The 72,089-nt window shown below is 43.4% G+C and overlaps 1 protein-coding gene across 2 annotated transcripts; it reads left to right on the top strand.

Annotated features, from left to right (window-relative positions):
- Positions 1–24,185: 24,185 nt before the first annotated feature.
- On the top strand, positions 24,186–37,075 carry LOC115106116 (trimeric intracellular cation channel type B-like). Of its 2 annotated transcripts, XM_029628688.2 has the most exons (7): positions 24,492–24,564; positions 28,126–28,151; positions 30,439–30,595; positions 33,802–33,986; positions 34,889–34,976; positions 35,289–35,406; positions 36,005–37,075. In XM_029628688.2, the coding sequence occupies exons 3-7, from the start codon at positions 30,489–30,491 to the stop codon at positions 36,311–36,313; spliced, it is 807 nt and encodes a 268-aa protein (XP_029484548.1). In that variant the 5' UTR covers positions 24,492–24,564; positions 28,126–28,151; positions 30,439–30,488; the 3' UTR covers positions 36,314–37,075. The 2 variants fall into 2 exon arrangements, with proteins under 2 accessions (XP_029484540.1, XP_029484548.1); XM_029628680.2 differs by lacking the exon at positions 28,126–28,151 and having other exon boundaries at positions 24,186–24,564.
- Positions 37,076–72,089: the final 35,014 nt, after the last annotated feature.

Raw genomic sequence — 72,089 nt, forward strand, 5'->3', positions numbered from 1 at the left:
ATGTTGAACATAGTAAAAATAAAGAAAAACCCTTGAATGAGTTGATGTGTCCAAACTTTTGACTGGTACTGCATATTTAAAGCTGTTGTTGTTTTGTTTTTATTATAATTATACAGTGTCTTTTTAGCCTAGTGAATTTAATCTTGCTTATTGACTATGTTTGACACGTCCATGTCTGAAATTTACATAAGACGCTGTAAATACACACCTTGAAACAACCACACTTTGGAGCATGTTCTGATTGGCCAGTGAGGGGCCAAGCCTCGACACACCCAAAACGTGTTTATTCATCAAAACCCAGCCCTTTCGCACTACCACCAGCTACTGCACCCATAATTCCAGTTGTGAAAATAACAAAAATATTTGTGACACACCCCTGAACTGATAACGGTACCACCAGCACTAATATTTAACATTGTGTTAGGTTTGTTAAAATAGAGCCATGAGTATCCCTTTTCACTTGAACCCCTTCACCCCAATCAAATACAGTTAATGGTTTTGGTTTTTGTTCACAACAGGCTGTAATAGTGTTCCTTGGTGTTTTGTCAAATCTCTGGCCCCTTCACCACAACAGATACTACCAAGAACCACTACTGACTCTAGTCTAAATGGACATGGGCAATATATTAAGAGAGTGTAGCCTAAGCACAAGCCAGTGTAATTGTTTACCTTTATTTAACTTGGCAAGTCAGTTTAAGAACAAATTCTTATTTACAATGACGGCCTACCCAAGCAATGCTGGGCCAATTGTGCGCCGCCCTATGGGACTCCCAGTCATGGCCGGATGTGATACAGCCTGGAATAAAACCAGGGACTGTAGTGACACCTCTTTCACTGAGATGCAGTGCCTTAGACCGCTGCGCCACTCGGGAGCTCTGTGAAAGCACAGAGTGTAAAGCATTTATCTCAATCTTGCAGTGACTTTACAGTGCAGGCTGAGTAGTAAAATACTGGCTAGTAGTAAAATACACTAAGGGGCCAATTTGTTCTGCCATTGACATCCCTGTCGGGTGCAGCCCCAGCCAGCCACCTGCAAGGCATAAATCAGACCCAGGCCCTAGGGAGGGCCTCCAACTCCTGCCCTGCCTGGCCTGAACCCTGTCAGCTGCTGGGGTTGCTCCCCTACCCGTCCCCCAGGTCCTGTCCCAGCCTAGAACCAGCCACGGTTCCAGTTTCATACTGCCATAATGTTATGTGGTGTTTAATTTCACTGATTGGAATGAATGGACGTTTGAATCTGTTGGACAAGAGGAATTTGAGATTTGTAGACACACACACACAACCCCCATTCCTTATCTGCCCCAACACATAGGGCTGTGGTGATGTGACTGCAGCTCCAGGGATGCTTATTTGGGCTACTTGTCTCCCTCTGAACAGTCCCAGGGCTGTTGTTTCCCATGCTGATGTGATGGTCCTCAAGTCTGTTGGAAGAGACAGACCACATGGCCAGGAGGAGCTCTCTCTCTCTTCATACTACACATTCACACATTCCCCTTCAGACAGGTCCGGACACCAGGGCTTACTTACAGAGGTGTTTGTATATGTATGCGTTCATAAGCCCAATAAGTGTCTCTTTGTGTGGTCTCAGTGTTCCCTGTCAGTGAAATCACTCCCAATGAAAGTTTGTAATCCGGCAATTATCCTCAAACACAAAGATGAACATTCCACCACAGCAGGACACAACACTGCTTAACTCAATATATTGAACTGAACAATGGTCAACACATCACATGATGGAGAGGACATGTGCTGTTTAAAAAAATAAATAAAAAAACTTTATTTTAACTAGGAACAGTGGCTTAAACTGCCTTGTTCAGGGGCAGAATGACCCATTTTTACCTTGTCAGCTCAGGGATTTGATCTTGCAACCTTTCGGTTACTAGTCCAACGCTCCAACCACTAGGCTACCTGCCGCCCCGCTTGTTCTCTATTGTATTTGTTCTCCTGTCGTAATCAAAAAACAACAATAGTAACAGGGAAATTATGTGAGGAATGATTAGGAATGTATAATAAAACAATATGATGTCTATGCTATCTAATGAATGAATGTTATCTATGCTATCTATCTAATCAGTCTATTTGCAATGCAATACACATTCGCATTCCAAAGTCAACCCCTTTAAGCATTTCTCAGACTGACAAACCAATTTAGTTTCTCCTTCCACTGTGCGCCATAGGATGGCGGATGTATGCATCAGTTATCCCTCATGGTTTTAACAGTGAGGGCCCAAACTCTTTTCAGAAGGCACAAAAACCTCCTAGTTTTTCCCACCACCTTCTTTCCCTGTGGTGGTGAAGATCTCCCGGCTTAGATCTGGCCAAGATAATGTGTAAAGTCCGCTGCCTATTTGCAAGTCTGGGGAAGACAAACGGGAGCTAAAGGAAGCAAACATGGGACTCGGGTCCAGAACAGTCCCTGAAGGAAGAGTGAAAGTGAGAAAGAGAGTGAATGAAGGGAAAAAGATAGAGAGAAAGAGATAGTTGATACACAACCCATAGGGTATTGTCCCAAATTGCTCCCTATTCCCTATATAATGTGCTGCTTTTGACCAGAGCCCTATGGGCCCTCATCAAACGTAGTGCGGTAAATAGGGAATAGGGTGCCATTTGGGAAGCGAGCTAGGAGTGAAATGAATGTGGTTGGTATTGCCTCTCCACTGTGTAGCCCGAAGGCCCAGGGACTTTCAAAGGAACACATTCACATGGACAGGTTTTTATCTTATTCTCAAAGCAATTTCTTCCAACCTGATCCTTTCAGCCCTGCACAAGCACTGCAAATCCTGGAATTCATAAATGAAAGTCCACCACTGGGCCTCTCATTTAATCAAATGGTTTGTGAGGGAAAGACAGCAGTGCTAGGATTTGCGAGGCTCCTAACTCTGAGACCAAATAATTGTAGAAAAATGTGTTAACATATATTAAAACTGATCCATATCAGATATAACACATATTTACAACTTCCCTTAGAGGCCCCCAGTATCTATTTAAAAAGCATAAACATAAAACAGTAAATAACAAATATATAACAGCAAACATCAAACAAGACACACGTCAGCTTGCAATTATTTCATAATAGGCTACTAATGACACGTCAAAACAATTTGCAAACACCCAGCAACAAAACATAATATAAACACCAACAGAGTGACATATAATGTATTCAAAGCCAATGATGGTATTACCATTCAGTGACTGATTGGCCCAAAGCAAATGACTGCCAATCCCAAGCCTATAAAGTCTTCCACAAGAAAATGAAAACCAGTGCGTTAAAAACCTGGGGGTAGATAGAAAGATAGATTACTGACAGACAACTTTCAATTGGCTCATTCATATCGTCTCCCAGGGTATTCGGATAGAAAAGAGAATGTTCTCAGTTATTTTCCCTGGTAAAGTAAGCTTTAATAATCTAGACTCACATGGGATATTTGTGCTCAGTCAGTGAGAGGGATGGATGGTCAACACCCCCTGTCTTTTCACAGGGGGGAGGGATATTATGGTCCACCTTCTCTTTCTAAATGACCTACAAGTTAAAGGTCAAAGAAGCATTCACCCTTTGCCCGCTTCAGTGTGCTTAAACTCTGTCCATCCTCCCCTCCCCCTCTCCTCCCCCTCCTCCTTTCAACCCAACAACCCTTCACGTCCAAAGTGGGGTTTATCTTTAAGGTAATTATGTAAAAGGAGGAGAAAGGAAGAGGATAAAAAGGAAGAGAGAAACAAAAACAGGAGGTGCTTTAGGGCTTCTGACCCAAGAAGATAACAGCTAACCACCATATGCATGTTGCGATAGTCTTCCTGACACTAACCTTTTGTTTCATGTAATAATAAAATATACTGAGTGTACAAAACATTAAGGACACCTGCTCTTTCCATGATATAGACCGACCAGGTGAATCCAGGCGAAAGCTAGGATCACTTATTGATGTCACTTGTTAAATCCACTTCAATCAGTGTAGATGAACTGGAGGAGACACATACATACACAATCCATGTCTCAAAATAGGGTGAATGGGCAAACAAAAGATTTAAGTGTTCTTGAACGGGTTATGGTAGGAGGTGCCAGGTGCACCGGTTTCTGTCAAAAACTGCAATGCTGCTGGGTTTTTCACACTCAACAGTTTCCCGTGTGTATCAAGAATGGTCCACCACCTAAAGGACATCCAGCAAACTTGACACATCGGTGGGAGCATTGGAGTCGACATGGGTCAGCATCCCTGTGGAACGCTTCCGACACCTTGTAGAGTCTTGTAGATGAGGGGGGTTGCAACTCAATATTAGAAAGGTGTTCTTAATATTTTGTACACTCAGTGGCAGGGCCGGACTACAGCATTTGGGGCTCCGGAGCACCGACCTCTAGGAGGCCCTCCAGTTTTCTAATGCTATTCTACACATTTTGTCATGAGGCTAATGAGAAAATGTTGTAGTTTTTATCTAATTTCTTTTTAAAAAATTAAGAAAATAAAGAAGAAACCCGCACCCTGTTCTTGATAGTATCACTGTTCTTTAATAAGCTTTACGTATCGGCCTCATGGCCTTCGTCAGAGTTTAGAATTAGCACCATTATGTAGACATAGCCCCACCCACAGCCAAGAGTGTGCAAGCTGTCATTAAGGCGAAGGGTGGCTACTTTGAGGAATATAAAATATAAAATGTATTGTGATTTGTTTAACAATTTTATGGTTACTACATGATTCCATATGTTATTTCATAGTTTTGATGTCTTCACTACTATTCTACAATGTAGAAAATAGTCAAAATAAAGAAAATCCCTTGAATGAGTAGGTGTGTCCAAACTTTTGACTGATTCTGTATATGATCTCTAACCAAATACCTTCGTAAACATTTGTGACGTAGAAACTGAAAAATGAGAGGGTATCAGCCCCCCAAAATGTCATACCTAATGGGCTACTATCACACATAGTGGAGACATGGCACATCGGTATGCTGTAATAACGTTCCTGTCACCAAACGTTGTTGAGATGCAGTATGCATGAGATACGGTATGCATCAATGGTAATATAGGACAGCCCTTCTTTATTCACACACCATTGTCATACCTGGAGGCGACAGTGTTGCCTCCCTACCTCCAGTTATTATTCAGCAGTAACCTCCAGGACTCAGGGTGGTGTTGTCATTACGCTGGCCTAACTGGGAGGCTGTGAGCCTCGGAGTGATTAGGAGTCTGTCCTCAAACAGTCCTCCATCGCTCCCCTTTGGTCTGGTCTGTCTGCACCAGAAAAGACTCCGCCTTGAGCTGACGTTTCCAGGCCTCCCCAACTTACTCCATGGTGTTTAACAAAATAATAGAAGATGGTTAGAGAGGGTGAGTATATGTCTGACAAAAAGAGTGAGAAATGGGAGAGGGCAGTCAGAGAGAGAGAGAATAAGTGAGTGAGAGAAATAAAGGTTGGAGCCAACAATTTACCCAGCAGCCTTGGGGTGACACACAGGAACACTCAGCACCATTCCTAGCTTTCCCTCGTATGCTCGGAAAACAGCCTCTGCATCCGGAAGGAAGGAAACGTCTCTGCATCCGGAAGGAAACGTCTCCTTCCAACATCACAGCAACAATCACTCCAGCTAGATGTCTCCCACTTCCCAGTAACCGTTACTTGTAATGGCTTTTACCATTGCAATTACAAGAATATACGGATAGTTGTTGGTAGGTGATTTTGGGAGCTAGCGATCTATCACGTTTTCCCCATAACTTTTACATTAAAATAAAAATCTATTGCAATTACAAGGAGATTTCAAGAATAGCTGTTGGTGCTGTACAGTGGAGCTCAGCTTTCAAGATGTGTGTAATCCATTTTGAATTGTGGACTTCCTGGTTAAATAAAGGTTAAATAAATGTGGAGGGAATCTTTTTTTTTTACGCCTCCTCTCTCAATACCAAGGCAGGGCCTGATCTGACACCCGTTGAAGTGCTCCATGCTACTGTAGCTGTGTGGTTTGGCTCAGTCGTGAGGCCGGGGAAGAGAGAGTCACCACAGAGAAGCTAGAAGCGTGGTTGGGTGGCGGGTAGCATGCATGGAAGGACTGCAGGGCTATGTCACAAGGATTGACCGCTTTTTCATTAGAGCACAGAGGCGGAGCCCCGAGCCCCGAGCCCCCCGACATCCACAGTCTGACATTCCTGTGGAGGAACAATGCTGAGTCATAGAGTGACCTACACGTCCCCTCTAACCTACCCAGGCTCTCAGTTATGACATCAGCAGCAGGATGTACTAACACTCTCTCTTCAGTGCATGCTGCAGTGTAGACTCAGTACATTATGTAGACCCTAGCCATGCAAAGATTTGGGGTTTAGTTCCTGTAGAAATCACGGACACATAATACAAATGTGCGCGCGCGCTGCATCTGCTAAATGGTTCTACATTAGGAATGTACTGTAGGAAGCTGCTACCCCAAATGAACATGTTGGCTGCGGGCCTGATTGAGACCAATTGTCCTAATTCCCATTCGATTAGAGTTCATCAGATGAGAGGAACATGGCTGGGAATAACGAGGATTCATTATTAATCAGCTCTTTGGGGGGAGGAAGTGTGTGTGTGTGTGTGTGTGTGTGTGTGTGTGTGTGTGTGTGTGTGTGTGTGTGTGTGTGTGTGTGTGTGTGTGTGCTGGTTGGTTGGTTGGTTGGTTGAGGCATACCGGGTTAGCCAAACCTGAACTCCCCCAACCTCCTTATCATTAGGGACAAGGGTAGTGTTTTTATATAAACAGAGATTTAACAATGAAACTAAGGGGACTTTGTAAAAAAAGAAGGGAGCCTTTGTATGAGTCCTCTGCATAGGCCATGGTTTAAAGCAGCGTGACGATAGGCTATTCATATCCTCTATGAGTAATATGCCACCACTATAACCTAACCTCCAGTAAGGCTTGTCATGTTTGGTCTCTTGGCCACAAAATGGTCTCAGATATGTTAAGGTCACGCTCCTTTGACCTCGGCTCTTTGTCTGGATTAGGGTGGATAGTGAGTCTGTATGACAATATATGTGTGAGTCACCATGCAGGATGATGGGGGAAAGTAAACAGCACGCTGCTGTGTGTTCGTGGAACAGCGGAACACTACAGTAAATGGAGAGGAGGACATTCATTGGCCAGGATTCAATCCAATGCAGATTAGCAACCTGTATGGAGCTGCGCATAGACTTTTTTTTAGAAGGGAATTTTCCCGCGTGTTCTCTGTGTACACCAGTCAATAGCAGTGCACAGGTCATTTATCTGCATCTCTTTTTAATCTAGTAGGAAATTATGGATAGGAAATGCACGACACTTGTGAACATTTCTATGGATTTTAAGAGTTTTGTGACCATTGGCTCACAATGAACACACCTCTTCAAAGTCGCTTCCAGCAAACGGCTTTAGATGTCTAGTTATAAAACATCGGCTTTAGGTTGCGACGTGCAGTAATTACTTTATGGAGTCTGCTATTGTCAAACATCTGAGCAGCTCCTCTGACCAGCTTTAGAAGTTTAAATTGGTTTCAAAATTAGAAAGCTGCAAAAAATTGTATTTCAAAATTATAGTGGTTGGGAGCTATACTGTAATTATAGACATCTCAATGTCGGCTTCTCACAACATCTCAGATGATATCCACACAGTGATGACATCAACCAAAGCCTTTAGACAAGTCCATCCCAGCCATAGGCTAAAGTGAAAACTAAGCATAGGCATTCTTTACAGACAGTCTATCGATGGCAGACAGTTGTGAGACCATTTTTGGGCAAAGAAAGCAGAATGTACTGAGACTTCAAGCAAAACAGACATATTTCTGAAGTATTGAGAGCTGCAGGGGAGAGTGGCGTAAGTTGAGCCAAAGGGGTAAGTTGAGCCACCCTTGATTCTAGGAAACCATACACAAAATATTTAGGAAGAGGTCATAATTTCATAGAATCTGTGAAGGAAGAGAACACATGGAAAAAGTTGTTAATTTATTGTGTTAGAGGTTTCATGATATTTGTACCTAAACCAAATTTTAAGATTGTTCTATACATCAGTTCGGGTCTCTATATGCTTCAGTATGAGGTCTTAAACCTAGCATGAAAGTGCATCTATATGGGCTAAAGTCCAAATGTTTCCCTTGGGGTAAGTTGAGCCAATGGTTGAGCTAATGACAAGTTGAGCAAGTGTACATTTTTCTTCCCAGGCATCATGCAAGGAATTATCACTTGTATAGTTGAAGTCGGAAGTTTACATACAATTTGGAGTCATTAAAACTTTTTTTTCAACCACTCCACAAATGTATTGTGAACAGACTATAGTTTTGGCAAGTCGGTTAGGACATCTACTTTGCTTCTGATAGGCTAATTGACATCATTTGAGTCAATTGGAGATGTACCTGTGGATGTATTTCAAGGCCTACCTTCAAACCCAGTGCCCCTTTGCTTGACATCATGGGAAAATCAAAAGAAATCAGCCAAGACCCTCAGAAAAATAAATTGCAGACTGGTTCATCCTTGGGAGCAATTTCCAAACGCCTGAAGGTACCACATTCATCTGTACAAACAAAAGTACACAAGTATAAACACCATGGGATCACGCAGCCATCATACCGCTCAGGAAGGAGACGTGTTCTGTCTCATAGAGATGAACGCACTTTGGTGCAAAAAGTGCAAATCATTCCCAGAACGACAGCAAAGGACCTTGTGAAGATGCTGGAGGAAACAGGTACAAAAGTATCTATATCCACAGTAAATTGAGTCCTATATCGACAACCTGAAAGGCCGCTCAGCAAGGAAGAAGCCATTGCTCCAAAACCGCCATAAAGAAACCAGACTATGGTTTGCAACTGCACATGGTGACAAAGATTGTACTTTTTGGAGAAATGTCCTCTGGTCTGATGAAACATTAGAACTGTTTGGCCATATGACCATTGTTATGTTTGGAGGAAAAAGGGGGAGGCTTGCAAGCCGAAGAACACCATCCCAACCGTGAAGCACGGGAGTGGCAGCATCATGTTGTGGGGGTGCTTTGCTGCAGGAGGGACTGGTGCACTTCACAAATAGATGGCATCATGAGGAGGAAAATTATGTGGATATATTGAAGCAACATCTCAAGACATCAATCAGGAAGTTAAAGCTTGGTCGCAAATGGGTCTTCCAAATGGACAATGACCCCAAGCATACTTCCAAAGTTGTAATGGCAAAATGGCCAAGGTCAACAAAGTCAAGGTATTGGAGTGGCCATCACAAAGCCCTGACCTCAATCCTATAGAAAATTTGTGGGCAGAACTGAAAAAGTGTGCGCGAGCAAAGAGGCCTACAAACCTGACTCAGTTACACCAGCTCTGTCAGGAGGAATGGGCCAAAGTGGTGATCCTAACTGACCTAAGACAGGACATTTTTACTAGGATTAAATGTCAGGAATGATGAAAAACAGAGTTTTATTGTGTTTGGCTAAGGTGTATGTAAACTTCCCACTTCAACTGTACATGAGGTAACAAAAGGGCATGGACTATTATAAAAGTGTAATGTGTTTGTTAGGTGTTAATCCTGTTTTAAAAAATGCTTAAAATTATTAAAAGACAAAAAAATGGATTGTGATTGTGTTGAATTGTGTTGGGAAATAAAGATAGACATGGTTTTAAAAAGGTAGTGGGAATATTTAATTCAGAGCAAAAATTTGTAGGTGACTTAACTTACCCTGTCCCGCAGCTCAACTTACACCTTGTGCCAAGAGACCACTTTTTTTGGACAAGTAATTTTTTTTTAACTGTAATGTTTACATGAATTTCCTGATTATTCCCAGGGACAGTCCAGACAACATTCTGAAATATACACTGAATATACTAAACATTAGGAACACCTTCCTGATATTGATTTGCGCCCCCCATTTTGGCCTCAGAACAGCCTCAGTTTGTCGGGTCATGGACTCTCCAAGGTGTCAAAAGCGTTCCACAGGGATGCTGGCCCATGTTGACTTTAATGCTTCCCACAGTTATGTCAAGTTGGCTGGATGTCCTTTGGGTGGTGGACCATTCTTGACACGGAAAATGTTGAGTGTGAAAAAACCAGCAGCGATGTAGTTCTTGACACAAACCGGTACCTTGACACAAGCCAGTTACTACAATACCCCATTCAAAGACACTTAAATATTTGGTCTTGCCTACTCACCCTCTGAAGTGAAATCAATAAGGGATCATAGCTTTCACCTGGATTCACCTGGTCAGTCTATGTCATGGAAAGAGCAAGCGTTCCTCATGTTTTGTACACTCAGTGTATGTAGATATATTTGTTAGAATAATACTATATTTCTCTTGACAGAACAAGGCTGAATGTAGAAAATGGCTCAACCCAACTCTCCCCTACAACACATGCAACCATGCACACACATGTACACATGCACACACGCAAGCACGCAAGCACGCACAGACACAGACACACACACACACACAGAGATGCAACCATCCCATAACAACACTTCCCATCCCATGTTGAAGAGGAAAACTCAAACACCTCTATAAAAATGCAACAGAGAGACAAACGGAGGACAGGCCCTCTGACTGTGCAAATGGAGAAGCTATGGCATTGATTTCATATTGCGGTCTCCCATTCCAGCACAGTTTTACATTACCATATAAATAATTTACTCTGCTAGAATGAATGAAGGCCACCACACAGAAAGAGGGAGAGAGAGACAGAGAGAGGGAGAGAGAAAGGAGAGAGAGAGTGGGAGAGAGTCAGCGGGAGAGAGAAGTGGTTAGGGAGAGAGAGACAAAGAAAGAGAGGAAGAGGAAAGAGACATTGATAGAGAGAGAAATAGAGAGAGAAAGGGTGAGAGGTAGAGAGAGAGTCATGGAGAGAGAGCGATAGAGAGATATAGGGAGAGAGAGCGATAAGGGGAGATGGACAGAGAAATATAAGTGGAGAGAGAGAGTGAGAGAGCAGGGCCAAACACTGCTCTAGGGGACATAGCAGGCATCGACCAATGTCTGGCCTGGATCCAACTCTGCTGCTGTGTGTGTGTGTGTGTGTGTGTGTGTGTGTGTGTGTGTGTGTGTGTGTGTGTGTGTGCGTGTGTGTGTGTGTGTCACTCAGTGGGTGATGGGGTGATGATAACTGCTCTATTGTAACTCTTAGAGGAGTGGAGGGGGTTGCCGGTGTGGCAGGATCAGCCACTGAATCACCAGACCTGACTCACACAGTTTTCTCACAGGGGAAGAGAATGGGCAGATTGAACAGAACCAGCTGCAGCCCATGGAGGTCAATCCAGCTAAACACCACAAACATCCAGAGGAAAACAGTCACTCAGGAGTTTGTGGAGTGAGTGGCTTTTATGTATGTTCAGGAATGTACGTTTTGTCCTTAGTTCCCGTGACGGTTAACGACTGACTGACACTCTTTACTCTCTCTTCTACTCAGGGAGTTTGAGAGCGACAGAGAAGACAGAGAGCGAGAAATCTCTAGTTTCCCCCTCTAATTTCAGATCCTGGAGTGTTCGGAAGACCCAACAGCATTCTGCTATTTCTTTACCCTTCAACACTGCAGTGGATAGCAGCCGTCTTACTGACACCTGAACAATACTGCAATTTTTGTATGCTCTTTATACTGATCGTAACTTTAGCACATAGTCATTTCCTATAACCGAAAACAGCTTTTGAACATCATAACAGGGATCACTAACCTTGATTTACTCGGTAGTGAGTGTTGCAACCGAGTACAGGCGATTTTACTCGCTACAAGCTTCATCACTCGGCGGTCCCGTTCTGTGAGCTAGTGTGGCCTACCACTTCGCGGCTAAGCCGTTGTTGCTCCTAGACATTTCCACTTCATAATCACAGCACTTACAGTTGACCGGGCCAGCTCTAGCAGGGCAGAGATTTGACAAACTGTCTTGTTGAAAAGGTGACATCCTATGATATGAAAGTCACTGAGCTCTTCAGTGCGGGCCATTCTATTGCCAATGTGTGTCTATGGAGGTTATATGGCTGTGTGCTCAATTTTATACTCCTGTCAGCAATGGGTGTGGCTGAAATAGCCAAATTCACTCATTTGAAAGTGTGTCCACATACTTTTGTATACAGTGCATTCGGAAAGTATTCACACCCCACCAATTTTTTCCACATTTTGTGACGTTACAGTGTTATTCTAAAATTGATTTAATTTTTAGTTTTTCATCAATCTACACACAATACCCCATAATGACAAAATGAAAGACAGGTTCTTAATAAAGAGGTATTAAAAAGAAAAACTGAAACACCTTATTTACATAAGTATTCAGACCCTTTGGTATGAGACTCGAAATTGAGTTCAGGTGCATCCTGTTTCCACTGATCATCCTTGACATGTTTCTACAACTTGATTGGAGTCCACCTGTGGTAAATTCAATTGATTGAACATGATTTGGAAAGGCACACACCTGTCTATATAAGGTCCCACAGTTGACAGTGCATGTCAGAGCAAAAACCAAGCCATTTATTTTACTTAACCAGGCAAGTCAGTTAAGAACAAATTCTTATATTCAATGACAGCCTAGGAACAGTGGGTTAACTGCCTGTTCAGGGGCAGAATGACAGATTTGTACCTTGTCACCTCAGGAGTTTGGAACTTGCAACCTTCCAGTTACTAGTCCAATGCTCTAACCACTAGGCTACCCCGCCGCCCCAGCCATGAGATCGAAGGAATTGTCCGTAGAGCTCCGAGAGAGGATTGTGTCGAGGCACATCTGGAGAAGGGTACAAAAAACTTTAGGCAGTATTGATTGAAGGTCCCCAAGAACACAGTGGCCTCCATCATTCTGAAATGGAAGACTTTTGGAACCACCAAGACTCATCCTAGAGCTGGCTGCCCAGCCAAACTGGGCAATAGGGGGAGAAGGGCCTTGGTCAGGGAGGTGACCAAGAACCCGATGGTCACACTGACAGAACTCCAGGGTTCCTTTGTGGAGATGGGAGAGCCTTCCAGAAGGACAACTATCTCTGCAACACTCCACCAATCAGGCCAGATGGAAGACACTCCTCAGTAAAAGGCACATGACAGCCCACTTGGAGTTTGCCAAAAGGCACCTAAAGACTCTCAAACCATGAGAAACAAGATGCTCTGGTCTGATGAAACCAAGATTGAACTCTTTGGCCAAAATGCCAAGCGTCACGTCTGAAGGCAACCTGGCACCATCCCTACGGTGAAGCATGGTGGTGGCAGCATCATGCAGTGAGGATGTTTTTCAGTGGCAGTGACTGGGAGACTATTCAGGATCGAGGTAAAGATAAATGGAGCAAAGAGCAAAAAGTGCAAAGAGATTCTGCTCCAGAGTGCTCAGCACCTGCACTGTCAGAACTAGAAGCACAAGCATTTCGCTACACCCGCATTAACATCTGCTAAACACTTGTGTGTGACCAGTAAAATTTGATTTGACCTCAGACTGGAAGCGAAGGTTCACCTTCCAACAGGACAATGCCCCTAAGCACACGAACAAAACAACGCAGGAGTGGCTTTGGGACAAGCCTCTGAATGTCCTTGAGTGGCCCAGCCAGAGCCCGGGCTTGAACCTGATCGTACATCTTTTTGCAAACTGGAAACCACATATCCTGAGGCAGCATTTATTGTAGCTGGGGATTTTAACAAAGCAAATTTGAGGAGAACGCTACTGAAGTTCTATCAACACATTGACTGTAGTACTAGTGCAGCTAAAACACTCGACCACTGCTACTCCAGCTTCCGGGATGCCTAGAAGGCTGTCCCCCGCCCTCCCTTTGGCAAATCAGATCATGACTCCATTTTGCTCATCCCTTCCTATAGGCAGAACCTCAAACAAACGTTGGTTTGACCAATCGGAATCGATGATTTTTTTGATCATGTGGACTGGGATATGTTCCGGGTAGCCCCTGCGAATAACATACACTGACATGGTGACTGAGTTTATCAGGAAGTGTATGGCGAATGTTGTTCCCACTGTAACTATTAAAACTACCCAAATCAGAAACCATGGATAGAGGGCAGCATTTGAACAAAACTGATGGCAAGGTGACTGGGAATGTGGTTGAATACAAACAGTGTAGTTATTCCCTCCGTAAGGCAATCAAACAGGCAAAACGTCAGTACCGAGATCAATTGGAAGTGTACCTGTGGATGTATTTCAAGGCCAACCTTCACACTCAGTGCCTTTTTGCTTGACATCATGGGAAAATCAAAAGAAATCAGCCTCAGAAAAAAATTGTGACACAAGGAGAAATGTCCAAATGCCTGGAGGTACCACGTTCATCTGTACAAACAATAGTACGCACGTATAAACACCATGGGAACACTTAGCCATCATACCGCTCAGGAAGGAGACGCGTTCTGTCTCTTAGAGATGAACGTACTTTGGTGCGAAAAGTGCAAATCAATCCAAGAACAACAGCAAAGGACCTTGTGAAGGTGCTGGAGGAAACAGGTACAAAAGTATCTATATTCACAGTAAAACGAGTCCTATATCGACATAACCTGAAAGGCTGCTCAGCAAGCTCCAAAACCTCCATAAAAAAAGCCAGACTACGGTTTGCAACTGCACATGGGGACAAATATCGTACTTTTTGGAGAAATGTCCTCTGGTCTGATGAAACAAAAATAGAACTGTTTGGCCATAATGACCATCGTTATGTTTGGAGGATAAAGGGGAGGCTTGCAAGCCAAAAAACACTGTCCCAACCGTGAAGCATGGGGGTGGCAGCATCATGTTGTGGGGTGCTTTGCTGCAGAAGGGACTGGTGCACTTCACAAAATAGATGGCATCATGAGGTAGGAGAATTATGTGGATATACTGAATCAACATCTCAAGACATCAATCAGGAAGTTAAAGCTTGGTCGCAAATGGGTCTTTCAAATGGACAATGACCCCAAGCATACTTCCAAAAGTTGTGGCAAAATGGCTTAAGGACAACATAGTCAAGGTATTGGAGTTGCCATCACAAAGCCCTGACCTCAATTCTATAGAACATTTGTGGGCAGAACTGAAAAAGTGTGTGGAAGCAAGGAGGCCTTACTAACCTGCCTTAGTTACACCAGCTCTGTCAGGAGGAATGGGCCAAATTTCACCCAACTTATTGTGGGAAACTTGTGAAAGGCTACCTGAAAAGTTTGACCCAAGTTAAACAATTTAAAGGCAATGCTACCAAATACTAATTGAGTGTATGTAAACTTCTGACCCACTGGGAATGTGATGAAAGAAATAAAAGGTGAAATAAATCATTCTCTCTACTATTATTCTGACATTTCACATTCTTAAAATAAAGTGGTGATCCTAACTGACCTTCGACGGGGAATTTGTACTCGGATTGAATGTCAGGAATTGTGAAAAACTGAGTTTAAATGTATTTGGCGAAGGGGTATGTAAAACTTCCGACTTCAACTGTACATAGACATGAAATCACTGGTCACTTTAATAATGGAACACTAGTCACTTTAATAAAGTTCACCTACTGCTTTACTCATTTCATAGGTATATACTGTATTGTATTCTACTATATTTTAGTCAATGCCACTCTGACATTGCTCGTCCTAATATGTATGTTTTATTTTATTTAACTCCATTCTTTACTTTATATTTGTGTGTATTGTTATGAATTGTTAGATATCACTGCACTGTTTGAGCTAGGAACACAAGCATTTCAGTACACACGCAATTACGTCTGCTAAATATGTGTATGTAAAATTTGATTTGAAATTTGATTTGATTGCAGTGCAGCAATGCTCCCCATCCAACCTGACAGCGCATGAGAGGATCTGCAGAGAATAATTGGAGAAACTCTGCAAATAAAGGTGTGCCAAGCTTATAGCATCATACCCAAGAACACTTGAGGCTGTAATTGCTGCTAAAGGTGCTTCAACAAAGTACCGAGTGAAGGGTCTGAATACTTTTGTAAATGTGATATTTCATTTTTTTTCTCTAAAAAACAATTTTTGCTTTGTCATTATGGGATATTGTGCGTAGATTGATGAGGGGGGAAAAACGATTTAATCCGTTTTAGAATATGGATGTAATGTAACAAAATGTTGAAAAAGTCAAGGGGTCTGAATACTTTACAAATGCACTGTTACCTATCCCCTTACTTACTACTACTACTTCTTACACTGACACCCCAACACACATTACATATGCCCACACACAAATACAACTTTCCCAACCACCACATACACTGCTGCTATTCAGTCTATTATTTATCCTTATTTTTTTTTAACTAGGCAAGTCAGTTAAGAACAAATTCTTATTTTCTATGACAGCCTAGGAACAGTGGGTTAACTGCCTGTTCAGGGGCAGAACGACAGATTTGTACCTTGTCAGCTCGGGGATTTGAACTTGCAACCTTCCGGTTAGTCCAACCACTAGGCTACTCTGCCTAGTCACTTCACCCGTACCTACTGTATATGTACATAGCTACCTCAATTTTCTTGTACCCATGCACATTGACTCAGTACTGGTACTTCCTGTATTTAGCCATGTTATTATTATTGTTTTTCATTATTCACTGTGTATTTATTCCTTGTGTCACTATTTCTATTTGATATTTTTTATCTTTAACTCTGCATTGTTAGAAAAGGACCCGTAAGCATTTCACTGTTTGTCTACACCTGTTGTTTATGAAGCATGTGACAAATACAATTTGATTTGATTTGAGAGGATGACAGACACTGGAGAGAGCACCACCAACACTGAGTTTTTGACATCCAACACTTAAAGAGCAGAACACCGTACTGCAGAGCACTGTAGAACTACTCATTTTGTGGAGTCCATCAGTAAGGGATATGGGCACACACATTCCTCAGATCTTGGCCAAACTTAGAGGTGATCATTGGATGCGACCAAGCTGTCACTACCATTCATAAACTTGATACGTCCCCATATTCACAACAGGAAGCAGGTGTGAATGGGTTTACATTGCAGCGACAGGTTCACAGTCACAGACATAATGGAACACATATTCCAGGCAGTTCTGTACCCTTTGTGAGACTGGGCGCGGGCCCCATAAATCCCAGCAATTAAAGGGCATGACTACATCCTAAATGGCACCCTATTCACCACATAGCTAACTACTTTTAACCAGGGTAGTGCTACAAATCAAATGTTATTGGTCACATACACATGATTAGCAGATGTTAATGCGAGTGTAGCGAAATGCTTGTGCTTCTAGTTCCGACAGTGCAAAATGATCTAACTAGTAATCTTACATTTCCTCAACAACGACCTAATACACACAAATCTAAAGGGATGGAATAAGAATATGTACATATAAATATGGATGAGCAATGAGCCTATGGGCCCTGGTCAAAAGTAGTGCACTATGTGGGGAATAGGGTGCCATTTGGGACGCATCCCGTCACTCTGCTGCTGCCTGTGCTACTGTTGCAGGGGAGACCGGTGCCTTTGATCCTGGACCAGGAGGAGAATACTGATGAGGCTGGGGAGGACCAGGGGAGTCCGGGCAGTTTGGAGGGGTGGGGACTGAGGGACAGCAGTGACAGGCGTGACAGTGAAGAGGGATAGGGTGGGAACAGGGGAGCTACGGTATTGGGGGACTGGGCTGGAGGGGTTGTAGCCTCTTATGAACCATCCTGATCTCGCAAGCTTAAAGGCCTAGTGCCTTCAAAAACATGATTTCCTGTATTTTATATATTACAGTATTTCCACACTAGTATTGCAATAATACTCAGAAATGGTGAAAATTATGATAATGCCCTTTTAGTGTAAGAGCTGTTGAAAAGACTGCCTAAAATGTCAGCCTGTTTGGGGGGATGGTGTTTTAGCCTGCCTAGTGACATCCAAATCTCTCTGCCTGGTGACATCTAAATCTTTCTGCCAATGACATCCAAATCTCTCTGCTAGTTTTCAGTGTTTCCCTCCCCACTCAAACCACTCTATGACAGTCCTAGCAAAACTCTTGCTTGAGAAATTGCTCTTTGCTTAGAAGCTATTTTTATTTATTTTTGACAATACAGTAAGGTAATTAATTGTTACCACAAAATGATTTGGTATCGAGATAAAAACGGCAGCATTGGACAAGGCTAGCGAGTGGGGGCATGAGGGACTGATGAAACTGGAGAGTCACAGCCGGGTCCAGGGGGGCTGGGTGGTTGGTTGGTTGGGGGTTGGAGAGTCACAGAGGGGCTTAGGGACAGGGGTGACAGCGAGGATAGCTGGTGGGGGGCTATGGTGTGGGGGCACATGACGAGGGGACGGGGGGGGGTTACTATTACAGAGTGACGATGGGGTTTGAATCTTTTCTCTCACAACCAGCATCAACACGGTTGTTGTCACAGTAACTTGATTTGTGTTTGCTCTACTGTAGGACTCACTTCATCACCTATCTATGTGCCATAATGGTACTGTACTCTTCTCTTACTGTGTACAGGGTCAGCACTACCTACCTATGCCTTTAAGGCTTTATTAGACATTTCTTCACATTTTCGGTGCTGTGGCATCACCCATAAGGGGACATTCCACCAAGAACTTCTAATAGGCCTATAAATAATCCTTTGTGAAATCAAATGTATTTCACTCTCAGTTGAGGTAACAATGACTGTACATGTACAGTGGGGCAAAAAAGTATTTAGTCAGCCACAAATTGTGCAAGTTCTCCCACTTAAAAAGATGAGAGGGGCCTGTAATTTTCATCATAGGTACACTTCAACTATGACAGACAAAATGAGAAAAAAAATCCAGAAAATCACATTGTAGGATTTTTAATGAATTTATTTGCAAATTATGGGTGAAAATAAGTATTTGGTCAATAACAAAAGTTTATCTCAATACTTTGTTATATACCCTTTGTTGGCAATGACAGAGGTCAAACGTTTTCTGTAAGTCTTCACAAGGTTTTCACACACTTTTGCTGGTATTTTGGCCCATTCCTCCATGTAGGTCTCCTCTAGAGCGGTGATGTTTTGGGGCTGTTGCTGGGCAACACGGACTTTCAACTCCCTCCAAAGATTTTCTATGGGGTTGAGATCTGGAGACTGGCTAGGCCATTCCAGGACCTTGAAATGCTTCTTACGAAGCCACTCCTTCGTTGCCCGGGCGGTGTGTTTGGGATCTTTGTCATGCTGAAAGACCCATCCACGTTTCATCTTCAATGCCCTTGCTGATGGAAGGAGGTTTTCACTCAAAATCTCACAATACACGGCCCCATTCATTCTTTCCTTTACACGGATCAGTCGTCCTGGTCCCTTTTCAGAAAAACAGCCCCAAAGCATGATGTTTCCACCCCCATGCTTCACAGTAGGTATGGTGTTCTTTGGATGCAACTCAGCATTCTTTGTACTCCAAACACGACGAGTTGAGTTTTTACCAAAAGGTTCTATTTTGGTTTCATCTGACCATATGACATTCTCCCAATCTTCTTCTGGATCATCCAAATGCTCTCTAGCAAACTTCAGACGGGCCTGGACATGTACTGGCTTAAGCAGGGGGACACGTCTTGCGGCAGCGTAGCCTAGTGGTTAGAGCGTTGGACTAGTAACCGGAAGGTTGCAAGTTCAAACCCCCGAGCTGACAAGGTACAAATCTGTCGTTCTGCCCCTGAACAGGCAGTTAACCCACTGTTCCCAGGCCGTCATTGAAAATAAGAATGTGTTCTTAACTGACTTGCCTGGTTAAATAAAGGTAAAATTTAAAAATTAAAAAAAACTGCAGGATTTGAGTCCCTGGCTGCGTAGTGTGTTACTGATGGTAAGCTTTGTTACTTTGGTCCCAGCTCTCTGCAGGTAATTCACTAGGTCCCCAGTTGATTTCTTCAAACCAAGCTGATTACCTATTGCAGATTCAGTCTTCCCAGCCTGGTGCAGGTCTAAAATGTTGTTTCTGGTGTCCTTTGACAGCTCTTTGGTCTTGGCCATAGTGGAGTTTGGAGTGTGACTGTTTGAGGTTGTGGACAGGTGTCTTTTATACTGATAACAAGTTCAAACAGGTGCCATTAATACAGGTAACGAGTGGAGGACAGAGGAGCCTCTTAAAGAAGAAGTTACAGGTCTGTGAGAGCCAGAAATCTTGCTTGTTTGTAGGTGACCAAATACTTATTTTCCACCATAATTTGCAAATAAATTCATTAAAAATCCTACAATGTGATTTTCTGGATTTTATTTCCTCATTTTGTCTGTCATAGTTGAAGTGTACCTATGATGAAAATTACAGGCCTCTCATCTTTTTAAGTGGGAGAACTTGCACAATTGGTGGCTGACTAAATACTTTTTTGCCCCACTGTATGTTTATCGAAGGAAACATTGAAAATGACATTAGCCTGCGTCAGCACCAAAGCCACCACTACCTCATGGACTTGTGAAATCTCCAGTACATTATCTGTCACAATCTACTGGCCTTTATTGTGCATTACAGTCCGTGGGTACTGGGCAGGAGCGTTCCCACATTAATTCCCAGTTGCTGACGAACATAGAAATCATAACTATACAATGCTGACCTCTGCTGGCAATGATTTAGGTTTGTTGAGCCCAAAGAGGTAGATGACTCTAGTGTCCAAAAGCTTGTTTTAGCATGGGCAGCTCCAGGGCCCGAAAATCAGTTGGACAGGCATTTGATTTCCATAGGGGGGCACGTTTTATTCATGGAACATCCTATGTGTGCATGCACTTGAGCATGCACAAATGATTTGAATGGGTGTTATAGTAAAACTGTAGGGTGGCAAGTAGCCTAGTGGTTAAGAGCATCGGGCCAGTAACTGAAAGGTTGCTGGTTCAAACCCCTGAGCCGACTAGGTGAAGATTTTTGATGTGCCCTTGAGCAAGGCATTCAACCCAAGTTGCTTTGGATGAGAGTGCCTGTTAAATGACCTAGATGTCGGTAGAACGTTCAAGTTTGGGGAAGCTTACAATTTATCCTACCGATCTGCACGGCAGTTATGATTTTTGTGGAACTGTTTCATTTCAATAATGACAGCCTATCAATCAATCAATCAATCAAATGTATTTATAAAGCCCTTGTTACATCAGCAGATGTCACAAAGTGCTATCCTGAAGCCAAGCCTAAAACCCCAAACAGCAAGCAATGCAGATGTAGAAGCACGGTGGCTCTGAAAAACTCCTTTGAAAGGCAGGGTTTCTAGGAAGAAACCTAAAGAGGAACCAGGCTCTGAGGGGTGGCCAGTCCTCTTCTGGCTGTGCTGGGTGGAGAAAACTTCCATCATCAACTACGTAAAAAAACATAGGCCTATAAAGCTGACAAATATAAACCTGATGAAAATTCAGGACAGGTTCTTTCAATGCATTCATCTGTCTACTCCATCTGCCTGCCTCCTTTTCTACAGTATCTGTCTTGAGCTACCTCTAGTGAAGTGCGACGTTAACCACGTTTCCATCCACAGTTGTTATGCGAGTAAAGTCATATTGTGTAAAAAAAGAAAGATTGGTTTGTTAGACATGGTGGGATCTTTATGTGTTGGTGAAATTAGTTATGCAGGAAATGGCAGTGGTAATGCCTTTATGCACAAATATTGATACAATAACCATCATTTTGAAGTACATTTGGAGTCAATGATATGGTGTGTGGTCCTCTCACTACGACTCGGGAAACCATGTAGTTTATTAGGCCACAGACAAAATAAGTTATGATAAACCTCACAGTGATGAGTTTGATGCTGCTTTCCAATAAATATCGAGTGTCTTTTTCTGGTGACGTGATGATCTATGCTTGACCGCCATTTGACATCAAAAAAATATTCTCACTCTTATCCGTAATAATCTCAAGACCAGGGTAAGGCACATTTGCTATTAAACCAACAGTTTTTGTGACAAAACTATGGTAGAGTTGAAAATGCGATGGAAACGCGAAATGTGATTTTTATTTGCTACATGAAAACCTAAGCGAAAATGTAAATTGTACAGTATTTGCAACATGTCATCACGCACTGATTTTTATCCAAACCAGGGGCACAACCTTCACTGGGGACGAGGGGACACGCCCCCCCCCTGTTTTATCATTGGAATGTGATACAAAACAAGGCAAAGGTGTGCGTTAGGAACCTTGCGGACGCCTCCGAGCGGTCGGATAGGCTGTTTTGAAGTGTTTATCCGACTGGATAAAAAATAAAAAATCTGTGTTAATTATGCCCCTCCCACTTCTAAAACCAAAGTTGCGTCTGTGGTGGAAACATACCACTTGGTGGGAAAAGGGACATATTTTCTTTATGCAGATTCTAGAATATTCGCATGAAAATCTGTTGCCAATTGGATGGAAACCTAGCTAGTGTATCAAATCAATCAACTGGGTCCAACCCAAAGCTGTCACACAACATTGTATCATCTAGCCCAGTGGTTCCCAAACTTTTTATAGTCCCGTACCCCTTCAAACATTCAACCTCCAGCTCAAATGTTGTTTTTTTGCCATCACTGTAAGCCTGCCACACACACACACTATACGATACATTTATTAAACATAAGAATGAGCGTGAGTTTCTGTCACAACCCGGCTCGTGGGAAGTGAAAAGGGCACAAATAATAATATAATAATAATCAATAATTTTGCTATTTATTCAACCATCTTACATATAAAATCTTATTTGTTAATCGAAAATTGTGAATAACTCACCACAGGTTAATGAGAAGGGTGTGCTTGAAAGGATGCACATAACTCTGCAATGTTGGGTTGTATTGGAGAGAGTCTCAGTCTTACATCATTTCCCACACACAGTCTGTGCCTGTATTTAGTCTGCATGCTAGTGAGGGCCGAGAATCCACTCTCACATAGAAACGTGGTTGCAAAGGGCGTCAGAGTCTTAAAATCGCAATTTGCCAAGCCAGGATACAGTGGCTTCTGATTAAATAACATTTTCACAGAACCACTTGTTGCAATTTTTAATGAGGCTCTCTTGTTCAGATATCAGTAAGTGGACTGGAGGCAGGGCATGAAAGGGATAACGAATCCAGTTGTTTGTGTCATCCGGTTTGGGAAAGTACCTGCGTAATTGCACACCTAACTCACTCGGGTGCTTCGCTATATCACATTTGACATTGTCCGTAAGCTTGAGTTCATGACTTGATATGACATGCCACACTATTTTTGTCCAGACAGCATCAGATTCATGGTCTACACATACTGAGACAGAGGGGCGCTGTTTCGCTCGCTCAGATGCTTTATCTGAGATTGAGATATGCCTTTCTGTGGGAGCTTGTCTCGGTCAAATAAACAATGAATATTTCCATATTTTATTTGGACGAGCATGGAGGTAGAGTAGGGGGGGCCAGGCCCCATAACGCTGGCCCTGGGCAGCGCCATTGAGGACTTTCCCCATTTTGAAGTAGTCAACTGGGTGGGACCTCCTATGGGTTAAGGAAGGATCACATAATTCCATCCAGGTCACCAGGAGAGATTATCAGCCAACATTGCCGTGGGAAGTAGTGGTGCTGAGGGTGCTGCAGCATCCTGTGAAAAATCATAATTAAAATAAGTTTTTTTTAAGCACTTTACTGGTCTTTTACTAGTCCTGTATAAAGGCCCGATATAGCCATCTGTAACGTCAGCAAAAAAAAAAATCGTAGAACCCCCACCCCCAAACATCTTCCTGCAGGCTATGTCAGCCAATGAATTATACCTCTGAGCAAACGTTCCATAACTGCAGGTGGCAGCAAATCGCCAATCTTGGATTTATACCAGTTCAAGCAACATGCTCCAAGTGGCAGTGTGTACCCTTTTAGTTTGTTTGCCAATTTATAGATATAGAAGAAGAACATTTATTGAAAATGGAGGTGGGCTCCATGGGGCTGCCGTGCTCTCACAGGCGCCATAATGGGACAGATACAACGATGCGATGTCTATCTAAGTCTATGGTTGAGCCCCCAACTTAAAATACAGTAGGCAGACATGTTCTTGTTCATGTTCATGAACTGCTCGATCAAAATAAACCTACACATAAAACATGCATCCTGTTTTTCTTTTTGACATGTAGGCTTTCATACTGTAATGACTGATGCAAAGTTCAGCTACACAGTTGTTACACGCTACCTATGCACAATGTAAACAGTTGCAACGATAATAACCTGTGCATAACTGTACCTGCTGCTCATGTCATTACAAATAAGTAAATAGTTGCAACTCTGTATGCTTGTGTGTGTGTCCACGCGCGTGCAGAAGTGCATTGCGAGAACCTGTCCTATAGCGTCACTCCGCGAGCCACACACGCACCTCTGATTGGCTCACCCTTCCACTTCTTGCCAATCAGAGAGCCCCGCTTCGCTCCAACCGCCACACGGTTGACGGACCGACGTAGCCGGAATTCCGCATCCTGATGTCAATGGCCTTGCATTGGCTGTCCCTTGTCCATAGGGAGCCGTTGCTGACCGCTAACCAGGTGTTGCCAGTTTTGCACTCGTCAGAACCAGCTGTTTCGATCTGAACTCTGAAGACAAGACAGACACGACAGACTGCTACAGATGCTCGGAGTTGGACGACTGCCACTTATTTAAACACCTCGAAGATTAGAAGTAGAGAGCACTCAACTCGAGGGATTCCAGAGTAACAGAAATATGGATTTGTTTGGGGTTCTGAATTTGGACGAAGTGTCCCATGGACTCGCTGGTCTGTCCATGTTTCCACACTTTGACACAGCACATTACGTTGTCTCAGTGATGGCACTGCGAGAACAGCCAGGTAAGCAAAGACCTTTCCAACGGCGGGTTGACATTGACCGGTCTAGTTCACCACAGGAGCCCAGCTATAACTGTTATAACGCTTAATCTATCTACTAGCCGATTGACTGTTTTGCCTCGTTACTTTCCGTATTTTCATGACAATAAGGCGAGGCTTGAGTACTACACTTTTTGCTCCCTGGTGACAGATTTCAGCCTCGAGTTTCCGCCACACCAGACGTGTCAGTACGCGTTCGATTAAGCGTGTGAGAACGTGAACCTTTAGAGCGCGTTCCACACAATTCAACGTTTTTGGCCACGTTGAATGTTGACGTAGTCTACCGTTATGTTTTCATTTTCGAAATAACCACAGCTGGGTGGCATAATGATCTTAGGGAATGGATAACTGCTGCGGGATTCATTTGAGAATTGTCATCCCTCATATAACAAAAGTGACAAAGTTATGCATGAGTCCTAGCTAAATCTATTTTATGTTTTTATCTATTTGCCCAGTTGACAAGTTCAAGTCATGCCGCTTTTGCACCCTTGAAGTTCATATAGTGGACAGTGATTGTGCACACACACACACACACACAATCCCCCTCCCACAAACATAGTGAGATTGTGTATTGTGCTGTATCAGGGCGTGGGGACTAATGATTTAAGATTAAAACTGTAGCCTGAACTGTATGTAACTGGAGATTTGCAGATATAAGATTTTTGATACTCTGTGCTTGAGAAGGGAGGTGAGAGACCCATCAATAATGGGCCTCTCTGTTTTGGCATCAATACTGCCTCAAGACTCACGGATGTAAATACGTGACCCAAATGTAGATTATGACCTACAGTAGGCTATAAATGGATAATAACACAGAACGTGTGATTTAGAGAACACAAACAACTACTGTAGCCTATTCTTCATGAATCACGATAATGTTGTTTATGTTAAGCTTAAAGGTCAATGAAAGTAAATTAGTCAATGGCATGGCTGTATTGACGTCATAGAGATGTTATCTTAACATTTACAATAAACACATTATCACTGGCACTATCCATTGTGATATAGGTATCCATTGTGATATAGGTAGCAGCTACAGTACAGGCCTACTGGACATCGGGTTGCCTGACACTATGCCAAGTCTGTTTTATTTATGTCACTCTTATAGTGGCTCAGTTTAGAGACGAGTGGAGTTTTACAATTTCAATGTTGACCTTTTCCCCAAACAAACCAGACCTGAGTTCAAAATAAAATATAAATATTCAAGCATTTACTCTAGTCTGTCTGGAGTGCCAGACATATTGGTTCCATTGTGGCAGGCAAGCTCAATCAAGCCCAGATAAAGAATTTGAAATGATATCTAATAGTACTTGAACCCAGGTCTGAAACAAACAGTAGGGTTAGAGCTAGTGTGGCTTCACTGACTTGTGTGGCATCTCATTCCCTCTGGCCTGTCAATACCTCAGCCGCTGCTGATCCTATAGGCTATGATCTGCATCCCAAATGGCACCATATTCCCTACAAAATTTGGGATAGGGTGTCAATTGGGGTACAGTCTATATGTCCCACAGGCTTCCTGGGTGTGAGTGATTGAGTAATGGAGGGGGTTGCCCTCGTGCAGTTTTCCTTTGCTGTCAACCTCCCAAAATATCACACGGTCACCCAACATGCACCAGTGGTCCTAATATAACCCCTCCCCTGGGTGTGTGGAGAATGTGTGTGTGTGTGTGACACGATATGGTCATAGCCTTGCCTGTATTATGATGGCTTCTACAACACAGAAAGCCATATTAGTGGAATCTACAGCCATATCAGGGATCAATTCTAGAACTTATGCCACAGAGAAATTATTAGATTCTAAGTTCCAAATTCTATTTTCTCCCAGAAAGGAATGTTCCAGAAGAGCCTGTTCTTTTCCCCTCTGTCTTCCATCCTGTTCTGGCTGGCCTTCATTTTTAGACAGCACTGGATCTTGTCATGATTCCCACAAAGCACTCAGACTTGACATTTTTCATGGAAATAACTGGCACATTGTACATTTAGAGCCACTTGAAAAGCACCACTGATATGTAGATGGTGTTTATAATAAACACCAAGTATTTTTCATGAGCACTTGTCTTTTATACAGTTATTTCAAGCCGTGTCCAAACAAAGTTCACTGAGTGAGTTGTGCAGGAAGTGGGAGGTCTGTCTGCCATCTGAAATGGAAAAACGCAGCATTAGTTCATTCTGTGTACAGTCTGTAATCTAAAAAGAAGTGCCCCATCCTCAAGTTCTCACAGAGGTGACCTAGCCCAGAGAGACAGACACAGAAAGACAAACGGACTGAACGAGAGAGAGAAGTCACTCCCGGACTCTGTGATGTAAAACTAGTCTCTCAGAGCGACATACATCAGTGTTTTCTAAACTGGGTCTAGTAACAAACCGCAGCTCTATAGAAACCCAGTAAATGAACCCGGTAGACCGGAACAACAGAGACAGGGGTTACACCACATTCTGGTCCTTCCTGTTTGGAGAGAGCGCACGTGAAAAATCAGACTGGGGCCAACTACTCACCACAACAAACTACATAGCAGCACGACACCAGGATGTTGTCTTTACTTTACCCATAACTATCCAAGGAGGCCAGCCTGACCGCGAGATCAGATTTGACTTGTAAATGCCCTCTGAATGCAAAATGTGCTAGTAACCAAGGTCTCTCGAGGCATGGTGGTCAGGGTGAAGTGTATAGTGTCTCCTGCACAACCTAAAAAAGTTAAACCTCTGCAGGGTTACTCTTTCTGCTGGTTTGTGACGAGAGATTGGATTCCAGCAAGCGTTCCTTTTTGGGGTGTAATCTGTCACACTGTACCTGTCCAAATGCAAAAGTAAAGGGGTCACAGAAATGTCACAATTGAAACACTTCCTGTCTTTTATTGGGACTGTATATTCAACAGGCAAATACTGTGATTCACGAAAGGAGAAGCACAGCACTTTACATGACGTAATTCAAATGTTTTAGGTTTTCTCTTGAAGCAAAAACTCAACAACCCACACAATGAATATCCCTAGCTGGCAGCATAACCAGTTCACCCATTCTCAAGGGATTCTCAGTGCAAGGGATAGACGATTCAACGAGCTTCAATAATTACAGATCTGCAGTGGAACACAACCTCTCACCTCTCTTGTTTACTTATGCTAAATAGGGGGGAAGCAGCCTTCCTTAATTTTTGTTGCTTGGCTGGCTCTTCAGCTTTTATAGCCCTCAAGGCATGAACTGCTTTTCAACTACAGGAAGCTCATCACAGCTAATTTCACACGCTGCTGCTGTATGTGGCAAAACACACTGCTCCAGGCCTTTGTGACAAAATAACCAACTCTGTTTCTCTGCTGTCTGATCAGTTCTCATGGGAGATAGAAATCCTCTCCCTAAACAGTGCTACGTGTTACCAACACTATGCCTATACTCAGGCGATATAACACCTACAGTAGATGTTGTGTACACATTTGCATACATGTCATTGACCTAACTATCTGCACTATTTGTCATTGAACTCTTTTGTATAGGCATATTCATGAATGTTGTGCCTTTTGGTTATGTTACAGGTTACAGTATGTTTCCCAGTAGACAGGTATGTTACTACTTCATAAGTACAACTTATTACTACATGTCATTACTGTAACAATCCCATCCACCTTCTATAAAAATTCATCCAGAGTCATGCAGTATGTATAGACTGTATACAGTATATGGCTCTGAGTAAACTCATCTTTAGAGATCCACTGTTGACAAATCTTCTATCCAGAAGGCATTGTCCAAGATCTGGTGCATGCATGGCCGCCGCCCTTTTCTTTGTTAGTTTACTACCTTCATTTAACCTAGCCTAGTCCCAGATCTGTTTGTGTGGACTTGCGAACTGTTTGGTGTGACAACTCTCATAGGAGTTGGTAAGAGAACACAAACAGATCTGGGACCGGGGTATATTTAAATGGGTAGGTTAAATATTTCACCATAACAACCTGTTAAGCGTTGTTGTGTCAGTGATCCGAAGGAGCCATGGTTACACCGCTCCTCCTGCTATCACAGTGATTTAACTGTTTACTAAGCTCGTTAAAAGGTTATTACGGCTGTTATAACCTTCCGTCAATTGACCACGACCTGCTTTCAATTGATGGTTTGCATGACGGCAGTTCTTTTGATTAGGGATGTTGTTGATGTGCTGTAACCCCAACTTGAGTTGCAACATTAACTACCTTGCTCCAACGGCAAATGGCGCAAACGCCGCCGACCATGTAGGCTGTCAGTTCTGATGTTTGTGTATGTGTGTGTTCAGATGGGTACTGTTGCGCAAAGCTGAGTGTCCATCTATAGTGAACTGTGATGCACAAGATACATTTTCATCCGCTATTGACTGGTTGTGCAAATGGTTGTTTGGTGATGCCTGAGATTTGGAGTTGTGCGGAAACGTTGGTGTATGTTTTGTGTGTGTTTATTTGCGCGTATTTGCTTTTGCTTTTTGTGTGTTTCTGTATGTGTGTGTGCCAACTGTACTGTCGCTCACCCTCTCTTGGAAACAGGTAATCACTAATCCGCATTGCTTGCTCTATATCATGTGATATGTAAACGGTATGCCAGGAGCCCTGCGATTTGATAGTTACACTGCAGATACGGTTGTTGTTCCTCCTGTAAAACCTCTCTTAACCACTCTCCTAACCACTGTTGGATGTGTGGTTGTTTGTTGGAGTTTGGTCAAGGCATTGTTGCTACCAACTCCAGACCACACATTGCCACAGAAGAGCTTCATGGATTTGATTTCTCTCTCTCCACTGTTTCCAATTTATCCTGTCAATAAAACTCAAAATACAGGAAAATAGATTTGTATTAGAAAACACAACAGGATAAACACTACTGTCATTTTTAATTATTGAGACAATGTGAAGTGTCTTATAAAGGAATCCTTAGTTGTGTTCAAGAGAGAGAACTCTAAATAACATGGCTTCCTAGTTGTGTTTGTGCTCAGGGCAGGAAGGTTCCTTGCCTGCCTCTCCAGGAGTCTTTAATCTCTTCAATCCCTCAGATTAACCAGGCTGGCATTACAGGATTTAGTTAGCATGGGGCTAACCTTGAGACCAGGAAGTAGACTACTTGGGGAACTGGCCAATTAAGACGAGGAAGGGCCAGAGCCAAGGTGCTAAATATGGCTCTGAGAAGGGCCTCAGCTATGTACGTCCTATGCTCACATGATGGACTGGACTGGTAGGAACTTGATCCTGTACATCAGCAGACTCCATCAACAATCATTTTCCGGACCACCTCCCTCCATTCAAGCCATGACCTTTTTGACCCTCCATCTTTGGTGACCAAGTGGTTGCAACTTGATCTTGTACTTGACTAGTACATTTTCACCATGTGAACATACCATATTTAGCCATATTTGTAACATTTATTTGTCAGAGTAGGTGGGGTTTATTAGCTTGTTTGCCACACTGTTTGTGGTGTAATGACCTTTTGGCTGACCTGAGTGACCCAACTACCTGTGTCTGTCCCTAATACATAGACTTCCACTTTCTTAATAGTCGATCCTAGTTGATCTAGAATTCCTTCCTTTAAGAGGCAGTGACCATAGTCTGAGTGAAGGAGACAATACTTATCTTAATTGAGCAGATACCAGCCCTAATCAACAATCAACTTTTGAGCTCTTAACTCTGCACTTTACTCTGAAGTCCTAGAAACAGATATGAGAATCAGTTATCAAAATGTGTGTAGGTGAGACGAGCACATATCCTAGTCCTGTGGCTGACCTGGTTCTCAGTTCTATATCTACTGTAGTTAATATTTAAACTGCCCTGGACACATTGTGTCATATGTTATATTGCACTTTATTTTACTTAAACTAACCGCTGGGGGCTGGGTTTCAGGAGCTCTGGAGGTGGCGCGGAGGAGCCCGTTTGCCTGCTGGTTCAGTTCCATGCTCTACTGCTTCGGAGGGGGCATTCTCTCAGGTTTCATGATGGCTGAGGCCCCCATAGCCTTCCTGTCCAACAGCACCAGCGTTCTCATGGCCTCTGTCATATGGTGAGTCCTCTATTAGCTTTAAGAGATCAGAGGGAGGTAGGGGACAGAGATGGAGAGGGAGGCCCCTATAGCCCCTATGTCGAACAGCGCCAATGGCCTCTGTCATCTGGTGAGTAGAGAGGAGGGGGGAGAGATGGAGTGTGGGCTAGAGAGCGAGGAATCACAGGAAAACAGCCCAGCATGCAGTGTCTCTGGGAAAGACATTGGAATACACACTAGAATACTGTGTAGATTGCATTCAGTGGACCCTGAGAACCAATGGACCATAGATTCTCTGTGAGGTGTATCCAGACTGGGAGAGCCTCACAGCAGGGGAACGTGGCTGAATAAAATACACCTTTTAATAAAAAATAAAAAAACGCATCTACCATACTTCCTTTTCAATATACCATAGTGTTTTAGTGCCCTCTGCTGGGTGGAACCCAACATGCGTACATGTATGCAACATTTGCTTACTGACTGAACTGTGCTGTACATTATTTTTAAACAAGGACATTTAAGAACCTGTCTTTGTCAAATCAAATCAAGCTTTATTTATTTCAGACATGGAAGGCAACGCAATTTGCTTTACAGGAAAAAAAAAAAAAAAAAGCTTAAATATTTACTACACAAGATTTTAAAAAACAAAATAGTGACACAAACTGAACAACTAAAAAGCAAAATAAAAGCTAAGAATCTGTTTTTTAAGATCTCTTTTAAACATGTCCACAGTTTCAGCTCCCCTCTGGTTAGCTGGCAGGCTATTCCAGAGGCTGGGGCATAACCACTGAAGGCTGCCTCTCCATGCCTCTTGGTCCTAGGCTTTGAGATAGACCCTACCCTGAAGAACGTCTTAAGGCTAGGTGTCCCGCTAACGGGACAACTTCCTGTGAAGCTGGAGGCCGCACAATTCAAATAAATAATCATACGAATTATGAATATTAAACATTTAGGAGCATACAAGTGTCTTATAGCGGTTAAAATCTTAAATTGTTAATCTAACTGTACTGTCTGATTTACAATGGGCTATACAGCGAAAACATGCCATGCGATTGTTTGAGGACTGCGCCCCACATCAAAATATTTTTCCACCAGCACAGGTTTCATAAATTCAAATCCTCCTCTGATTTGTCATCTAAAAGGGTCCCAGCTACAACATGTAGTGTCGTTTTGTTAGATAGAATCCTTCTTTATATCCCAAAAAGTCAGTTTAGTTGGCGCCATCGATTTGAGTAATCCAGTCATTCAACATGCAGAGAAAGGAATCCAAAAAGCTACCGTTAAACTTCGATAAAACGAGTCAAAATACCTTTCTATTTAATTCTCAGATACCCTAAAATGTAATTAAAACTATAATATTTCATATGGAAAGATGTTCAATAGCAAAACGATATTAGCAGGTGCGCATCCTCTTCGTCCCGCTCACATGGACTGATTTCCAAGACTGTATCCCTGTACTAAAAGTCATAATTCTTCCTCGTTTGAGAAGAAAGACGCCTGAAACCTTGAACGAAGACTACTGACATCCAGGGGAATCCATAGGAATTGCATACTGGGAGCTAGATAAACATTTTTCCCTATACATTCTATTGGAATTTCTGGTTGAATTTTATTAAAAATAATTTATGGTTGGTTTTTCTCTTACCATATCTATTGTGTTAGTCTCCTACATTATTTTAACATTTCTACAAACTTCAAAGGGTTTTCTTTCCAATGGTACCAATTATATGCATATCCTGGCTTCAGGGCCTGAGCAACAGGCAGTTTACTTTGGACACGTCAGTCAGGTGGAAATGGAGAAAAATAGTTAAAAGGCCAGAGGACCTGAGGGACCGACTGAGTACATACCTTAAAAGTATGTCTGACATGTATTGTGGATGGATTTGGAAACTAATAGAATGTTAAAATGAATTATAAATCTCACAGGCAGCCAGTGCAGAGACCTTAAAACTGGTGTAATGTGTGCTCTCCATCAGTGCCCATGCTGCAGCATCCTGTATGTTTAGCAGTTGACCAATGGCTTTCTTGGGTAGACCAGACAGGAGAGCAATACAGTAGTCAAGCCTGCTTGTAATAAAAGCATGGATGAGTCTTGTCTGTATCAGCCTGAGAGCGAAACGGCCACACCTTGTTCACATTCCCAATGTTTGATTTTGATTCCCTCTCTGTGCTTTGGCTCCAAGTACCTCGGTCTTGTCTTGATTTAGCTGGAGGAACTTGTGTGCCACCCAAGTATTTAAATCACTAATACAGTCTAATCATTTATTTGTGGAGCTAAAATCCTCTGGTGACACAAATGTAAAGTTGTGTATCTTCTGTGTAGCAGTGAAAATAAATGTTGTGCCTTCTAATAACTGAACAGTACCAGACCCTTGTGGAACTCCACATGTGATATGTATTTTCTCTGAGTTATGTTCACCAAGGGTGACAAACTCTCAACTGGTTAAATAGGTTCCTAAACCAATTTAGAACTGAACGGGAGAGAACAACCCACCTCTCCAGTCTGTCCAGAAGGACATCATGGTCAACCGTGTCGAATGCAGCAGCTAAATATAAGAGTACAAAGACAGCGCTGTTTGGCATCCAGGTTGGGTCTAAGATCATTTACCACTTTAAATTCAATTTTAGTTACCTTGTGGATTTTAGTAGGTCTATGGGTGTTTTGATAACATACACTTTTGTAACAGAATATGCAAATAAGTGGGTAAATGACCACACAGGAATTAGCCAGTCTTGGTCCCAGATCTATTTGTGCTGTATATGTTTAGCATGGCAATGTTGACCATGGGATTTGGCAAGACTGCACAAACAGATCTGGGACCAGGCTAGAATATGTAATTATTCAATTACACTCAAGGTAATATATACCGGGGGCTCCCGAGTGGCGCAGGGGTCTAAGGCACTGCTCCTCAGTGCGTGGCATCACTGCAGTCCCTGTTTTATCCCCGTTATAATGTGGATTGGAGCAGCAAGGCGTTTTGCTGTAATATATTACTCACTACTTCGTGAATGTATATTGTGTGGTTGTGGGAAGAATTTAGTAAAATACTGCCCTCTGTTGGCCAAATAGAAGACTGCTTGCTGTTAACAGACAGTATAGCTGGGGGTTTACTAAGGTAAACTGAATGTGAACATAGAGCACATTCTCAAATGTCTGCCGGTATGTGTGTGCGTGTGTACATACATTTCTGTGTGAGTCCTGGCTTGGATGTGTGTGTGTATTCTAGGTACCTGGTGTTCTACTGCCCCCAGGACGTCGTGTACTCCTGTACCACCACCTTCCCCCTGCGTCTGGTGCTGACGGGTATGAAGGAGGTGACCCGCACATGGAAGGTCCTGGGGGGTGTGGCTCAGGCACACAGCAAGTACAAGGATGGACTGCTGGTGATGATCGCTATAGGATGGGCTAAAGGTACAGTAGGCATCTATTGTGAATGCAATCCACACAAGCATTGTCTGATAACCATACAGATTCTGACAACCTCTGGCCACTATATGCTATGCTAAGGTACCACTGTGTGTGTATACAGACAAGCATGTGAAATACACACACACACACAGATACATAAACGCTCTCTCTCCCACTTATAAAGTATACCCAACATCTAGTTCATTTACATCCGGTTGAGTTGTCAACCAACTTAAATTCAACAACAAAAATTCACCATGTCATTGTTTTAAGGTTAAAAGTCGGGTGGAAAAAAGACCAAATTCCCTTGCGTTGATGACTTTCTGCAAATCCAATCCATTTCCCACGTTGATTCAACGTCATCACATAGATTTTTTGTTGTTGTTGAAATGACGTGGAGAGAGCATTGAATCAACCAGTTTTTGCCCAGTGGGTACGTTGTGTGCAAATCAATTTGGAAAGTAAAGCCTTTGTAGGTAGTCATTCATAAGACTCATTTGAGAAATGTAATGGATATCAAAACCATTACTGTTGTCGTTGTTAATGTCCTGAGTTTTGGTCCTTACAAATGTTTCTACATAACATGAGGTTAAGTTGACACTAATTGTGATCCTGAAAATGAAGCCCGGAAGCCTTTACACACACTATATTCTTAGTATTTATTTAGCAACAAACAAACTCATTGAGTTTACTTTTTAGACAAATTACTGGACTAAAAGAGTATAATGCAACTAGCCTGGTCCCATATATGTTTGTGCTGTTTAACAAACTCATATGGTCATTGTCATGCCAAACAGACCACTGGAGCTGACAAGACTGCACAAACAGATCTGGGATCAGGCTACACAGGCTACTGTAACAGCCCAGGACAATTACACAGCGTTTACTTCTCTCTTTCTCTTCAGGTGCTGGAGGGGGTCTGATCAGTAACTTTGAGCAGCTGGTACGAGGAGTCTGGAAGCCAGAGACCAACGAGCTTCTCAAGATGACCTAGTAAGTCTCCTCTACCAGTGCTTGTACTTGGCTCTGTGTGATGTTGTGCACAGAAACACAGTGACATAATTGGAGACTCACTGAGTGACAGATCTGTCGCTGACTGTGTTGGCTTTGACTTTGATCTGTTGTTGTGTGATACTGTCTGTCTGGTGGGCTTCTCCCTATTCTGATACGGGAGAGCGAGGAGGAGAGTGAGAGAGGAGATCCTGAATGCCTACCCGCTGTGACTCACAATCTGTTCAGAACCACAATGGTGAAGTCATGACATCTGAGTTGCCTGCTGACCTTTTAACCGTTATGTTTGTGCAGCCCCACTAAGGTCACCTTGATAGGAGCGGTGCTGTTTGCCCTGCAGCAGAACCAGTACCTTCCTGTCCAGAAACAGCACCTCATGCTGCTCTACACTGTCTTCACCGTCGTCAACAAGGTCCGTCACTGACCTAACCCTCAAAGTCTAACCCTAGCCTCAACCTTAACACTATAGGACTAGTATGTTTATCGGACCCAGATCAAGCCTAGACATGAACTAATAAAGCATACTCAATAGACGATCTCAGCTGAAAGTTGTTGTTTTTTTAAACACAGGAATAGGTTTATTCATCTGGGTCTGGGAAAACAGCCAGGACATAAAGTTTATGGAAGTCAAACAACATTCTTAAATGTATTAAGTAGTAGTGTTCGCCATGTTATTTCAATGACCTACCTTTATCATTAGCTATGACTCAACATTTAGTCTTGGTGTTGCCCCAGCAGGAGATTTTTGTATCGTTTTCATCTTGTTGCGTCATTCTTTCTCAATCCTCTCACACTGAGGTCTCCTGCTCTCGACTCTGATTAATCTAAGCACAGGTTTTCAGAACTCTCTCAAATGTTCATTTGGAGTTCACAGGTCAACTCACTAAAATTGCATTTAATCTGATTAAGCATCTGTTTACCTCATTAGTCATTTTTGTAGTAGTCAGTGTATTCTCATCACACCACCCTCTCTCTTTCCTCTAAATCCTTCCACCCCTCTTTTTTTTCAGACAAGGATGATGCTGACCGGCTCCTCTTCCTCACCCTTTGCTCCCATCGAGTCTGTCGTATACAGCACATTCTTCGCTGGTCCGTCACCATCCTCATATACCACCCTCACCACAGAGACCGAGACCCTTGTAGTGAAGAAGCCGTCCACAGCGACTAAGAAGAGCATCAAAGAGGCCTGTGAGAGCCTGAATGTAGCCCCAGGCTCCCCGTCCAAGACTGCTGCACACAAGAGGGGAAAGGGCTCCCCGAAGAAGGCCAAAGAGCAACCGGAAAGCACTGAAACGGAGAGCAATAAGAAGAGTGACTAGTGACTGTATACTGTACTATATAGTCTATAGAATGGACAGCCACTTAGCACACTAGAATTTGACTGGTAAAGGCATGGGTACACTTAATATGGCCGCCAGTCCACCCATTGTTAGTACATTGACTTGAATGGGGATGTCCATTCTATAAATTATATTTCTATGCTGTGATGCCCTCCTGTGACACCGTCATCCTGTGATAGGTCCCAATTTGCTCACTTCCCCACCCCCTTGGTCCTAACACTTTGATGTATGTAGATCTGTAAGGTGTAAGCAATATGGTGAAAGCTTCACCACTACTTGTATATACTTATCCAGATCCTTCAGATCTTCAAACATCAATTATGGCTAGGGTTGCAAAATTCCTGCAACTTTCAATAAATTCCCTGGTTTTCCCGAAATCCCAGTTGGAGGATTCCTGGAATCAGGGAATAATCCGGAAATCTGGAGTCTTCCAACCAGGACTTTTGAAAACCTAGGGAAATTATTGAACGTTCCAGAAATTTTGCAACGCTAGTTATGGCCAAGTGGGAGGAAATTGGGGACCGGCTGAATGAGTGCAAATATAATCTATGCTGATTTTAATATATTATACAGTAAATGTATCTATTTTACTATTTTTATATTGAAGTTTGATAATCCTTTTCTAATTATGCGTTGATGAATCCAGTTTTTACTAAGGGATAAATACTGTCCATGATGCTGATTGATGACTGTCAGCCACTGTTTAACTGTATTTTAATATTAAATATTCTGTTTTATTGACCTGTTTCCTTCTATGAAATGTTTTAAGATTTTACATATAGAGAGTTTATATAATTATTACTCCAGATGTTCTATTTATACTCAAGGAAATGCGCTTGAATTACACATTTCTAAATGGAATGCCTTTTGGTGCACTTACTCTTTTGTGAATGTCTCTTGAGCGCTTCAAAAGTACATGATCACGTTCACTTTAATCGGAGTCCTTGTCGTTCTCATACAGTAACACCGAAATGCAAACACTTGGACATTTGAAGACATTTGTATGGTAAAACCTTTAGTTGATAACCTTTCAGTTCATACAAAGATGTTCAAATACAGCGTCTCGAAGCTCTGAGTCGACCTACCGATAATGTATTTCTTCAATTATATTCTCACCTGTAAACAATGGCTCGTATTTATCTTATTGTGAGCTGTGGTCATGTCCAGGGCAAGACCCATTTAACGAGGCCAAGGAAAGGTCAGATTTTAGCTGAGAGCAACTATTGTGCAATAATGCTGCCCTTATGTGTCTCGGTCTATTGGTTGTGTTTTCCCTAATGTCTTTGATTTGGAACAGAAACTATTGGAGCTCACAGATGTAACATTTCTATCATTGCATCATTGTAGCATCAGAACTTGATTGATAGCTCACCCACTTTCACCACCTTCGGAAAATAAAATCTGGAAATCCTTCAAGTTCACAAAATAACCTCAGAGTTTGGAAAGGAGTCCCACAGGAATACAAATTAAGAACAGAGGTGGTGTTCAAACTCTAGTCGTAAAGGAGTCTTGTAGCAGATATCTGTCTTTCTAATGCTCACAGTCCACAGAGGTGCCACCACCTCTGCATGTCAATTAGTGTCATCTCTCAGTGTGTGTGTGTGTATGACCACTTCTGCGAGTGCTTGCGTTCATGCTCTGTGTGTATGTGACTCTAAGGGTGCACTCTGAGTCCTGGGTAGTTAAAATCGCTGTCTCTCGCTCTCTCAATTCAATTTGCTTTATTGACATGAGGTAACAATGTACATATTGCCAAAGCTTACTTTGGGATTTACAATATTAACATAATGAATAATAATAATCAGTATTGTCAACGGGACAACAGTAACAACAATAACCAAGGGTCAAAATAAGCATACATTGAACATCAAGGACATGTGCAGGTTGTTTGCTTTGTCAAACACTGTCCCCCATCTTATGGCAGGCAGAAATGAGGTGCGCTGCCAACCCACATCTCTCTGCGTCCTCCCCCAACAGGACGGGTAGCCTATCCTCATCAGAGTGGTCTTTGAAACCTTGAATATGTTTATTTAAATCAAATAAAAATAGTCAGGGAATGCAGCTCTGTCTCAGGCTCTGCTGTGGTGCAGTGGTTGCATAGCCTTTCCTCTACATCAGTTATTCCAAAAGTGGGGGGGGGGTACGCCAAATTAAAATGTCATTCACATTTAAAAAATATCTAGATTTTTTAATTCACATTTTCAAACAGTATATTTATGTTTTCCAACAGTTCTATACATTTGGGTGTTTTTTCCCCCCTCGTCTGAGTAGCCTCATTTCACTGCCAAAAGTATAATTGAACCATCTAGTGTTCAGCGAAACAACAATGTCAAATACAGGTAGCCTAGTCAAATAATGAACATCCAATCACATTAACCATTACTCACTCACGGGAAATCTTCACTCTTGCGCAGACATTTAGAAAGGAAACATCAGAATTTGAAAAATATAGTGTGTGTGCGGCAGGCTTACAATGATGGCAAACTGTGCTCACTGAGCCTGTACTTTGTCAAGGTTTTGTTCAGTAACCATGGTCAAGTAGTTTGCCACGGTGTACTATCGATTAAGGGCCAGATCACTGCATTTCGCTTGTGCTTGTGTTTCCCAATAAGTAATGTTGTTTTGTTTTGATCTCATTGATTGGATGTTCTGGTTCTGAGGTTTCAAGTGTGTTAGTCGAACAGGTTTGTGAACTCAGTCCCAGGACCAGCTGGATGAGGGGACTCTTTTCTTTGCTCAGCTCTAGGTATTACGGGGCTTGGTAATGATATGACAGGGGGTCACTGAATTTGAGATGTTTCCATTCCAATTGCTCTTTTTTGAGTTTTTATTATTAGTGGATATTGGCCGAATTCAAGCCTGTGTGCATTGTTTGTAGTTTTCCTCTGGACAGGTAGGAGGATCTTATAGATCTCTGCATGCAGGGTTTCAACGGGGTGTTTGTCCCATTGGGTGAAATCCTGTTTTGCAAGTGGACCCCACACCTCACTGCAAATGAAGTGTAATTGGTTCAATGTCACATTCAATTAGCCACATTTTAATAGGTATGTCAATTTGAATTTGTTTTTGATGCCGTAGAATGCCATGCATGCTTTCTCTCTCAGTTCATTCATTGCATCATTAAGGTGTCCAATTGAGCACATTTTTAAACATAAGTAATTGTATTATGTGCAGTGCCAATTGAGAACTTTGGTATAATTCCCGGAGATCTGGATCTTCTCTGTAAAATCATTATTTTAGTTTTTTGAGGTTTACTGCCAGGGCCCAGGTATGGCAGTACTGCACTAGCAGGTCCAGGCTCTGCTGTAAGGCCATGTGCTGTGGTGACAGCAGGTATAGGTCATCTGCGAAGAGTAGGCATTTAACCTCTGAATTGTGGAGACTAACACCAGGGGCTGAGGATTTTTTCTAGAATAGTGGCCAATTCGTTGATGTAAATATTAAAGAGTGCAGGGTTCAGATTGCAACCCTGGCGAAGGCCCCGCCGCTGGTTAAAGAATTGTTATTTTTTGCAAATTGATTGAATTATGTCATATGTTTTACCATATACACCACTTTCAATAACTTTGTAGTGTAATAACTTTGCCCTGTATGCCAAATAGAATCAAATGCTTTTTGGAAGTCGATAAAGCAATTTTGGTATTATTTTGGCGGACATGTTTATCTATCAGAGTGTGTAGGGTGTAAATATGATCAGTCGTGCGATGTTTTGGTATGAATCCAATTGGGCTTTTATTCAAGACAATGTGCTTATGGAATAAAATGCAAATTAATTACTTAAAAATCATACAATGTGATTTTCTGGATTTCTGTTTTAGATTCCGTCTCTCACAGTTGAAGTGAACCTATGATAAGAATTACAGACCTCTACATGCTCTGTAAGTAGGAAAACGTGCAAAACCGGCAGTGTATCAAATACTTGTTCTCCCCACTGTAGTTGTTGTTTGCTGCTAGATTGATACCTTCTCTACTATGAGTGGATGTGCTAACCAGAAAGTTATCTAAGAGTGTTTGGATAGTAGGTCATCATTGTAAATAAGAATGTGTTCTTAACTAACTTGTCTCGTTAAATAAAGGTTAAATTAAAAAATTAAAAATAAAATATTTTGCTTACTGGTTGCTTTCTGGTATTCTTCTGTGCTGTTTTGGGTCCATCTGTATGAATTTCTGATGCTGTACAGCTTACTGGGCGGTGAATGTGTGGTTGTTTCCATAATCTGGCTGTGATCAGACAGAGGTGTTAGTGGCTTGAAGGTGAATGAGCTGAGAGAGAAAGGGTCAATGTCTATAATCATGTAGTCTACTGTGCTGTGGCCAAGAGGTGGGTAGGTAGGAGACCTGCGCCAACTTCCTGTGCTTACCGGAGGGCGAGAGAGACCGGGCAGGCACCGTGTTATGCTGTGGAGTGCATGGTGTCCCCAGTGCGGGTGCATAGCCCGGTGCGGTACATACCAGCTCCTCGTATCGGCCGGGCTAGAGTGGGCATCGAGCCAGGTGCCATGAAGCCGGCTCTACGCATCTGGTCTCCAGTGCGTCTCCTTGGGCCGGCGTACATGGCACCAGCCTTACGCATGGTGTCCCCGGTTCGCCTGCACAGCCCAGTGCGGGCTATTCCACCTCGCCGCACTGGCAGGGCGACCGGGAGCATTCAAACAGGTAAGGGTGGGCAGGCTCGGTGCTCAAGAGCTCCAGTGCGCCTGCACGGTCCGGTCTATCCAGTGCCACCTCCAAGCACCAGCCCTCCGGTGGCAGCACCCCGCACCAGGCTGTCTCTCCGTCTCAGCCCTACAGGTGCTCCCGCCTCTCCAGCGCTGCCAGAGCCTTCTTCTGTCCAGAGCTGCTAGAGTCTCCCGTCGGTCCAGAGCTGCTAGAGTCTCCCGTCTGTCCAGAGCTGCTAGAGCCGCCGGTCAGCCAGGATCCGCCAGAGCCGCTGTTCAGCCAGGATCCGCCAGAGCCGCCATTCAGTCAGGATCCGCCAGAGCCGCCGTTCAGCCAGGAGCCGCGAGAGCCATCAGCCAGCCAGGAGCTGCCCTTCAGTCCGGAGCTGCCCTTCAGTCCCGAGCTGCCCCTCAGTCCCGAGCTGCCCCTCAGTCCGGAGCTGCCCCTCAGTCCAGTGGGGCCATTTAGTAGGGTTGCCAATCCTAGGTCGGCGGCGAGGGTCGCCGTTCCTAGGAGGAGACTAAAGCGGACAAAGACTATGGTGGAGTGTGGTCCACGTCCTGCGCCAGAGCTGCCACCGCAGACAGATGCCCACCCAGATCCTCCCCTATAGGTTCAGGTTTTGCGGCCGGAGTCCACACCTTGGGGGGGAGCGGGGGGGGGGGGGGGTACTGTCACGTTCTGACCATAGTTAATTTTGTGTTTTCTATGTTGGGTTTGTTGTTTGGCCTGATATGGTTTTCAATCAGAGGCAGGTGTTTGTCATTGTCTCTGATTGGGAACCATATTTAGGTAGCCTGTTTTGTGTTGGGTTTTGTGGGTGATTGTCTTCTGTCTTTGTGTCATTGCACCAGATAGGACTGTTTCGGTTTTCACATTTGTTTTGTATTTTGTAGTGTTCTCGTGTTGAACTCTAACCACACTGCATTTTGGTCCACCTCTCCTTCAACGGAAGAAAACCGTTACATGAGCACATTTTCCTGTGCCTGGAAATGGCATGTTTCTTCCTCAAGGGTGGGGAAGCTCTCCTCTGAGCAATATGGGCATTCTGAAAGGGGGATATATATTGCGAAAATGATATTTTTCTGTCAGTACACGTCATTTTTTCAGTTTCAACCAAATGATATTTACCAATCTTGAGGGTATCAATTAGATTTTGTAGTTCGGATTTGTACCAAATGATCCTCCAGAGTCTCCGCCTCTATTGACAGAGCTGTGTTTCTGTGACGGCACAACCACCTCTCTGTAGCCTGTGGGGCATGGAGTGACAGTGTCTGTCTTACACCATGTCTCCTGCAGAATGACGACATCAACATCTTATAAGATTGATTTATTTTTATCTTCAGGGATGTTCCGCATGAAGGCGATTTCATGCTGCAGAAAGAAAGAATAGCACAGTCAGAAATACAGTAACTACTAAGTTGTTAAGAGTGTGATGAACAAGATCTCTCTCTCTCTCTCTCTCTCCCCCACAGCAAAAGGGCCAGGCAGGAGACAGGGGATAAGCCAAGGGCATGGCATGTTGTGCGTTAGGACTGTCAGGGTGTCTCTGTGTCAAACACACAGCAGATAGGATATTAGGCTGCAATGGCAGCAAAGTTAAATACGTCCGAAATGGCACACTATTCCTTATATAGTGCCCATTCGGCTCTAGTCAAAAGTAGTGCACTATGTAGGTAGGGTGCTCTTTGGGACGCAGACAGGGTCAGGGAGAGGAGGGTTTAGCTATCAAGGAATATTTCATATTGACACCAGCAATTACCTGGAGGTTATTTCTTTAGGGTTAAATCGACTTATCTCAACACCTTGCCTACGCTACTACTTCTGCTTGTCTGTTTTTGAGTGATGAGGAGCTCTATTCAGTCTGTATCGTTGAAGCATTACAGATTGGGTGATAACAATTTAAGGACAATTTACGATTGAGTCGACATATAGATCGACATGTAGATTATTGAAAAACTAGGTAAATATACTGAACAAAAATATAAACATATCCTCTCAAGTGGCGCAGCGATCAATGGCACTTTATCGCAGTGCGTGAGGCGTCACTACAGACCCGGGTTCGATCGCAGGCTGTGTCGCAGCCGGCCGCGACCGGGAGACCCATGAGGCTGCACACCAGCTTGGTAAGGGTTTGGCCAGCTGGGATGTCCTTGTCCAAATTTCTTACATCCCTGTTAGTGAGCATTTCTCCTTTGCCAACATAATCCATCCACTTGACAGGTGTGGTATATCAAGAAGATGATTAAACAGCATGATCATTACACAAATGCACTTTGTGCTGGGGACAATAAAAGGTCACACTAAAAATGTGCAGTCTTGTCACACAAGACAATGCTACAGCTGTCTCAAGTTTTAAAGGGGAGCTTTCTACTGTATCTCAACACCTTGTCTACAGCTACTACTTCTGCTTGTTTGTTTTTTGAGTGATGAGGAGTGCAATCTAACTAAATTGGCATGCTGACGCAGGAATGGCCACCAGAGCTTTTGCCAGAGAATGTAATGTTCATTTCTCTACCATAAGCCGCCTCCGACATCGTTTTTGGCAGTACATACAACCGGCCTCATAACCACAGACCATGTGTAACCATACCAGCCCAGGACCTCCACGTTCGGCTTCTTCACATCCGGGATCATTTGAGACCATTTACCCAGACAGCTGATGAAACTCTGTGTTTGCACAACCAAAATTGTTTTGCACAAGCTGTCAGAAACCGTCTCAGGGAAGCTCATCTGCATGCTCGTCATCTTTACCAGGGTTTTGACCTGATGGCAGTTCTGCGTCGTAAACGACTTCAGTGGGCAAATGCTCCCATTCGATGGTCACTAGCACGCTGGAGAAGTGTAAATCGGATAAATCCTGGTTTCAACTGTACCGGGCAGATGGCAGACAGCTTGAATGGCATTGTGTGGGCGAACGGTTTGCTGATGTCAACGTTGCAAACAGAGTGCCCCATGGTAACGGTGGGGTTATGGTGTGGGCAGGTATAAGCTACGGACAACAAACACAATTGCATTTCATCGATGGCAATTTGAATGCACAGAGATACCGTGACGAGATCCCGAAGCCCATTGTCGTGCCATTCATCCACCGCCATCACCCAGGTTCCAGCATGATAATGCATGGCCCCATGATACAAGGATCTCGACATCATTTCTGGAGGCTGAACATGTCCCAGTTCTTACTTGGCCTGCATACTCACCAGACATGTCACTTGAAGCATGCTTGTGACACTCTGGAACGACAGCGTTTACGACAGCGTTTTCCAGTTCCCGCCAGGATCCAGCAACGTTGCACAGCCATTGAAGAGGAGTGGGACAACAATTCATAGGCCACAATCAACAGCCTGATCAACTCTATGCGAAGGAGAAGTGTCGCGCTGCATGAGGCAAATGGTGGTCACACCAGAACCTGACTGGTTTTCTGATCCACGTCCCTACCTTTTTTAAGGTATCAGTGACCAACAGATGCATATCTGTATACTCAGACATTTGAAATCCATAGATTACATCCTAATTAAATCAATTTACTGATTTCCTTATATGAACTGTAACTCAGTAAAATCTTTGAAATTGTTGCATGTTGCGTTTATGTTTTTGTTCAGTGTATGTAATCTGAAATGACTTTTGAATTAAATGAGTATTTAAATAAGCACATACTGTATATTTGAGACAAGGAGAACACTGTATTATCCCTTGTTCGCTAGTGCTTACTATAGAATTTTGTAGTATACTGTAGAATGCTATACTACACACTGTAGCATCCTCGATCGTGTACTGCTAACTATAGAATTGTGTAGTATACTGCATCGCAGTGCTAGACTCGTCACTACAGACTGGTTCGATCCCGGGCTGTATCACAACCGGCCGTGATCGGATGTCCCATAGGGCGGCGCACAATTGTCCCAGCGTCGTCCGGGTTAGGGGAGGGTTTGACCGAGGTAGGCCGTTGTAAATAAGAATTTGACTTGCCTAGTTAAATAAAGGTTAAACATGTTTTTAAAGTATCTCCCAATGGTGTAAAATACTATAGTTGACTTTAGAAAACTACAGTACTTAATATAGAAATATGTAGTACAATGTATTAAACTGAGAGACCTACATGCCAAGTATTGTTCCCCACAGATTATAGAAAATATCATCTCTGAGTTATGGAACATGTGCTCTTATAATATTTCTCCAGTAGATTTTCTCAAGGAGAAAGCCCCCACTTCTATGTCAAAGATAATAAAAAACTATAGTAAATACTACAGTAATGGTCACAAAAACACTACAGTAAATACTACAGTATACTACAGTAAAGTCCGCAAAAACACTACCTCAGATGCACCCTCAGACTGGAGAGACGCTACCACCACCACCACTAGTGTCCTTAGTAAACAAACCATTGTCAGAGAAGGGTATGCAGGTACAGATATCGTCCACAGGAGGGCGTAGGGTGTCCCTCCCTGTCTGGCTGGAGGAGAGGAGAGCAGACAGGCAAGCAGAGAGGCAGCTGCAGGCCGTTAGGGGAGGGGAGGACAGTGGCTGGGGGCTAGATAGCTAGGGACCCCAGCCTCTCCCTCAGTGAGAATGGTAGCTGCCCACAGCCACAGAGTGGCACATCCCTAACAAAGGCAGGCAGAGTCCATCAAAAAGACACAAAGAGCCTTCAGCCACACACACAGACATCCATCCCCCCCAAACCCCACCAACGATCAGCGACCAGCTATGCAGCCAGGACCAGACAAAGACCCAGATCCTGTGTTTCTCCTTCTCCAGACAGAGGCTGCACACATACAATGTTACTGTACATAGATCCACCACATCTTTATTTAATCTTGAGGTAAAAAAATGTTTTTTTTGTTTGTTTATGCTTTCTTCAAAAGTGAAGGACATAAGTGGAATCCAAGATTTGTATCACAAATGGATGGTCTCTGGCACATGCTGTATGCTGTTTCTGCACCTGTGAATACTATGGTATGGTGGTGTTCCTTACATAGTGATTGTCATCCATCAGCTGGTCTGACAGTAGACAGTGAACGGCTTAGTAGTGATCATACTGAGGAGCTTTTCTCTTCTGTCCTCTGCACTATGTCAGTAAACCTACAGAAGACATGAGCATAAAGACCCTGTCTAAATCTACAGTCCAGTAATGCATACCGAGCCCCTTAAGCAGTACAATACACAACTGTACAGGACAAAAAGCATGAGTAGAAAGATGTGGGGAGAGAGAGAGAGAGATTCCCATTTCCATCTTCTGTCAGGCTCAAAAGGAATAGAAAGCACCAACATGGATGATGTTACCAAGCTGTAGTAAGATCCATACTACCAACATAGGTTGGTAGAGTGAGAGAGAGCGTGACAATGAGCCAGAGAGCGAGAGAGCAAGAGCGAGAGAGAGAGAGAGAGAGGGGGAGGAGCGAGAGAGAGAGAGAGAGAGGGGGGAGAGCGAGAGAGAGAGAGAGAGAGACGGAGCGAGAGAGAGAGAGGAGCGAGAGAGAGAGAGAGAGGAATAGAGCGAGAGAGAGAGGAGGAGAGAGAGAAGGAGAGAGAGACAGAGAGAGAGAGAGAGAGGAGCGAGAGAGAGAAGGAGCGAGAGAGAGAGAGAGAGAAGGAGCGAGAGAGAGAGAGAAGGAGCGAGATAAGACAGGGTTCAAGGCATTCAGCGTAGTGGTGTCACATCAGGCCATCATGACAGAGCAGCAGTGATTCACTCTGCCTCTTTTCAGAGAGAGAGAGAACGAGGGAGAGAGCGAGAGAGAAAGAGGGAACCACACAAACAGAGCCCAGCACACTGATTCATCTAAATAAAACACACAGATGGGCCCCTGACAGTGCAACACACTTCAACACAGTATTGCACTCTCCAGAAATTACAACCTGTATCAATGATTTCCTTTCAAGTGCATTAAGCCCTAACTTCCCTGAGACAAATGTGTCAGTGACAAAAAATGGATGCATCATAAAGCAGCCACAAAGGCAAACGTATGCAAAAGAAACAATCACTCCAATTTGAAACCTCAAAAATACAATTTAATACCGAATGTAAACACTTAAGAAGATGTAGACGTTCGGTAAGAATATTGGGGAAGCAGGGTAGCCTAGTGGTGAGAGCGTTGGACTAGTAACCGCAAGGTTGCAAGTTCAAATCCCTGAGCTGATGAGGTACAAATCTGTTAACAGGCAGTTAACCTAACCCACTGTTCCTAGTCCATCATTGAAATTAAGAATTTGTTCTTAACTAAGTTGCCTAGTTAAATACAAGTTTTTAAAGTTTTTAAAAATTCAGATATATTGTGGCACATTGAAAGAATACAAACAAAAACGTAAGATGGTCGGCTGTTATTAGTTTTTTAGAGAACCAGCCCTTATTTTGTGAATAGGTGTTTATTTGAGTTGCAGTGGGCATGTATTAATTCTGTGCTTTATGCTTGCCTGTGCATGTTTTTGTTGGTTTGCTGTTCTTCTCGCTTCTTCTTATTCTTTGGTATAATGGCGTAGCCTAGTGGTTAGAGCGTTGGACTAGTAACCGGAAGGTTGTGAGTTCAAACCCCCGAGTCTGTCGTTCTGCCCCTGAACAGGCAGTTAACCCACTGTTCCCAGGCCGTCATTGAAAATAAGAATTTGTTCTTAACTGACTTGCCTGGTTAAATAAAGGTAAAAAAAAAAAAGGAAGATTTGAAAAAGGAAAAAATAGGGGTAAAAGAAAAAGTTAATTCAACTAAATCAGCCTACTGTTCTGTTTTAATCAGAATAGGCTCAGAAGGATCCTATGATGGCGGGACATTTCCTGTTGACAGTCGTCCTTGCAGTGCGTCTACCGTTAATTCTTGGTGGCCCAAAAAACTTCTCGGCTGCAGTGATGTCCAGCTTCTTGGACTCTTGTGCAGTACAATTAATAACTGTGTCACCGCCTCCACATAGGAGATGTCCTATAAATGCTACAAAATCCACCTTCACAACGAGTGGATCCAGATCACTTGATTGACATGTAACATTTGCAACTGGTTGTGGTTCATCCACCACCATATCTTCTTCAGAACTGTGCCCCTTCAAATCAAATCCAATTTCATTGGTCACATACACGTGATTGGCAGATGTTATTGTGGGTGTTGCAAAATGCATTACTGCTCCGACAGTGCAGTAATATTTAATAAGTAATATCTAACAAATTACACAACATGTACCCAATACACACACATCTAAGTAGGAATTAATTTAGACCATACACAGATGGACGAGCGATGTCAGAGCAGAACTGACTAAGATACAGTAGAATAGTATAGAAAACACTATATACATATGAGATGAGTAATGCAAGATATGTAAACATTATTAAAGTGATTAGTGTTCTATTCCTTAAAGTGGCCAGTGATTTCTAGTCTATGCCCATAGGCAGCAGCCTTTAATGTGCTAGTGATGGCTGTTTAACAGTCTGATGGCCTTGAGATAGAAGCTGTTTTTCAGTCTCTCAGTCCCAGTTTTGATGTACTTGTACTGACGTCGCTTTCTGGATGATAGTGGGGTGAACAGGTAGTGGCTCGGGTGGTTGATGTCCTTGATGATCTTTTTGGCCATCCTGTGACATCGGGTGCTGTAGGTGTCCTGGAGGGCGGGTAGTTTGCCCCCAGTAATGCATTGGGCAGACCGCACCACCCTCTGGAGAGCCTTGCGGTTGCGGGCGGTGCAGTTGCCGTACCAGATGGTAATAGAGCCTGACAGGATGCTTTCAATTGTGCATGTGTAATAACTCTCATCACCGCCTCCACATAGGAGATTTGCTGTACAGCCCTGATCCTTAAAACCTCAACCTCTTTCACCCTAACAGGGCACTCAGGGAATTCGGAAATATGATCCCCACCACAGTTGCAACATTTTACAATAATTTATTTATTCTGTCTGCAAACACTTCTGCCAACCTTTTTACACTTCTTGCACTAATGCTCTTACGGTGTATGTTATACATTACCAGTATGTACAGAAAACCCTTGAATGAGTAGGTGTGTCCAAACTTTTGGCTGGTACTGTATATATCCCAACTTTACATAGGGTGGTAAATACTCATCAAACATCAATAATACAGATCAACTTTGCCTCTTTTTCTCATTCTCCATACAGGTCAAGCCACGTGCATGACATACTCCTGGAATTGTTTGCCTAAGATATTGATTACCAATGTCCAACGGGACCACAGAGAGAAAACCTTTTACCGGTGCCCTGCTCCGACAATCAAAGCTGTCCACTTCATGTGTCGATCATTTTGCGAGCCACAATGCACGCTCCTTTTGCTCTTTAGATACACACGATATCAACACCATACCACTCCTGGTTACTTTGACTACACGATGTCAACACCATACCACTCCTGGTTACTTTGACTGCATCCTCTTCTCCCAACGCCTTCTTCACCGTCCTCGTGTCTTCAAAAGGGTTTTCCAAATACACATCCTTATTCCAAAAAATGCACTCCAACAAGCAACGATTCGTCAGACTCATTTTCCACAACAATCTTTGCCCTTTTCGTTCCATTCTTGGACATCACCGTTATCCACTCATCTTTCTCACTAACTGTACTCGACGTGCTTTCAGCTTCAAACGACACTTCTGTTTCCGCCATCTCACCGGGCTTTGAGTCCACCCCTCTCTCGCTTTGTGTGTTTCCCTTCATTTATTAATTTAGTCCCCGCCCGATTAGCTGGGCTTCTTGGAGTTGGACGTTCCCCTGAACTGGCACATCTGTATTGGTTCACCCTAACCAGCCACTGCACCGCTCAAAAGGAAAGCTCAGAGCTCATTTTTGGGACTGCTACTACTTGGGACAGACTGCTGCCACTGCTTCTGATGTTATGAATACTGCCAATGTTATGACTACCGTTACGACTACTGTCACTGTTGCTACTTTCTGGTCCAAGTGGGTGGACTGGGGCCAAACCGATGGCGCTACAATGCTCAGATGACGGCTGACACAACGCACGCTATTTCCCAGGCATGGGAAGAACGATTTTCGGAAGTGAGGTGCTTTGTAAGAACAAGCCCTTCCTTACCCTTGCTCTGTTTTACGCCTACACGTGGCATGTGCTGGAGTGGCCTGCAATAGAGTCCAGAAACTGTGCGGCAGCGGTCAACCCCCAAATTGACTCAAAAAACACTGTTCAACTATGTGGCTTCTACTAGGACTGTTCTTGCTGTCACGCCTGCTTCCGCTCTCCCTCTCTGGCGCTCGAGAACGCCAGGCTACCTTTCATTACGCACACATGTCACCGTCATTATGCACATCAGTGTTCATTGGACTCACCTGGACTCCTTCACGTTTTGATTGCCATCCCTATAGCTGTCTGTTTCCTATGTTTCATCCCCGTGTCAGCATTAACGTCATTCTGTTTTCATGTCCAGACGCTGTCCTGTCATGTTCCATGTTCCATGTCCGTTCTTAATGAAATGTCCCTGAACTTGCTTCTCGTCTACCAGCGTCGATCCTTACACTTGTGTATGTATTTGTTTGTAAATGTGTTCACCCTGAACACATCGAACCAAATATAAAGGAAACAACATTTTGAAAACCTTGTCTGTGTGGTGGCCTGGGACCTGCATCATTTGACAAGAAACAGAAGCATTTTGAAAACACTCTAAAAGAGTTTGAAGACTCCATTGATGGAAACCATTTCTGGGAGAAATGGAATGGTCTAGCCATTCAAAATGGCAACATTTGGAAATGATCTTAAATCGCTAAGGAATAGTATCATCAAAGACCTTACTTTAAACCAAAGAAATATCCAAGAAAAATGAATCTCCCTAGAACACCAAAAACCCATTTGACTACCAAATTACACACTGCACTTGAATAAAATACAAAGCCTTAAAACCTGGAAAGGCATGTGGCCCTGACGACATCTGGAATGAAATGCTTCCACACAGTAATCCTGCACTGCAGGATGCCTTAGTAAAGCTATTTAACCTGGTTTTGGAGTGGCGGTTTCCCTGATAATTGGAACCAGGGGCTCATAGCCCAATAAAAAAAAAGTTAACAAATTAGACCCTATTAATTATATGGAAATATTTGTTGCCAGTTGCCAGGAAAACTGTCTTGTATTCTCAGTGACCGAATACAGACCTTCCTCACACAACGCTCTCAGCAAAAAATTAATTGTCTCTCTACCCAAACACAGAACAGACCACACACACATTACACATGCTAATAAACCAGCATGTTCATCAGAAAAACAGGGAAACTATTTTCATGTTATGTTGATTTTAAGAATTCTTTTGATTCCATTTGGCATGATTATTACACAACCCTCCAAATCCGTGTTGGGGGTAAAATATACATCATTAAATGCATTAAATCTCATAGCAAATAAAGCATTTATCCACACAACATAACAGTTTAACTTCCACGGGACGGTTGAGCTAACGTAGGCTAATGCGATTAGCATGAGGTTGTAAGTAACAAGAACATTTCCCAGGACATAGACATATCTGATATTGGCAGAAAACTTAAATTCTTGTTAATCTAACTGCACTGTCCAATTTACAGAAGCTATTACAGTAAAATAGTAACTGCTATTGTTTGAGGAGAGTGCACAATTTTGAACATGAAAAGTTATTAATAAACAAATTAGGCACATTTGGGCAGTCTTGATACAAAATTTTGATCGTAAATGCAATGGTTCATTGGATCAGTCTAAAACGTTGCACATACACTGATGGTGGCCAACATCTAGTTTGCACCTGGGATGGAATAATACATTATGGCCTTTCTCTTGCATTTCAAAGATGATAGTACAAAAAACACAAAAGAACTGTTGTTTTTTTCTTTGTATTGGCTTTTACCAGCTCTACTGTGTTATATTCTACTACATTCCTTTCACATTTCCATAAACTTAAAAGTGTTTCCTTTCAAATGGTACCACGAATATGCATATCCTTGCTTCGGGGCCTGAGCTACAGGATTCTACTACATTCCTTTCACATTTCCATAAACTTCAAATGGTACCAAGAATATGCATATCCTTGCTTCAGGCCCTGAGCTACAGGCAGTTAGATTTGAGTATGTCATTTTAGGGGAAATTGAAAGAAAAAGGGGCTAATCCTTAACAAGGGAGGGGGGTGAGTCAAGGGTGCAGTTTAAGTCCAAACCTGTTCAACGTTGGACCGATCTGCAGACCCTAGACTCACCCTCAAAGATGATGTCAGATTCCTGCTCTACGCAGATGACCATGTCCTGCTGTCACCAACAGAGCAATATCTACAGGAGCAACTAGACATTATATGCTAATACTGCACCAACTTGGCAATCAACAAAGTTGTGATTTCCAGAAAAAGGACAGGATTCAGAGCAACAAACACGCCTTCAAATTAGGAAAAATCATGGTTGAACGAGCACAATTATACAACTACCTGGACAAAGAATCTGTGCCTCTGGTGGATTTGGTCTGGCAGTGAATGCAATAAATGAAATAGGCCGCAAAGCATTTTACTCCATAAAAACACATTTCTCCAAAATAAATATTCTAATCCAATTCTGGGGCAAAATATTCAATAGTGTAATTTTGCACTATATGGAAGTAAGGTTTGGGTCCAATCTGAAATTACGATTTTAAGCATTGGGATAAACCCCCAAAAGATAATATGCATATAGAAATCTGCAGAATTATCCAAAATATAAAAAAGAAAGTACCAAATGATGTGTGCAGAGCGGAACTATAAAGATTCCCTCCAATTTTTTTATAAAGAAAAGGACACTTACATTTTGACACCATTTAAAATGTAGCCCCAAAGCATCCCTACAATTCCAAACATTGGAAACCCAAGAGCTGAACCCTGAAAAAAGTCCAATATGTCATCTGTAAAGAACTCTATTGTCCAAACACACATGGACATTAATATCATTGTTATATTAAAACCTCATGTTTGAGAAATTGGGAAAATTAAACAAAAAAACAGAACACACTAAATTGATATTTGAGAATACAAAAAATAATACAAATTGGCAGATTATCTGTACTCTGTCATGATACAAAACAGAGACAAATCCTGATCAAATACAGGCCCAGCGACCACCAATTGGCTATAGAAAAAGGGAGACAAAAAGACTGCCCAAAGAGGAATGTTTATGTGGTCACTGTACGAGAGGGGAGGTAGAGAGAGATGCACTTCCTCCTCTAATGCAAAGAAGATTATTCAGCAAGAGTCATTCTTCTAAGAAATTACTTAATTTATTCCACATTTTTATTATTAAACCCAGAGGAAAATGCTTAAGTACTCATGAGATAATATGTTTTTGCCTGCGATACCTTGAGGGACACTGAGAAACTACATTTGTATCAATAGGCAGTAACAATTGCTATTATTATTATTATTGTTGTTATCGTTATTATTGTTGTTATTGTTGCCATGATTATTATTTCAAATTGTAGTCGTAAGGGTAGTAGGGGTAGTGGTAATGGTAACGGTAGTAGTTTAATAGTGGTAGTGGTCGTGGTAGTAGTAGTAGTGGTAATGATAATGGTGGTAGTTGTAGCACTAATATAGTGGTGATGATAATTGTAGTAAGTAGCAGGTAGAAATATTGGTGATAGAAATGATAGAAAGTAGTGGTAATGGTAATAGTAGGGATAGTTGTGGTTTAAATAACTGTGGTATTAGGATTAATTTTAGTAGCAATAAGAGTAGCTTGTTATTTTTTATGTTTAGTCGCTGGTTGGCGTCAATATGGCGCCGGAGAATGTTTTACGTATTCCTAACCAATTGTGTTTTTTGTTTGTTTCTTTGTGTTGTTTGTAACTTTTTTTTAAAAACTTATTTTGAACATAATGTTGCTGTCACTTATGACGGTAAATAACTTCTGGACATCAGGACTGCGATTACTCACCAAGGAATGGCAGAATCCTTTTTTTCCGTTAACGAGTCCGACGAGACTGACGTGAATGATATACTGCTTAAATAAGAACAGGCCCATATCCCTGTCATTTGCGTGAAGAGAAGGCGGACAAAAAGGGGACAGAGGGCGGGCTGCCTTCTGAGAACTCGTAGGTGATCGAATAAACCCTCACTTCCTTCCATTCTGCTAGCAAACTTGCAGTCGTTGGAACATAAAATTGATGACCTACGCAGAAGATTAAACTACCAAAGGGACATTCAAAACTGTAATATCTTATGCTTCACGGAGTCGTGGCTGAACGACGACATTATCAACATACCACCTGGCTGGTTATACACTGTATCGGCAGGACAGGACAGAGCCGTCTGGTCAAGGGGCGGCGGACTATGTATTTTCGTAAATAACAGCTGGTGCATGATATCTAAGGAAGTCTCAAGGTTTTGCTCGCCTGATGTAGAGTATCTCATGAAAAGCTGTAGACCACATCATCTACCTAGAGAGATTTCATCTGTATTTTTCATAGCTGTCTACGTACCACCACAGACTGATGCTAGCACTAAGACCGCACTGAATGAGCTTCTATTTCGCCATAAGCAAACAGGAAAACGCTCAATTGAATGCAGGGAAACTTAAATCCATCTTACCAAATTTCTATCAGCATGTTAAATGTGCAACCAGAGGGATAAAAACTCTGGACCACCTTTACTCCACACACAGAGACGCATACAAAGCTCGCCCTCACCCTCCATTTGGCAAATCTGACCATAATTCTATTCTCCTGATTCCTGCTTACAAGCAAAAATTAAAGCAGGAAGCACCAGTGACTCGATCATTAAAAAACTGGTGAGATGAAGCAGATGCTAAGCTACAGGACTGTTTTGCCAGCAGAGACTGGAATATGTTCTGGGATTCCTCTGATGGCGTTGAGGAGTACACCACATCAGTCATTGGCTTCATCAATAAGTGCATAGATGACGTCGTCCCCACGGTGACCGTACTTACTGTACATACCCCAACCGGAAGCCATGGATTACAGGCAACATCCTCACTGAGCTAAAGGCTAGAGCTGCCACTTTCAAGCTTATAAGAAATCCTGCTATGCCCTCAGGCGAACCATCAAACAGGCAAAGCGTCAATACAGGACTAAGATCGAATCGTTCTACACCGGCTCTGAAGCTCGTCGGATGTGGCAGGGCTTGCAAACCATTACAGACTACAAAGGGGTAAACAGCCGAGATCTGCCCAGTGACACAAGCCTACCAGACGAGTTAAACTACTTCTATGCTGGCTTCGAGGCAAATAACACTGAAACATGCATGAGACCACCAGCTGTTCCGAAAGACTGTGTGATCACGCTCTCCACGGCCGATGTGTGTAAGACCTTTAAACAGGTCAACAAGGCCGCAGGGCCAAACGGATTACCAGGGCGTGTACTGCGAGCATGCGCTGACTGACTGGCAAGTGTCTTCACTGACATTTTCAACCTCTCCCTGTCCGAGCCTGTAATACCAACATGTTTTAAGCAGACCATAATAGTCCTGGTTCCCAAGAACACTAAGGTAACCTAAATGACTACAAACCCGGAGCACTCACGTCTGTAGCCATGAAGTGTTTTGAAAGGCTGGTCATGGCTCACATCAACACCATTATCCCAGAAACCCTAGACCCACTCCAATTTGCATACCACCCTAACAGATCCACAGATGATGCAATCTCTATTGCACTTGACACTGCCCTTTCCCACCTTGACAAAAGGAACACCTATGTGAGAATGCTATTCATTGACTACAGCTCAGCGTTCAACACCATAGTGCCCTCAAAGCTCATCAATAAGCTAAGGACCCTGAGACTAAACACCTCCGTCTGCAACTGGATCCTGGACTTCCTGACAGGCCGTCCCCAGGTGGTAAGGGTATGTAACAACACATGCGCCACACTGATCCTCGACACAGGGGCCTCTCGGGGGTGCCTGCTCAGTCCCGTCCTGTACAGTCGTGGCCAAAAGTTTTGAGAATGACACAAATATTAATTTTCAAGTCTGCTGCCTCAGTTTGTATGATGGCAATTTGCATATACTCCAGAATGTTGAGTATATGAAGAGTGATCAGATGAATTGCAATTAATTGCAAAGTCCCTCTTTGCCATGCAAATGAACTGAATCCCCCAAAAACATTTCCACTGCATTTCAGCCCTGACATAAAAGGACCAGCTGACATCATGTCAGTGATTCTCTCGTTAACACAGGTGTGATTGTTGATGAGGACAAGGCTGGAGATCACTCTGTCATGCTGATTGAGTTTGAATAACAGACTGGAAGCTTCAAAAGGAGGGTGGTGCTTGGAGTCATTGTTCTTCCTCTGTTAAGCATGGTTACCTGCAAGAAAACACGTGCTGTCATCATTGCTGTGCACAAAAAGGGCTTCACAGGCAAGGATATTGCTGCCAGTAAGATTGCACCTAAATCAACCATTTATCGGATCATCAAGAACTTCAAGGAGAGTGGTTCAATTGTTGTGAAGAAGGCTTCAGGGCGCCCAAAACAGTCCAGCAAGTGCCAGGACCGTCTCCTAAAGTTGATTCAGCTGCGGAATCAGGGCACCACCAGTACAGAGCTTGCTCAGGAATGGCAGCAGGCAGGTGTGACTGCACTCACAGTGAGACGAAGACTTTTCGAGGATAACCTGGTGTCAAGAAGGGTAGAAAAGAAGCCACTTCTCTCCAGGAAAAACATCAGGGACAGACTGATATTCTGTCATTTTCTCTGATGAATCCTCTTTCCAATTGTTTGGGGCATCCGGAAAAAAGCTTGTCCGGAGAAGACAAGGTGAGCGCTTCCATCAGTCCTGTGTCATGCCAACAGTAAAGCATCCTGAGACCATTCATGTGTGGGGTTGCTTCTCAGCCAAGGGAGTGGGCTCACTCACAATTTTGCCGAAGAACACAGCCATGAATAAAGAATGGTACCAACACATCCTCCGAGAGCAACTTCTCCCAACCATCCAGGAACAGTTTGGTGACAAACAATGCCTTTTCCAGCATGATGGAGTACCTTGCCATAAGGCAAAAGTGATAACTAAGTGGCTCGGGGAATAAAACATAGATATTTTGGGTCCATGGCCAGGAAACTCCCCAGACCTTAATCCCACTGAGAACTTGTGGTCAATCCTCAAGAGGCGGGTGGACAAACAAAAACCCACAAATTCTGACAAACTCCAAGCATTGATTATGCAAGAATGGGCTGCCATCAGTCAGGATGTGGCCCAGAAGTTAATTGACAGCATGCCAGGGTGGATTGCAGTTGTCTTGAAAAAGAAGGGTCAACACTGCAAATATTGACTCTTTGCATCAACTTAATGTAATTGTCAATAAAAGCCTTTGACACTTGTGAAATGCTTGTAATTATACTTCAGTATTCCATAGTAACATCTGACAAGAATATCTAAAGACACAGAGGCAGCAAACTTTGTGGAAATAAATATTTGTGTCATTCTCAAAACTTTTGGCCACGACTGTACTCTGTTCGCTCATGACTGCATGGGCAGGCACGACTACAACACCATCATTAAGTTTGCTGATGACACAACATTGGTAGGCCTGATCACCGATAACAATCAGAGACCTGGCCATGTGATGCCAGGATAACAACCTCTCCCTCAACATGATCAAGACAAAGGAGATGATTGTGGACTACAGGAAAAAGAGGATCGGGCACGCCACCATTGTTATCAACGGGGCTGTGTTAGAGCAGGTTGAGAGCTTCAAGTTCCTTGGTGTCCACATCCCCAACAAACTAACATGGTCCAAGAACACCAAGACAGTCGCGAAGAGGGCACGACAAAACCTATTCGCCCTTAGGAGACTGAAAAGATTTGGTATGGCTCCTCAGATCCTCAAAAGGTTCTACAGCTGCACCATTGAGAGCATCCTGACTGGTTGCATCACTGCCTGGTATGGTAACCTCTTGGCCTCTGACCGCAAGGCACTACGGAAGGTAGTGAGTACAGCCCAGTACATCACTGGGGCAAAGCTTCCTGCCATCCAGGACCTCTACACCAGGCGGTGTCAGAGGAAGGCCCTAAAAATAGTCAAAGACTCCAGCCACCCTAGTCATAGATTGTTCTCTCTGCTACTGCACGGCAAGCGATACCGGAGCGCCAAGTCTAGGTCCAAGAGGCTTCTAAGCAGCTTCTACTCCCAAGCCATAAGACTCCTTAATATCTAATCAAATGGCCACCCAAACTAGTTGCACCCCCCCCCCCCCTTACACCGCTGCTACTCTCTGTTGTTATCATCTATGCATAGTCGCTTTAATAACTCTACCTACATGTACATATTACCTCAACTAAGCGGTGGCCCTGCACATTGACTCTTAACCGGTACCCCCCCCCCCTCCTGTGTATAGTCTCACTATTGTTATTTTACTGCTGCTCTTTAATTACTTGTTACTTTTATTTCTTGTTCTTACTCATGTTTTTATTTATTTTTGTACTACATTGTTGGTTAGGGGCTTGTAAGTAATTATTTCAATGTAAGGTCTACACCTGTTGTATTCGACACATGTAACTAATAAAATTTGATTTGGTTTGGTTCGAATAAAGTGGAAAATCTGTCGATGTGCCCTTGAGCAAGGCACTTAAACCTAATATGCTCCAGGGGTGCTTACTTCTATGGCTGACCCTGTCAAACGACACACTTCACCACACCTATCCGGTGCACAGATGTGTGATCTTCATTTGAGCCAGTTTGCTTCAACTGTAAAATAATCCCGCAGGAAATGGGAATAATTATGTGGATTATGATTAATGAACGTTTAGGTTGTTTTTAAAACTCAAATACACTACAAGTTTTACATTTCCTGCGTTGCAGTTCTCTATTATTTTGTTATTATTACTATTTTATTTGATGATTATTTATTATTTTATTCATATTGAACAAATATATAAATGCAACATGCAACAACTTCAACGATTTTACTGATTTTACAGTTCATATAAGTAAATCAGTCAATTGAAAAAAATGAATTAGGCCCTAATCTATGGATTTCACAAGACTGGGCAGGGGCACAGCCATAGGCTCCCACCCACTGAGGAGCCAGGCCCAGCCAATCAGAATAAGTTTTACCACACAAAAATGGCTTTATTACAGACATACAGTAAATACTCCTCAGTTTCATCAGCTGTCCGAGGTGGCTTGTCTCAGACGATCCCATAGATAAAGAAGTCGGCTGGGCTGGTGTGGTTGCACATGGTCTGCGGTTGTGAGGCCAGTTGGATGTAGTGCCAAATTCTTCAAAATGACATTGGACGATAAATGGTAAAGAAATTAACACTAATTCTGTGGTAACTGTGGCGTTGTGTTGTGAGACAAAACTGCACATTTTAGAGTGGCCTTTTATTGTCCCCAGCACAAAGTGCACCTGTGCAATGATCGTACTGTTTAATCAGCTTCTTGATATGCCACACCTGTCAGGTGGATGAAGTATCTTGGCAAAGGAGAAATGCTCACTAACAGGGATGTAAACACACTTCTGCACAAAATATGAGAGAAATAAGCTTTTTGTGCATATGGCACACTTCTGGGATCTTTTATTTCAGCTCATGAAACATGGGACTAACACTTTACATGTTGGCGTTTATATTTTTGTTCGGAATATTTTCAATTACATTGTATATTGTATACGCTAGTGGTTTGGTAATATGTACGCAATGGTTGTCGTGCCAATAAAGCAATTGCCATTTTAATTTGAGAGAGAGAAAGTAAGGGAGAGCAAGAGAAAGAGAGTGAGAGCTGCACCATTGAACTGAATGCCAAAGCAACGCGCTGTCTGAGGCTCTGAGCCCAGGCTATTCAAGATCTGACTTGTATAGAAGCAACAGCTGCAAGGAGAATGTATAAAAATGAGCTTGGTCTTGGAGCTTGCTCTTTGGACTGGGGAGGAAGCAAGGTCTTAAGTACCAACTGCAACTAACTACGAAATGTTCTCTTGTAATTGCATTTGGTGTGATAAATATTTGAGATTGAGGATCACAGAAGCCGCAAAATCAATGGACCTCGCTGAATGTTTTGAGCTGTTCCTAACTGTTGTTTTGGAGCTTCTTTTCATTTAGCTCCTCTCATCTTTGGTGTAAAGTGAATCATTTCCTCTATACTTAGTTTATCTAGCTAGCTGAAGGTATCAGTCTCTTTGAAGATCTCTCTCTTCATGTTATGATCACATGGCACACACACAACGTGTCGGGTAGCTTCTGAAGGACACATCAGATCTATTCAGAGGAACTTGGTAGGTACACCATGTGCCTCTGCCCCCCCCCCCTCCCTCCCTCCTCTCCCCTTTCTCCACTCCTTTTATTTGGGGGAAACAGATGGCTGATGTTTTCCAACCTGACACGTTCATTCTATGTCCTTTTCATCAAGTCCTACAAAGCCATTGCAGTAGAAGTAAACTGGACTAGACTGGACCTAAGAGGAGCAGCAGAGCTATGAGGAAAACATTCAACACCATGTTTGAGGAACATGTTCACAGCACCGTGCAGTATTTTCTATGCAGATCATTTGTCTGAGGCTCTGTGCTGCTTCAGAAGTGACATTGAGATTATTTCTCTCTCTGTGTCTGTCTGTCTTTCCCTGGTCTTTCCCTTTATCTCCTCTCTTTCTTCTCTCTCTCTCTCTCTCTCTCTCTCTCTCTCTCTCTCTCTCTCTCTCTCTCTCTCTCTCTCTCTCTCTCTCTCTCTCTCTCTCTCTCTCGCTGTCTCTCTCTCTTTCTCTGTCTCTCTCTGTCTCTCTCTGTCTGTCTCTGTCTCTCTGTCTCTCTTTCACTCCCTCCCTCTTTCTCCCTCTCACTCTCTCCCTGGGGGAACACGTATCACAGTCACCCCTCCCTTATCCCTCCTTTCCTCCCTCCTCGATGCCCCTCCTGTATGCAAAGCAGGTGACAGGGAGAGCATTTCTCCCCACCTCATAAAGGCAAGCGGCAAGGTCCGGGAGGTGGGTGCGTCCCACCTGTGCATCCCACCCGTCTCTCTCTCTCTCATCTCTTTATCTCTGTTTCTCTGTCTCCCCCCCTCTCTTTTCTCTCTCGACATCCCTCTCTTTCTCTCTACCTCACAAAGGCAGGCAACAGGGTCTGGGGTGCATCTCTCTCTCTCTCTCTCTCTCTCTCTCTCTCTCTCTCTCTCTCTCTCTCTCTCTCTTTAATGCGACAGGGTCGGTGTGCGTCCCACCCGTCCCTCTCCCCCTCTCTCCCTCTCTCCCTCTCCCAGGAGCGGTAGAGGATCTGTCATTAGTATTCCAGTAGGAGGCCCAGGCCCGGACCAGACATCTGAGCAGAGCAGCCACAGCAGATAAAGAAGAAGAAGCTATTAATCCAATAGGAGATTACCAGCACAGATACTTTATCCTGCAGTAATACAGAAATACAACCAGACTCATTCCATTTACAACAATGCCTTCACATGAAAAGGAGAGGGAAAGGGAGCAATGCATAGCTCACCTTCACTATATGCACATACATACACAAGGCTGAGGCTGGGACTGGGGCTGGACACAGACTGCTTGTTAACACTCATTTGCATTTCCTTTGACTGGCAGTGGCAGGGTGGTTGTGTGTGTGTGTGTGTGTGTGTGTGTGTGTGTGTGTGTGTGTGTGTGTGTGTGTGTGTGTGTGTGTGTGTGTGTGTGTGTGTGTGTGTGTGTGTGTGTGTGCGCATGCTTGTGTGTGTGTGTGCGCATGCTTGTTTGTTTGTACATGTGTCAGTGTATGTGTGTGTGTGTGTGCGTGCATGTGTGCTTGCGTGTGCACGTGAGTAAGTGTGTGTGATGTTTTCATTTAGATCAGAATGGGTCTCCTCCTACCACTGGAAGAACCACAGATGTCCACTCTGTCTGAACATTCAGACTGTGTGTCTGCAGCACAACACAAAGGACAGCAGCTGGCTGTTTTTTTATGTGTCTTCCAGTGTAATATCGTGTGTGTGTGTGTGTGTGTGTGTGTGTGTGTGTGTGTGTGTGTGTGTGTGTGTGTGTGTGTGTGTGTGTGTGTGTGTGTGTGTGTGTGTGTGTGTGTGTGTGTGTGTGTGTGTGTGTGTGTGTGTGTGTGTGTGTGTAATACACAGTCTTTGTTTAATCTTGAGGAGCCTCACACACACACAATTCTGCTGCCTTCAGAAAACTAACCTAAAAAGGATTCTTTGTAGAGGAGAAAGGGTTCCCCTATGGGGACAAGCCGAAGAATCCTCTATGGTTCAAATTTCTTAGAGTGTAGCATTGGGAACACCCAGGCTAGAATCCTCAGTGGTTTTGCTATAAATTCAGTGCCAGCTTCCCAGTGATACTGTTCTTGGTTGTGAAACTATCCCTGTAATTTCTGATACGACAATTCAGTTTAGCCTTGGGAGCATGATCTAGTGTTTTAGCCGAGTCAAATGAGCTTCTGAAGTAACAATGGGAACAATCAGAGATAGAACAATTGCATGGCAGATGCAAGATTAGATAACACTTAAAAATAAATGCTTGGGATAAATCCTCTGCCTCCGTGGACTTAAGTACCTGAATCTCTACCTGAATTATTCACAAGAGAGATAGAAGAAACTTTTGACTCAACAAAGCCATGGAGTAGTGGAGGAACTAGGTCTACTATAGCGAGGGAAGAAAGAGTATGAGTGAACAGAGAGAGAGAGACGGAGAGAGAGAGAAAGAGAGAAAGACCACTGCCTGCAGCTCACATGTCCTGAAGAATATTTAATTCTTCAGACTTGGCAGATAGTGTTACCATGAGAACAGCAGATCTATCCATTGTGCGTAAGGACAGAGAGGGAGTAAGAGAGAGAGAGAGAGAGAGAGAGACCAGACATGCTCCAGCAACCATCTGTTACACCCATTTTACAGCTTACCAGACCAGCCCCAGCCTTAGCCACAGCCCGCCTCTGGAATGCTTCAAGTCAAGTCAATCCAGGACTTCAGAACAAGGAGAGAGTAGGAGGAGCAATAATGGGGCAACAGCTTGAAACCACCACTGAGAAAAGTGGTATTGGACAAACGTATGGATCCCCTTTACTGAATAAATTGGAGAAGTGAGACAAAACTGATTACTCATAAAACATATCCCATAATCTCAAAGATGAATCCGTCATATGGTCGTGTAAATTCATAATACTCATAAAACCAACTATCTTTTTGTAGACCAACTATGACTAGGGGTGCAGATGTTTAGTAATGGTTTCTCTTCTCGGTGATCTACTTTCTGTCGTCTCGGGGGAAGGAGATTAATTCCCTATCCATCTGTCTGTGAGCTTAACAATTAATGAAGCAGGCAATCAGAGCATCATGAAAGTGGATCTGAGCCATGGTGCTCTGGAGACCTCAGGTCCTCAATACACTGTCTCAGAACAATCTAGAGCCACTGTTACCAGGGACAATTAGAAAGATTACAGCTGGAGACCTCAGGTCCTCAATACACTGTCTCAGAACAATCTAGAGTCACTGTTACCAGGGACAATTAGAAAGATTACAGCTGGAGACCTCAGGTCCTCAATACACTGTCTCAGAACAATCTAGTCATTGTTACCAGGGACAATTAGGAAGATTACAGCTGGAGACCTCAGGTCCTCAATACACTGTCTCAGAACAATCTAGAGTCACTGTTACCAGGGACAATTAGGAAGATTACAGCTGGAGACCTCAGGTCCTCAATACACTGTCTCAGAACAATCTAGAGTCACTGTTACCAGGGACAATTAGGAAGATTACAGCTGGAGGTGGATGGTTATGAAACACATGGAAAATAAATGTTTGATTATACTGTAATGGTCAGCCTTTTTGACTTTATGTGTTGTGAAGTGAGCATTGGAAAGTGCACTGGCCATTCATCACCGACGCGACATCTCAGGGATGATTTGGGTTTTCAAATGTACCTTGTGGTTTAGCAGCACTGACTCCGACCAAGGCCTTGTAATGTCCGACGTTTTATACGTTCAAGAGCTCCACAGCTCTCAGGATGCTTACTGTCACCGAGTCCTCGAGATTTTGATGCTGTTTTGCTCATCCGTTGTCAATTCCGGATGAAGTCACGATCATTCATGCCAAGTTTCTGAAAATATGCTTTTATGGACAACTTTTGTAGGATCACAAGTCCTGAAAAAAAATTATAAGAGAAAAAGAGCATGTAATTACGAAAAATACATCATACCCCAAACATAACACCAACAAAAAACTGCAATACACTTTACACAGACATCCAAACACGCAGTAAGCATATCTATTGAGCACAATCTTATTTTTCCCACTAGATAATCCTACCATTTGTCCTCTTGTACACTTCCTGCTTAGTAAAAGCTCCCTCAGAACTCGTTGCATTTTTCAACCTGGGAAGCATTTCAGGGTTACTTTAAAAATATGAAATGAATGGCATTCTCACATCGGGGCATGGGGTAACTACAAGAACTGAATGATAAAGGTTGGGTTGCATAGTTACAATTTAGGGAAATAAGCGAAGGGCTTATTTCCATTGGTTGAGGTAGAGGAGACTTTGACAGTGATCTAAATGGCACCCTATTCCCTATGTAGTGCACAGCCTTGGTCAAAAATGGTGCACTATATAGAGGATAGGGTGCCATTTGCAACGAACCCTGATACTTCCTGTGCTGTGCTGTGCTGTGCTGTGTGGACTAAAGCCTCAGTGAATGATGGGCATGTCTGTTTTTGACAGTCTGAAGATAAGGAAGTCCCCTTAGGTATTAGATGTCATTCCTTTTCACTGTGGAAAGCTGTTAAAGAGAGTGAGTACTGTTAGAGAGAGAGAGAGAGGTAGAATAAGTACCTTTAGAGAGAGAGAGAGAGAGAGAGAGAGAGAGAGAGAGAGAGAGAGAGAGAGAGAGAGAGAGAGAGAGAGATTGTGGAAAAGAGGTATGAGTGAGTACCTTTAGCAGAATCAGAAGCACCTTTCCCTTCCTCTTCCTATGAACAGAAAGATTCACAACAACAAAGCCTTCCTCTAAAGTCAGAGAGGAAAAGCCAACGTCGCCGAGGAACACAATATCTGCAGCAGATGAGTAATCCCCTCCGCTCAATCTAAAGCCTGGCACTGAATTTACAATGTCCATAATAACTGGAGTCGTGGATTTGAAGGACACGCACGTACCCACACACATGTACTAATACACATTTGCGGATAAGAAGATTCAGGAGGAAATTAATCTACTATGACCATTTGTTTTTTTCTCTGTTGATGGACAGCAATACCTAAAACACACACACACTAATTCACATTTGCAGATAAGAAGATACAGAAGGAAATGAATCTGCTATCACCATTAGTTGTCTCTCTGTTGGTAGACAACAAGAACTCAAATGTTCTCTCTGCTTCCTCAACATTTGTACAGAAACTGGAATCCTCATATCCATGCCCCATTGTTAGTGTGTGTGTGTGTGTGTGTGTGTGCGCCTGCATCTCTTCGTGTGTGTATACCTCAAACACTAGAACTGCCTACTGATTTCCTGAGAGGAGCAGGTGGGTCTCTTTACTTACTTTCTCATTCAGCATAGACGTTGGTGGTTCTAGTTATAGAAAGAGCAGCAGGAGGAAGGCCGCATTAGTAAACCCATTTAGCTCCTCCTGCTTTGAAAATATGGAGGCAGCTGAGAGAGAAGAGAAGCAGGGATGGACGGATGGGGAGCGAGCTGAGATGCGAAAAGGATGGGATGGGGGAAAAAAATAATAATAATGCCGGAATGGAGGGATGGGGAGGGAGGAGAGAAGAGATACAGGGATGGAGGGATAGGGAGGGAGGAGAGGGGAAGGGATGGGGGCTGATAGAATTGATGCCGGGATGGAGGGATGGGGAGGGAGGAGAGAAGAGATACGGGGATGGAGGGATAGGAAGGGAGGAGAGGGGAAGGGATGGGGGCTGATAGAAGAGATACCGGGATGGAGAGATGGGGAGGGAGGAGAGAAGAGATACAGGGATGGAGGGATAGGAAGGGAGGAGAGGGGAAGGGATGGGGGCTGATAGAAGAGATGCAGGGATGGAGAGATGGGGAGGGAGGAGAGAAGAGATACGGGGATGGGAGGGATAGGAATGGAGGAGAGGGGAAGGGATGTGGGGCTGATAGAAGAGATGCCGGAATGGAGGGATGGGGAGGGAGGAGAGAAGAGATACGGGGATGGAGGGATAGGAAGGGAGGAGAGGGGAAGGGATGGGGGCTGATAGAAGAGATGCAGGGATGGAGGGATGGGGAGGGAGGAGAGAAGAGATGCAGGGATGGAGGGATGAAGGGAGGGAGGAGAGAAGAGATACAGGGATGTAGGGAGAGAAGAGAGAAGAGATACAGGGATGTAGGGATAGGGAGGGAGGAGAGGGGAAGGGATGGGGGGCTGATAGACAAGATGCAGGGATGGAGGGATGAAGGGAGGGAGGAGAGAAGAGATGCAGGCTTGGAGGGATGAGTCAGCAGAATGCTGAGAATGAATCATTCATCATGGCCACCGTGGTGGAGGGAAGTCGATCACGGTCTGATGGCACATCCTCTGCTGACTCCACAGCCACAGCCGTTAGCTAACCATGGGACTGGGAGGGGGAGCTCCACAGCCACTAGGTGGTAGCTGTCCTCAGCCTGGGTATGGGTGGGGAGAGGGAGCTCCACAGCCACTAGATGGCCTGACTGGACCTGGTGTGGGGTGTGGTGGGGTGGAGGAGCTTGTGGCTCTGAAGAGCTAGGAGGCATGAAGGACAGGGGAGAAGATACGCAGGTAAAACAACAAGGACATGGAAGCGAGGAAAGGGAAGGAAGGAGTACAGGAGAGGAGATACTCATAAAAAGCAAGGGAAGGGAGATGAATCTACTCTACTATGTAGTATATAATGATACAATGATTGAGGGACTGCTTGAGAGATTTCTCTTCTCTTGATGATGTCATGGTGACGCAACAACAGAAACCAGCAGCTCAATGATGTAAATGATTCAGGTTTGGACTCTTCTTTGCATCTGACACTCAGTCAGTGGGAATAGTAATGCATAACTTATGATACGGGAATATTTCCTTGTGGCTTTTGTTCTGTACTATTTTACAATATTCATACACTCATATTCATAGAATATATAAATATTGAAAACATATTTGTAACATTTCCTGACATCTAAACATCTAATTCTAAGGTCCCCATGGTGATTCTCTCCACATGGTGTCAGCAACAGTTACTGTTGCCTGCTAGAAGTGGGTTTTTGATTTGTGGGTTTCTTAGGAAAAGGAAGTCACAACTCACTGGGTTGCAACCTGAAACATTCCACAGAGAGAAAGGGGGGTGAGAAAGAGGGACAGTGAGAGAGAGAGAGAGAGAGAGAGAGAGAGAGAGAGAGAGAGAGAGAGAGAGAGAGAAACATAGAGAGGGAGAGAGAAAGACAGAGAGCAATGAAAGAGAGAGCAAAGAAAGGGAGAGAAAGAGAGAGGGGGAGAGAGTGAGAAAGAGCGAGCGAGAAAGTGAGCGAGGGAAAATGAGAGAGAGAGAGTGCTGCCCAGGGGGTAGAATGGAGAGTCATTGACCTCCTCCCCATTGTTGAACTGCACAAGAGCCTGTCTGGCTAGAGGCCACTACAGGGTAGGTAGAGAATACATTAACCAGGAAACAGCCAACTGAACAACCCACTAAAACCAAAACAAGAAACAGAGAGAGAGAGAGAGAGAGAGAGAGAGAGAGAAAGAAAGAAAGAAAGAAAGAAAGAAAGAAAGAAAGAAAGAAAGAAAGAAAGAAAGAAAGAAAGAAAGAGCTTTATCCACTCTTTGAGAACTTGAACTGTTCAAAATGTTGTTGTTTTTTCAATGGAAATATGGGGATATACTGAATCTCCAATCTAGAGGCCCATTGCTCCACTAGGAGCTAAAAGGTAAAAGTCAAGTAAGTCAAGACTGTACGTATGCGTAGGTGTGTTAAGTAGAGCAAGACAGTGTGTGAGGATGACTAAATAGACGGTGATTCATGATTGGCGGAGAAAATAGAGAATAACAGGAAGGATGTGGGCTGACTGGTCAGAGACTAGAGAACATGTGCTGTGTAAAGGAGTGCAAGGAGAGAACTCCGAGCTCTGTAGACCATAGAACATGTGCTGTGTAAAGGAGTGCAAGGAGAGAACTCAGAGCTCTGTAGACCATAGAACATGTGCTGTGTAAAGGAGTGCAAGGAGAGAACTCAGAGCTCTGTAGACCATAGAACATGTGCTGTGCAGAACGGAGCGCTGAGAGAAGAACGTCTGTACTCTGTCAATCTCAGAACATGTGGTGGTGCCTGGAGAGATCTTATTGCTCTATAAACCTGAGAGGTGCTGCTGACTCTCAACCGCGGAGGACGCTGTCTCACAGACACCAAGGAGATAAATGAAATAACATTGCATATTTGAAATCATTACTGTCATTCTCTAATAATCATCTTCAAATTACTCAGAGAATTCATAAAACTCGTAAAAAAAACACCTCCCCTTTTAACAGATTGGGCGTTTATTCTCATCACCATCAGAGGGCGTTGTGTTTGTTTACACCAGAGGGTTGTGTGAGAGGTGTATGTCCCTCCTCGCTTCCCGTTTAAATCCCCTTCATGATTATGATGATACATCTGACAGCGCCAAGGTAACTGGCATTACAGAAAGATGATGGAGGAGGGGTTCACTGGGCCGTGTTTACCTTTGTCCCTTGGTGTGAAGAGCTGCTAAAAGGGCTGTATAATGACACAGGTCATTACATTAGGAAGCCAAGGTCAAGGACATTATGAAGCTCGTAGCTCCATAAGGATTAATAGTCAATAAAAGTAATTTTAAACAGCTCACCTTGTGTAGTGAGGATGTGCCTTCCTCTGTGATGGAAAACAACGGGGAAAAGAAAACAACGGACAAGACAACAGGGTTTTGAGCATTGCAGATAGAAATAGAATGAATAGAGCGGACACAATTCCCTATTCTCTCAGACAGACGATCATATCTGTCCTACAGGATACACGTTTCTATCTGAATGTTCTGTCATGTCTGTAAAAGACATCCGACAAACTGTCACTTAGCTTGGCCAGCTGACTTCTACTGACTGTGTGAACACAGGCTCATATTGCTACAGTGTCAATTAGGGGGAGGGACTGCCTGCTGAGGACCTGGCAGGGCATTAGAGACCATTGTCCTCTTCAGTTCAGTCAAACTAGATCAGGTCCAACAGCAAGTTTCAACATGAATAATGAATAACGGGTCCACACCTTTGATTCATTCATTATTCACCCAGCGTTCATAAAGCTGCTGTGTGATAATAGCCATACTGTACATAGGCACATACACACACAGCAGCAGTACTTTAGTATTTGGCCATGACAGATTAACAACAGACTATAGCTACAGTCCAATAAGAGCCACAGTATCACACTATGGCCGTTGAGGGAGCACGTTTTATTTTCTCTATTTCAACAGGATGAGTCTTACAGTCTGACATGTTGAATGACACGTTGGCATTTAAATGAACAAAGACAAATGCAGATTGGATCTCTGTGTGTCTGGGGTGTTTGATCTTGGGACTCCCAGCTACCTGGGTGTAGGGGAGATTGTTTGTTGTTGAACGAGATGAAGTGATGAGGGGCGAGGGGGGTGAGAGGAGGAGGGATGGGATGAGTTACGCTGTCGCGTTGAGATTGGCTCTCTTTTGACAGCAAAGATAATAAATCAGTAGAGATGTTGGCTCACGGAGGCTTTGGGTAATATTGACTCAATGCAACGCTGCTCTGTGTCATTGTCTTTCGTTGTCTGCCCACCAATTCATCTTCCATGGCGCCCTACACCATGGAGATGGAATATCAAATCCTTTTTCCCCCTCAGACTGACTTACACAAGACCACTGCGGTGTTGGTGAGAAGACAGGAGGGCCACGGGGTCATCGGGGGTTATGTGCTCTGATAGGTAGATGTTCCTCTGACATCCTGTCTGGCGCCATGGTGGACTCTCTCAGCTGACCCATGCAGCTGAAATGAATGACATGGATCTTTTGATGAACATGCCACATTAATGAAGCAACACCCAAAAGGATGCTCCCTATACTACTAGTATCCTCTGTGAAGAGCACTGTATTCTTTTCAAGAATAGGGGGGGATTTTCATTCTAAAATAGGATTATTACCTCATATGGCAAATGCAACGTCGAGGAAACATGCTGCAACCTACAAAGAACTAAAATAAAGGAATACGTCTACAGGAGAGTTCCGAGGAAGCAAAAAGCATTTACTATTTGGCCTGAGACTGAGACTGCGGGAGAGGGAAAGTCCTGTCTCCTTTCCCCACCTCCACAGGAATGCTGCATTATGACAGCACGAGATTGGAAAAAAAATGATTGGTTAAGCCAGGGAAATGAAAATAGTGATGGCTCGAATCTCTTAGTTGAGAAGATGGCCAGTTAATTGAAGTGTCACTCCATTTCTGTTTTGAGTGACATCATACAAATAATATCACTGTTTCTCCGTTGCCGCTACACTGCTCCACATAAACCAAGTGTTTAGAGATCATTCTGACTGTAAACTATGTATGTTTGGTCAGTTGGTTCTCATATCTCCTCAGTTAGACTATTACTACTGTGTCCAGTTAAAGGAACTGGAGGCTACTTCCTTGTTATCTGTTGACTGATTGACACTCTAATCGTCTCTTAACCCAAGGCTGCAAAAACACATCATATTCTGAATCCCTCATTCTCTCTATTCAGATTGTGACCAGATAATATTTGATGTCTTCGTTGAATACCAATTGTGAGCAGTTCTGTAGTCTAAGAACAAGCATGGCAATCAAACTCTGCTGTGGAGGGAACAACATACTGTATCCCCCCGCCCCGCCTCGGAAGACCTACAGTGTCAGGTGCACAAGTTACTGAATAGCTGGAAAATCAACCACATCCGTAGAGATCCAGTATAAATGGAAAACATGGTCCGTTTGTGTGGAATCTAATTGTTTTGAGGTGGAGCTCTACGTCAGAAACAATGTGAACAGAGAATTTTCTGTTGCCCCCACAAGACCTCTTTGTGCCGTATTAGATCTGCGGTTGGCTGGTAACAAATTCTATTATAATCACCTGTTTTTGTTTTTCAATTAATCTATGCTCTGTTCTCCCCCCTTGAGGGAAATCTACCGAGTCCCTCTGATGAATCTCTCCTCAACCTTCACGCTTCCTTTGTTCCTGCATTTTGATTTCTCCATGCGACAGGAGCGTGAGACATGCTATTTCCTGCTTGAGAAGAAAGACAATCACAGTGGGAGTCTGTCCCTCTCTTTTTGTGTTGCGTTGGAATGTTCTCTCTTTCTCTCTCTCTCTTTCTCTCTCTCGGCTCTCCCCCAAATAATGAAATGCATGAGCGACATGCAGCGAGAAGGACGATTCCCAGGTAGCAGATGTCAGAAGGAAAGGTGGTGGCAACTACACACAAGTACCAAGGTTATTACGGGGTGGCACTAAACTAGTCACAAGGTTATTAGTTGTTGTTGAGGGCCTGGGAAAGGGAGGGAGGGCGGAGAGGGTGGATTTTTTTTTTAAAGAGGAGGATGAACAGCACGAAGGTAGATCCTTTTGAGGAACAAAAACAAAAGGGGAATCCATACAGATGGAAGTGCAAAAATAATAGGGAGACCTTGAGGTTGTTTTTATGTTCAGAGAGGAGAGACGGTCTGAGATAAAAACGTGGCGTGGCCTCAATCACCCTGGCGTGATAGGTGGAATGAGTAACATGGCGGTATGCGTCTGCCACAGAGCCAGAGGATACATGAGAAGCTCTGGCACAAGAGATGACAGCAGTCTGCAGTGACACGCACAGACACAGGCATGAACGCACATGGACAGACAGGCAGGCAAACACACACACGTGCAGGCGCATACGCACGCACACACACACACACACAAACAACACACACACACACACACACACACACACACACACACACACACACACACACACACACACACACACACACACACATACAGGCCTGTACTCTGACACAGATCATGTCTGCCAGGTGCGAAAAGTGACAATTTTGTCAGAACAGCAGACAGCAGTGGAGAAATCAGATATGAATATTGGCATTATTTATTATGCTAAAATGATGCTGTCCTTCTGGAAGCCGTTTGAGAAGGAGGCAGCATTGCCCATATCAACACTTCACTTATTTTATTCAGAGTCCTTTTGCATTATTATTCTAACAACTCAATTCGTCTTCTTTTAAAGTAGCTACATCTGACCTGCTTGAC

The sequence above is a fragment of the Oncorhynchus nerka genome, linkage group LG4 (assembly GCF_034236695.1).
Source record: "Oncorhynchus nerka isolate Pitt River linkage group LG4, Oner_Uvic_2.0, whole genome shotgun sequence".
NCBI classification, from domain to species: Eukaryota; Metazoa; Chordata; class Actinopteri; order Salmoniformes; family Salmonidae; genus Oncorhynchus; species Oncorhynchus nerka.

Bases quoted from the DNA above. Each gene is read 5' to 3' on its own strand.
- LOC115106116 (XM_029628680.2), top strand. From the start codon at position 24,441: ATGGATTTGTTTGGGGTTCTGAATTTGGACGAAGTGTCCCATGGACTC. The intron at 30,596-33,801 runs GTGAGTCCTCTA...TGTGTATTCTAG, and splicing joins CTCATGGCCTCTGTCATATG to GTACCTGGTGTTCTACTGCC. The intron at 35,407-36,004 runs GTCCGTCACTGA...CTTTTTTTTCAG, and splicing joins TCTTCACCGTCGTCAACAAG to ACAAGGATGATGCTGACCGG.